Raw genomic sequence first — 63,243 nt, forward strand, 5'->3', positions numbered from 1 at the left:
GATGCAGGTTCTATCCCTGGTCGGGGAACTAAGATCCCACATGCCACGAAGAAACCATGCCTGCGTGCCACTACCGAGCCTTGCATGCCACAACTAGAGAGTTCAAGTGCTGCTACTAAGACCCAACACAGCCAAATAAATAAATATTAAACAAAATAAAAACAGCATCAGTGGCATCAGCAGTTTGTCTGTCCAGCCCTTTAGTCAACAGTCAGAGCTACCTAAAAATGGACTATCTCAAGGCTCAGGGCCTTGCAAACATTCTTGGAGCCTGAGTTCCAACCACGGTACTGCACCAAGGAGGCAAGGGTGGAGGGGCACTTGGGAGGCAGGGTCCTGGAAACGAGAGCTACTTCCCAGGGCCAAATGGTTAACTGGGATCTCCCTGAATGGTGGGACTAAGGATGACAACAACAAAAGACAAAAAGGACAAAGAAGAGGTTAACTGGTGACAGAGAAATGCAGACAGAAACAGAGGAAAGAGCTGAAACACTCACAGAACAGAATTACACAAAGTTAAGTAGAATTAAAATTTATTTGGAAGACAGGGTGAGTCCATCACTGGTGACTGGAGCTCTGAGGCTGCACTTTCTCCTCAGGAAGCTGGGCTGGAATGGGGTGGGCTGTGTTTGGCAAGGGCTGTGGTGGTTTGGGATCTAAGTTAGATGAGCAGAATCAGTTTTTGAAGACTGGCACTTTTCACACCAACCCCAAACTCACCCATTTGTCCTCTGCAGCTCTCCATTACCCATTGTCTCTACTCCCTGGGTTAACCCCCATTTTCTCAACCACCTCTCACCTGCCTGGTTCCCCAGCTGGGCCTCGGGTCGGTCTCCCCAGAGCACATGCCTCGGGTCGTTGAGGAACCGTTGGCTGCGCTGGCATGTCAGGCAGGTCTGTACAGTCCAGCGCTGACCCTTGCAGCCTGGAATGCATGTGGGAGAAAGAGAGTGCCCAGGTTTAGGAGAAGAAAAGGTCTCCTGAACCCAGTGTTGCCTCCATTGTTTTCTAGTAGGGATTCTCCTCCCTCCCCACCTTGACCGCAAATTTGACGGTGTCAGGTCCCTGAACAAAGTCTATCATTTTCTTGGCACCCTTTTAAGACAAAGTCCAAACTCCTTAACAAGCCTCTTCAAGGTCTGCCCTGTTTCCCTCTCCCACCTCAGGTCTTGCCCTTGCCCACCTCAAAGCCCGCCTCCTGAACTCTCAGTTCCTTGACAGCACCGCAGGCTTTCTTTCCTGAAGCCTCACAAGTGGCAAGGATTTCCATCTCCTCCTCCCCTGCCCTTATAATGAACTTCCCCACCACTGGTTTAAATAACTTAGTATTCTACTCCCCTAACTGGAGCATTTTTCTAGGCTATTCTAATCGTTCCTGTCTTAGTCCACCCCATGAGACCATATTTCAAAAGAGAATGTTGATTCTAGAGCAATCCTTGACACATCTCAGAAAAATAATTCTTGAATGAACGAATGAAGATGGGAATCATCCTCCATGATGTCAAATAACATCTATTATCGTGGCCGGGCAAGGCTGCCTCTCAGGGGAACATCATTTTTCTACTGCCCAGATCTGTCTGTCCAAGTGGAGTTAACAACTCAGAGAAAGCCGACGACTCCAAATCCCACACCTGGCACGCGTCTGCCTCGAGAAAGATCACTACCTGTCCCCTCCCCAGCCCACAGGTGTTCCTCATACATCCCACCTTAGCAAGAGGGAGCACTCACGTCTCTGGCGCTGGGTGCAGGTCAGACCCGGGATGAGGAGGGAAGAGCAGCCACGGCAGAGAGTCCGCTTCACCGAGGGGTCCCTGGGGGCGGAGGCAGGTGGTGGTCTGGACGTCCGCTCTCCCCCTCCAGTCCTTCCCCCGTCCCGCCCGCTGCCGGGCTCCATAACCCCTCTTACCGCCGTAATACGAGCCGCTTCGCTATGGTCCTCTCCGTGTGGCAGTAAAACCTCGCTAGCGCCTGGTTCTCCGGGTCCTGCGCGAGGACGCAGTGGGCGGCCTGGGGGAGTGAGCCGTCACTGGGGGCCCTCCGCATTGGGCTCCCCGCCGTGCGTGAGCCGCGGACTCACCTGGTACAAGAAGTTGAGCCTCTGGAAGGCCTCGCGGTCCTTCACCGGCCCCGCCATCCACGCCGAGCGAGCTCTCCACACGCTACCGTCCACAGGCCCCGCCCCCAGGATAGCCACGCCCCCGGCGTCCGCGTAAGACCTCCTGGGAATTGTAGTTCCGGGAGCCGTGTGCGCTCCTTTCTTTCTGGCCTTCCTTGCTCTGGCGCCACCCTGTGGCCTCACAGACCAACTATTTGCAAATCCACCCTGCCCCTGCAATCAGAGCCCGGCGGCCTCCTCCTACTCTTTCTCAAGCCAATAATATTAGGCAGAAACTGGAGAAGTTAGTTGAGCAGAAGAGTCTTAAACCCTTAAACATCGTCAGGGCAGAAGACTCTTCTCTTTAGACAGATAGGTTGGGAGCTGGTTAGGTGCAGTTTATACCCGGCTAGACTTTCTGCCCTATGCTCCTGAAGACAAAGGCAGATGCCAGTAAGACCTACAGATAGAAGCAGCAGGTCTCCCTTTTTTACACAAAAGCACTGGTGCCAGTGGGAGTGACGCTGGAAAGGATCATGAGGGTAGTGGAGGGAGGGAAGCCGGCTCCTGGCTCTTAGAAAGCACAGCTTCCTCCCAATCTTTTCCACTTACCAGATGCAGTGCTGGCCACAGTAGGTGATCCTCACTAACCCCTAGTCTTAGGAACTGAGCACAGAAATCTTTCAATAGCGTCCCCTCCCCCGGAAGAAACATCCCCTGTAGTACTTCACATCCCTCCCTTCGACCTCCTGCTTCTGCTTCATAATTAATACCACTCCTTCCTGAGGTTAGAAGTAGAGGGACAGAATATACATAAACCGAGACAGGAGAGGGCAGCAGTATCAGGAGAGGATGAGAATTCTCTCCTCTCTCAACCACCGCCCCCTACACCCTGCCCCAATCAGGACTCCAGTTTGAAAGAAATGGCTGAAATTTCCTCTCAGATTACTTTCACAAGGGCCTCCGGACTCAAATGAGGAGTATGTTTAAAAGGCAGATATACCCAGGCCCACTCCAGACCTCAATCAATCACTGAGGGCAGGCACCAGGAATATGCTTTTTTTTTTTTTTGGCCATACTACAAGGCTTGTGGGATCTGAAGTTCCCCCACCAGGGATCAAACCCAGGCCCCCAACAGTGAAAGTGTGGAGTCCTTACACTGGACTGCCAGGGAATTCCAAGGAACATGCATTTTTTTTAACACTGAAGTTTCTAACACATCAACAGAGGTTACTGTCAAATTACCACAGGACACAAAGATCACTTCAGTGGATCCTTTGTTCCATATTATGTTTTACCAACCAAAGTATCTTGCCACAAAGAACCACAGTCAAGGCACAAAGGTAAGAGGAGAGTCTGGACAAAGTCCTGTTGAGGTGGTAGGAGGAGCTGAAATGCCCTCAATAAACTGCAGTTTCTTGTCCCAGTCTTCTGTGAACCCCTGATTAGTCAGTAGCAGATAATCCAGTCATTTTAGTTTGGTTTGGCATGCATTGCGTTACCTTTTCTGACAACATATGTACCCTATAGGTTGTTTATTTTGGCCTAACATTAAAATGACTTACATTCTCTGATAGGAGAAGTGGCAAAACGTGAAGGATGGCAACAAACAAACAAAAAATCGGCTCTTATGAACCCTAGTTCCAGGCCAGATGCACACAGGCCAAAGGAAGTTGCCTGTTTGGCTCTTCCCTAAACATACTACCCTCTTCTACCCTGTCCCCAGGGTAAGGAAGACACCAGTTTCTTTCTCCCTGTCTGGCTTGGATACCTTAGCCAGGTAACAAGGCTGACAACTTGGGAGCAGCTACTTGGAGGCATTCTTTAAGGCCAGGGCTTTGGATAGGAATGCTTTTCTCTTTCCTCTAATACCTGACTCTCTCCTTTCCAAGTTCCCTTGGGGAAGCAATGAGAGGGTAGACGTGTCTTGCATGATCTCTTGCATCTTGCCTCTTCAGATGAGCAAGGTAACAGCTCTTGGAGACAAACAACTACAAGAAGGCAGGCGATAAGCCACACCTGCTGAAGATGGAGGCAGGGACCTGGGTTCTTTCTTCCTACTCCCTCCTCCTCACATTCCTACCTCTGGCCAATCCTACTCATAACGGAACCAAAGAAACCCTTCTCTCTTTCATTAGTCTTTAGGAATCGGTTCCTTTAGCCCTCTTTCCTGACCTTCGTTCTCAACTTCTTGATGCCCAATCTCTGCCCTGAAAATAACTCCTCAACTTCTAGACCCATGAGAACAACTGTCATTCACCTTTATTTCAATTAGAGGTACAAAGACCCCTGTGATCTTGCTTAAAAAAACAAGTCTATTCTGGGTCAAAGAAACCCCTGAAAGGCTGTAGAGGGGTTTCTGTTTCCTCCTCTGGTTTGAGCAAGTCAGACCCTTCCACAGACTTGTTGTTTCTCGAAAAGTCTCTCCTTCCTTCCCAACCGGTCCTTGTGCAATAGAAAACCTGATGGACTTCAGGGGAGACCACCCCCTGAGAAGCAGCTCTCCACCCTGTCAGGAGGGAGCCACTGCAGTGCTCTCGACCTAGTCCAGTCCAACCTACTCCTCCACTGAAACCATTCGGGAAACCAAGGTGTTCTCCCACATGGTTCAGAACCAGAACCAGGCAGACACGAAGACATTCCAGCAGGTCACAGGAAGGAAGGCCCGTGGCTCTTGACCCTGCCTCACCCTGATGATTCCCATGCCCCTTCCTGTCACTCCCAATCTGTTGGGGGCCTGATGGTGAGTGGTGCAGCATTCTTCCGACCAGCCCGGATGCCTGGATAGAAGAGGGGCCAAAGTTTCTCGGTAAAAGTATCAGTGAAGGTGTAGATATGAGAGCGGTCTGTGACGTTGTAAAAAGACAGTGTGCCGGCCTCATAGTCTAGGAATATGCCCACCCGCTTGGGTTTCACCTTGATGTGCAAAGGGGTAAAAGGCGTGGTAGTGGCTGCATACTTGTCCCCGTTCCACAGCCGCACCCGCCAGTAGCCAGTCTCAGGCAGCGGGGTCAGTTCACCCTTCCGGCTCACGGAGTCCCGGCACACGCCCACCGCCCAGTGGGTCTTGTCGCCCACCTCCACCTCCCAGTAGTGTCGGCCTGAGGTGAAACCCTCAGTAGCCAGGACGCAAGGGTAGAAGGTGAAACGCCGTGGAGTATCAGGGAGATCCCGGAGTCTTGTCTCCACGAACTTGACGCTCTTACGATCTTCCGACAGGACTAGGTTAGGATGAGCCGTTTCAGGGTCCAGGGTCACATCCGCTGGCGGGAGAAGCCACAGTGGGGAGCTAGATGAGGATGGGAATAGCTAAAAGCCCCTGCCTCGCTCTTCCAGCCTGCCTTTACAGAGCCTGCCCCCTGAAAGCCCCCAGAACCCCGTGGTTTGGTTAACCTTCTCAATCCTCAGTGTCACCTAAGGGAGCCGAGAGGAGGGGAAGGAAGGGGACAGGAGAGGAGGGGAGGGGAGGAACAACAGCTTCTCATCCTGGCCCTAAAATAAACAGGTAATGATCTCTTGACTCTGCAAGGGCTGCTGGTTGAGGCTCCTGCCTGGTCCTCCCTGTATTCCTCTGATATCATGATGCATCTCACTGGGTGGAGAAGCACAAGGCACAGACCAAGGGCCAGAAACCATGAAAAATGTTAAGAAGGATACCGAGGAAGAGAGCATTACAGTCTGGCGATAGGGTGACCACGTGTCTGTTCTCCTGTAACAGTCTGGCTTATGCCTGCTTTCTGAGTAAGTATTAATGAGACTCCTTTCATTCTCCAGAGGAGACCAGTTTTTGGCAAATTATTTAACCTCTCTGGGTCCCTATTGAGAAAAGTGTGGGACTAAGAGCAGATGACACCTGAGGCTTCTCACTTTGAGTTCTGCGACTCAGAGTGAGATTAGAAGCCAGGTAAAGGAGTGCATGTGGATACGGGCATGAAAAGTGACAGCAGGGATAACTGAAGTCCGGATAAAGTAGGACCTAAAGACTTCCTTCTCTTCTGTTGGTTCCCTTTGCTAGTTTCCTTTTGGGAACAACTCACCAATTAGCTGTTTAAGGATTTTCCTTAGAGCAAAGTACTGTCGGGGGAAATTGCTGAAGTTCTTTTCCAGCTCTATGGATACTGAAGTCACCTCCATGGTCTTCACCTTCTCACATCTAGGAGGGATGGGGAGATAGGGGAAGAAAGGGCAGGGTCAGGGGAAGCTCCAGCTTAGTCACTATTCAGATGTTGTCATCTTTAGGGAGAAACTAAAATTATTTATCCTCGTACTTTCTCCTCTCTCAAGACAAGTACTCACTGCTTTCTTTTACCTATCTATGGAAAGAGAGATGGTCCCCTGGACAAATCCTTAAGAATGAGTTTTAGAACTTTCTGGAAGTACTTTTATATTTCATGCAAAGAGATACCACCCCTACCCCCCAACCCATTCCTCCTTCCATCTTGTTTGGACATGATTCCACCCACAGCCCCAGGCAGAATCTGGTTCTATTACATTATCTTGGTATCTACCCTACCAAGGAAGTCCTGATGCTCAAAGGGTAAAGGGGACTAGTACTCCCAATCATTTGCTCTGTAATTGGCTTCATGGGTGCAAAAACCCTTCTCCCTTTTTCTACCCAAACACTGCATGACTTTCCCATTCTTACTCCCCCAACTCCCTATTGCAGCCCTGCTCTTTAAGCCAAGACCTAACTCACTCAAAGAGATAACAGAATCACTTACTTTTCCAGGGTACTTTTGACATCCTAGAGGAAGGAGAAAAGAAAGCAATATTGGTCCTGGTAGTCAAGGGCCCTACAGGCAAACGGTTCCCCTCCTCCCCAAAGTTCTAGAACTATTAAACAGGCACAGGGAAAACTAAGGGTCACAGTGCAAAGGGGACGAACTCCAGAGGGATCTGAGTACATCTTTCCCAACCTAACCCCCACCTTCAGCTCTCCGTCATCATGAAACTTGGTAATTGATGTCACTTCCAAATAGTTTCCTGTGTGTTTGTCTTCGTTCCTCAAGAACACTGGGAGCTCAATGCCAGGGATAGGATTGTGTCTGCTCTTTGCTCTGTCCCCCAAGTACCAACCACACACCTGCCTCCTCGAGAATCAGTAGAGATAGTTCTAGACTGCTGGCATAGGAATGGATCACTCTCTCCCATTGTGGTTTGGTATCCCTTGTCTAGCACTGGTTAGTAAATATTAATAAGTGCATGCCAATCCTAATTTGTGAATACTTGGGGTCCAGAAGACAAAGAAGACAAATCTCTGCTCCCCCAAGGATTTCCCAGTTTAATGTGGAAGGCAGAACACACATACATGAAAGGACATGAGAATAAATACCAAGCAATATATAACATGCAGATAAATATACAACGAAGCCTCACTGATTCAAATGCTGGTAATGTGATCTCTAAGATAAAAAATATGTTTCCTGGAGTCTTGCTAACACCATTCATTTGCTTAAGAAAACAGACTATTTCAAACATTTTAGAGGCACTATTTACATATCAAAAGCAGCATGTTACTATACATTATTTCAAGTGTCATCACACTATATTTCTGTTCTTTTTGAGCACTAGGTAAACCAAGTTCCAGGACTTAAAAGTAACGGTCACTGCATTTTACACAATTTTTAATGCATAGATTTTTCACTAATTTAGACTAGACTGCCCTCCTCTCCAAAAAGTGAGTTTTTTCTTTGGTACAAATTAAGCATGTAATTGTTGACAAGGCATAGGAACACAGAGTGATCAAAAGGGGATGTGAGAAATCAGAGTAGCCTTTCTGTAGAGAAAGATCCTTTCAGCATGTCTGGAAGAAAGAACCGGATTTAGAGAGGCAGCGTGGAGGAGGGAGCACTGCAGGCTGACAAAATGACCTGGGCAAAGCTAGACTGTGCTTGGCCTGAGTGGCTATGCAGGGGCAAAGGTCGAACCTTAAGCATCTCGAAGCCCGACTGTAAGCACTTGCCCTCCACCTCAGCAGCCAAGTGGGCGAGGTCCCGGCGCTTGTCTCCAAGGTGAGCAGCATTTTCTCGGAGGCGCTGTAGAATGTCCTGTTCCTCCTCCTCCAGCCGTGAAAGTAACACCTGTTGCTCTTCATCCAGCCGCCGGTGAAGCTCTTCAAATTCCTTTAGGATCTGCTGTCGGCGACTCTCCACTAGTCTCTGAGAACAGAGGGTGGGTGTTATGTTTAACAGGGTCAGTGGGGCATAGGATACCATTCCTCACCCACCATGTGTATGAATTCACAGACTTCAAGTGTCATTGGAAAGAGTTTAAAAGGACACTCATGTTTCTCTCCACTGATATTTCCTTCTGTAAAGAATGGCTCCATTCCCATTAGCACCCCTACTGATGACTTGGGATGAAGACCACTGAGATAAAAAAATAAACCAATGCTGAAAAAAATTATTTTATTTACTAAATTAACTTCTAAAAAAGCTATACTTTTATGTTTTAGTAAAAAAATTCCAGACATAAGAACTCAATAATATGACAAGTACTATTACAGAGATACCGCTATAATACCACTGTAATAATATGACAAGTACTAATAGCAGAGATACCTCTGCTATTTCCTACTCTAAGTTCTAGCTAACACAAATTGTCAAGAAAAGGAAAGCACAAATACGGGAAAGTTAGAGATTGTCATCATTTGTACACTGTAAGACATCTACTTGATAAAAACCAGAGATGGGAAAACTGGAAAAGTATCAGAATCAGTAAGATTTTAGTAATGGACTGTTATAAAATATAAATTTAGATTTCAGGGCTGAGCCTGCTAAATAGTTTCAAGTCACTTCAGAGGTTGACAGTTTACACCTCAGGAATGGGTTATAGACGTGAAAAAATAAAAGGGGCATTGGGTCTAGAGGTGGGGATAAGGGAGAGGGAGGAAACAGAATTCAAAAGGTCACTGAAGGAAAGTTGGTGATTGGTGACAGTTTCTGAGACCACTGAAATGATAATTTGCATTTAAAAAAAAACCCACACCATAGTTCTATTCAAGCATTTAGCAGGTTTTTAAACTTTCTATTTCCTTCTCCATCCTTTACCTTTAAGAATGTGATCAACAGGAAAAGGAAAGCTAATGATTAGGAATAAGCTTCATTTTCACTGATTTTAAGTGTTACAGGACAATAACTTTTTTAAGTTTACCTTTGCAATCAAAATTAGCTCAACTTTTTAAAAATTCAAACACTTGTTTTTAAAATGTATAAAGGACCAAGGTAATAATACTTGCTTTCCATTGAAATGTTGTCATTGTTAAAAAACAAACAAACACACACTAGTGTTTCCACTAATTTCAAACCTGTATTTAGTTCTTGGTAATCCCTAAATCTCATTTATTTCTTCTGGAAGGCTTTAATGACATTGAGTTTCTCTGCCACATTCTTGGGAATCTGCAACTGTGCTTTTTGTGCCTGTTGTTCTATTTTCTCTACTTGACAATAAGCTCAAGGGGGGCAAGGACCATGTTTTTGGTCATCAATGGTCCAGTGTCAAAGACAGGGTCTGGCCTATACTGGAAGCTTAATAAATATTTATTGATTCCTGCAGAATTAGTATCTCTGGTTTTGCCACATACTGGCTTGGATATGATCTTGGACTAGACACTGATCCAAGTTCTGTTTCCTTCTGTGTAAACTGGGGATAACAAGACTTACCTTATAAGGTATCTAAGTTCACTCTTGCCTAATATGCTTTGCTAGACTCCCTTCTCCTTTTCTTGTACCTTCCCTATGTTCCACTGGGGCCAAGTCTAGCCTGACCTCTTAGAACTTAAAACTGGGCAGAACCAAGCATAAGACCTAATATAATACTTTTAAGTTTGGAATGTCATGAACACCTAATGAATTAATGCCCAGCAATCAACAAATACTAGTTATTATTACTGTTACAATTAATACATCTTTCACTGTCCAGTAGAAGAAATAAGGTAGATACCAAAATACCAGGCTACAAATATAATACTATAGAAAAGATGTGAAATGGTATGAAAATTAAGAAAGCGAATTTCTGAAGAGTCAGGAAAGGCTACATAGTAAATGGTTTCATTTTAGGATGGACAGGATCCTATAGGTAAAAGATGGGAAGGGGAAGAACATTCTAGGAACCCATACTACCTAGCATACTCGAGCTTATGTGGATTAAGAGAATGTGGTCCTAATGTGGCTGGGGGCTCTGGGAGCTCTTGGGCAGCTTCTTCATCCTTCCTGCCCAGTGTACCTTCCACATTCTCCAGCAGAGAGCCTCCTTCCTGCTCTACTAAGAAAAGGAGACCAACGGCCATGAACTCCCTCAACTTGCCAAATCCTTCACCCCTTACATCCTTCTCCTCAACTCTTAATCCATGACAAGTAACTTAAGCACAATGTTTAATGACAATCAAACTTAATAAAATATCATTGTTTTTGAGAGAAGAGCATTTTTAATAAACCAAAAATGGTGGATTAAATAATATGTCATTAATGTTTAGTTAAATAATGTTCAGTTAAATAATGTGTGGCTAATGTTCAGGGATTCCCTGGTGGCTAAGATGGTAAAGAATCTGCCTGTAATGCAGGAGACTTGGGTTCGATCCCTGGGTTGGAAGATCCCCTGGAGAAGGGAATGGCAACCCACTCCAGTATTTCTGCCTGGAAAATTCTAAGGACAGAAGGAACCTGGTGGGCTACAGTCCACAGGGTCACAAACAGTCGGACACAACTTAGTGACTAACAACAATGCTCAGTTAATTGCCTGCAGGGCAGGCCAAACGGGACTGCCTGCCTTTACCTTGAGTTCGCCAGGCTTCTTCTCCTCAGAGGACTTACAGCGGCTGATCTCCTGAAGCTTCTGCTCCAGCGGCTCTAGGCACTTCTGCAGTTTTTCCTGAGAGGTGTGAAGTAGAACAACATTTGTGGTTGGCTGGTACAGCCTATGTTCAGAGTCTAACCCATTTGTTTTAAACTATTTGCTTTCTATTCATCTGACCACCTCTTGATCCAACTCCCTTCCTTGCTCATCTTAAGTGTCAACTTCCTACAGGTCCTTCCTCCTGCCACCAGCCTGTCTCCATGCCTTCCTTGATTGCAAAACTTTCATTGAATCTCACTGTGTCCAGCTGTCACCAACTCTCTGTCCTTCCCTAGACCTATTCATTTTCTAACTGAAGGGACTACCTGTACTGACAGTGACCTTATGTACCCTGATATCCTTCTGGTTTTTTTTTGCCACATGGCATGCAGGGTCTTAGTTCCCTGACCAAGGATTGAATCCCTGCAGCACTGGAAGCATGGAGTCTTAACAACTGGACAAATTAAAAAATTTGTTTTCCTATACAACTCTAACCACTTGCAAATAAAATCTTGATTATTCTATGAACTACCATAAAGTCTTGTTTGTAAGACTTCATTAACATAATTAGGTAAAGTACTTGATAAAGTGCTAAGACAGTAAAATCTCTAGTTCTTATAACTCAAATATTTACCCTGTGTCTCAGCAGTAAATTAAACCAGATGCCATGTTACCCATTATCTGGCGAAGATGCAAAAAGGCTGGTTCAGCTTAGCCTGGTTGGGATCATTCTAAAATGATGTTACCTGTTCCCAATACCAGTGGGTAAATAAGCGGTGTGCTGAGCAGGGGGACAGAATGAAGGAACCAGACCATTTTTTAGTTCTTTTTGAGTCTGAGATTCTCTGTGTGGTTTCATTCATTTATGAAAAATAGGATACATTTTAAGACCACACATACTCAAATGTGTTACAAAAGTCAAGAGAGAAATTTGGGGGTACTTCTTACTGCTCTTCATGCCTGAGGACAACCAATCAGATGGGACTATACGCACTGCACCGCCCCCCCCCCCACCCCCCAGTATGTAGTTCTGAGGGGACTACAGAGTGAGGACCAGAGACTGTCTTGCCCTCGAGAACTCATGATCCTCTACCAGGGAGTCTCCCACCCTCTGGGCTCCTCCCTCTTGCCCTGCATTGACATCAAGTATCTGGTTCCCCACCTTGTACTCCTGTGTGGCATCATCCAGTGGCACGACGGTGTGGGCCCGGTGGGTGTGGGAAATTGCACATATCAAACACACAGCCTCCTGGTCCTCATAGCAGAAGAGGCTGAGGGCCTCATGGTGCTGGGGGCAGAGGCTCTCATCTCGGATCTTCCGCTTGACGGCCTGCAGCTGCTTAGCAATTTCCACCATACTGCCCAGCTGTCGATTAGGCCGGAGACTGCGATAGCGGGACGTCTTTCGACATACAGGACAAGGGAAGTCCCTCTCTAGGTCCTCCCACCAGCGAGTGATGCAAGCTTTGCAGAAGTTGTGCCCACACTCAATGATGACAGGCTCCTTCAGGTATTCTAGGCACACAGAGCAACTTGCCTCCACCTGTAGGTTCTCCAGAGCTGCAGCTGTGGAGGCTGCAGAGGCCCCGGCCTCTAACAGACTTGTCTCTGCCATTATTTAACTTGAGGTTAAGAAGAGAGAAGAGAAAAAAAAAAAGTTAGTTGTGGGGGGGGTTAATTTTTTTGCATCCCTGGCCTGACATTTACCCCCACGTTAAATCCTAACTCCAGATTTAGCACTGTCATGGTATTTTTACATCTTCTGTTCCACTAGTCAATCTCTTTGGTTTCTCCATTTTCAAAAATTGTGACTCCCAGCTATCAGCAAACTGACACACAACCCTGCCTAGTCTTTCACCACTGCCTTCTCTTGTTAGAAGCAGAGGCTTCTTTCAAGTCTAGCCCAGAGTATTCATCCTGATCCAGGTTCATTCCACTGCATCTTAACAGTGTCAGAAACATGTATTCTTAATTTGACATCTTTTTCTAATAGATGAAAAAAAGAGTATGGGAAAGTGAAAAGTGCCTTAAGAGTCAAAGCATTAAGATTGCTTAAATCAAGTATATTTTAAAGTTTAATGCTACAGAAGAGTTCTACTACAATAGCCCACTGAAGTCTAAGCTTGATTCTCTGCCACTGTTCCCTCAGTCTTTCAAACGGTAAATATTGGAATGAGTTAGGCAAGGGTAACAACCTCTTCTTTTCAGAAGAGTGTGACATTATGCTTCCCTTTACCAGGCCTAGAAGAAGTGTGCACTCATCATGGAATGAAATGATTCATATAACAACTGTTTCCTATTTGTGTGCATTTGGATGTTTGGAGCTGCTGTATTACGGCAGCTATACCAAAGAGTTTATTACTGAGCCCAGGGCAATAATTTCTTGAAAAGAAGAGTTGACAAATTTATTCTAAGTATTCAGTGCTGATTGGAGTCTTTTGAAATAGTTATTGATAACTAATTCCTTGGATATACTGTACTTCCAACTAATAGATTCTGGGGTGGTCGGGAATTAAGAGAGAAAAGTAAAGTGGCAATCAAAAACTCTAATGAAGCCTCAAAAGAATTGGAAATGCGCCTGAGAGATGTATAAAGCAGAAGGCTGGTCTCTGTTCCATCCTTAAAACATAACCACTATTATCCATGAAATATTTCATTTCTCTACCGCTTAACCTCTCTTTCTAAGGAACCCAAAAGAATAAAATTTAGTAGGTCTATCTATGTTTAGAGAGAAGTGGCCATGTAGTGAGTTGGGTTAACAATGATTATTTCTGTATATACTGATGGCAAAGGTGAAAAGTGTTTAATTTGGAGTAGGAACTGAAAACATATTTGGACCTGAATTTCTCCCTCAAACCACGAGAGAATTAGATGATTTTTCTCTACCTACAGGAATCCAACTTCGACCAGTAACCCTTGCCTTTCCCTAATCTTCTAGATATTAGGTGGTCGCCTCGCCCGAGAGGAGGTGAACTGTATGCTGAGTTAGGGACCAGGATGGATCTAGACTGGCGAAAAAGTAGCATTAGAAAGAGATGGGGAAAAGGTTAGGGAAGTATGGGGACAGGGCTTGGAGCTACAGCATTAGTGATGCCTTGAGTCATTTCCCCCCCATTCCTCGTGTCTCAGTAGAAGGGCAAACTTCAAAGAGGTCCTCATTGTGTTTCTACCACTGTTGGGGGTCCCACCTTGCGACCCTTTCCTGAGCGTGGTCCACAACTCGGTCCCACCCCCGTCTCCATCTTCTCCCGCCTGATCTGGTGCAGGGGGGCTGGAGAAGGGGGAGAGGAAACGTCGTTGTTGGCAGGGAGGGAGGGATGCGTGTCCAGGTGAGAAGGTGTGACGTGAAGATGGGATGCCCGCCGCTATGACGCAGCCGAGACCCGCGGTGACGGCGTCAGAGTTTCACCCGGGGAGGCGAGCGGCAGCGGGACGGGGTAACGGCGGGGTAGCCAAGCAACGCCGGACGCGCTGACGTCGCCGGGGCGGCAAAACGTCCGCCCGGGCCTGAAACGGGCGGAGGCAGCTGTGGTTACGTGCGGGGGGCCGGTGACGCAGTCGCGGGGCGCTAGGACGCGGCGTGCGGAGCCGGTGGGCGGGGGCAGGCCCCAGGGCCCCGGCGCGGCGGCGGGACAGCACCTACCTTCCCGGCTTCGGGTCCGGGAGTGCGGGGCGCGGAGCCGCCGGAGCGCTGCCTCCCTCCTTCCTCCTCCCCCCGCCCCCGCCCCGCAGCGCGACACACAATACTCGCCGGAAGCGGAAGCCGCGCCGAGAGGCTCGTGTCAGTGGAAGCCGGGGTGTCGGCGGGCAGCCGCTGGAGGGCCTAGCGGCGCCTGCGGAACAAGAAGGCGGGGGGCTGGAGGTGAGAACCAGCTGGAGGAGTCAGGGGCGAGAAGAGACCCGGAGGGGCAGGTGGCTGGAATGCGGTCGTCCAGGTGACCCGAGGAATCCGCTGGAGAAAGAGGGCCGCGCATGCGTATGGCGGAGCGCTGAAGCCCATTGCCCTCAGGGCGCCTATGGGCGCCGGGGCAAGCGGTACTGTCCCGCCCAGGGTCGGTGCCCGGACTCTGGCCTGGCTCGGTTGGTCCCAGGTGGCGCTGGGAGCCGTCGAGGGCGTAGCAGGGGCGGGTTGCGGACTTTGAGCTACACTTCTGTCTCCTGCCAGTCTCGGGAGAAGGTGGCTCGCCGCGTCGGCGGCCAATAATGTGGCGGTCCTGCTGGTCTCAGCTGGCACGTCACTTCCGATTAGTTGAGTTTTAGGCTTTTAACATTCAAGGATTAGTTCAGTCCTGCTTTGGGCTTCGGATGTTCCTTACCTTGTCCCTCCTAGGCGGGATTTATGGAAATTATCTGCTGTCTCCGCTGGAGTGGGAGCCTCAAAAGAGCTGGTACTGCGACTCTGCTGCTCGCCTTTGCATCCTCGGCTCCTCGCTCGGGGCCCGACCGCAGTGAGCGCGCCTTGAACTCGGGTTCTGAATGCGAGGGAATCCCGTCTTTTTCCAGTTTGGGAGCTGTGACTTGAGTTTCTCCGCAGGAGTATATAGTACTTGTATGGAGACTCCTGATTCCTGCGTTATAACCTCCTTACTTTCCTCTCCTGTTGCTGGAAGCTTCGCAGGTCTGTGACTTTGGAGGACGAGGGTGAGATGATGAGGCTAGAAGAGTCTGCAGATGGAGGTGTGATGAGGTTGGGGGGAGGTGCGGAGTTGATGGAGCTGGGGAGGGTGGGTGCTGGGTAAAGGAGTGATGCGGCTGAGTAGGAGTTAGTGCTCTAAGCGCACACACGGCTGGTAGAAAAGGCGGCCCACCTCCACTCTTCCCCCAACATTTGGCATACAGAATGCTGACTGAAAGAAATAAGCAGTTCAAAAGACAGTGCGATATAAATTCAGTATCTGGCATCGTTGGTTTTTTTGCTTTGTGCATGTCAGACCTGGTATTTCTACTGATACAGTATCCTTTTAGTTTCTTATACTGTTCAGTTTGACATAATCTTCAATAGTAACTAATACTTTTTTTTTCTATGGTTGTCATGAAGAACTAGACATCCCATCTCCTGACCCTAAACAGGATCCTATAGTGAACTGCTTGAGGAAATTGGATCTTAAAGATTACAGGTGGCAAACTTTGAAGTGCACTCCTCTGAAGATCAGAGAGGCCCAACTAAAACAGCTGTGGCATCACAGCTGTGGATTGAGCAGAACTTTTTGTAGGGCTGCCTTGAAGATGACAACTTTGGAGGAACTATGGTGACTGGCAGTGGAAAGAATCAGGACGTGTGAAAATCCTTAAAAATTTATTGACTTAAATAACTTTGCTTATGTTATGAATAAAAAGAAACCTTTGTGCAGAAAAAAAAAAAAAAAGCAAATTTTGGTGTCCCCTTCGAGGGAAAATGGCCATGTGGCCCAGCTTGTTACTGTGTAAGTTGTGATGCTGTATACAAACACTGTGCAGTGTTTAACCTCAGAGCATCCTGGGAGCCAGGAACCATTTACTTGCAGAAAATATCTAATATGGAAGATATAAAGATTTAGAGTCAGACATGCTGAGTACAGTTGATCTGCTTTTTCTTCACTGTTCTTTGCTTTTTGTTCACTTTTCTTTTTTCAGTAGCCAGTGGTTTGAAGATTAAATTCGATAAAATTACATTAACTTCCCCCCACCCCATTGTTATTTGATTATTTGGAATTTTAGGAGCAGTACGTTTTTTATTTTACCGAATGCCTCAATTCGAAGGTAGTGAGAGCCATTAACTAGGTGGTCAGCCTCTTTAGCCTTGCTTTATGGGGAGAGTGGTGAGGTTTGGTTCTGGTTTATAATTTGTAACTTTTAAGGTGTTGGCTAGCACTTTACTCTGGCTTTCTGTTTGTAAAAACAGATGTGGTACTAAGGAAATTATCAGGAGAAAGAACATTGCCTAGGAGTATGAAGAATGTGTTGGGCTCGAGTAATAGATTTTTTTAAGGGGACTTCATGCCCAATATGGAAGAAAAGTGGGGAAGAATATGTAAAACTATAAAATTATAGTTTACAAGTTTATTATACTATAAAAATACAGTTCAGAAGGCCATGTCGTATGTCATAGGCCAGGGGTAGATATTTTCGGCTTTATTGCCCATACTGTCTTTGTGTATGAAAATTGCATCAGATTATACTAAACGGTGAGCATTACTGAAGTTTGAATGTCATATAAATTCTTCACTTGTTTTGAAATTTTATTCTCTTTTTTATTTTACCCCCAATCATTTAAAAATGTAAACACATGAAAGGTTGTTGCTGAACCACGCAAAGACGCTGGGATTCTTGGCCTCTGGAGGAGAAGAATTCAATCCAGGGCCAGAGACGAGGCTTGATCGCTCAGAGCTTTTGTGTGATAAAGTTTTATTGAAGTATAAAGGAGATAGAGAAAGCTGACATAGAGATCAGAAGGGGGCAGAAAGAGTACCCGCTTGCCAGTGTTAGCAATGGAGTTATATAGTGTTAAGTGTTAGTCGCTCAGTCGTGCCCGACTCTTTGCGACCTCATGAACTGCAGCCCACCAGGCTCCTCTGTCCATGAGATTTTCCAGGCAAGGATACTGGAGTGGGTTGCCATATTCTTCTCCAGGGGATCTTCCCAATATACTCTCCAATGAATCCAAAGAATGTCTGGAGGTTGTAAAGACCTCACCAAACCTACTCCCATAATATACATTTTAAGATAACAGGATTAGCCGGAAGGTTTAATCCAGAGACTGTCCTCAGGCAGGATACATTATTGTTATATAATCCTAAGGAATGTAGAGGGAAAAAAGTTTGTCCTTTCTTCCTGCTTGAGAATTCCGGACCCCTCTCTCCTTGGGGACCCCTAGACTTCTTATCAACTTGCCTAGGAAGTGACTCTCACACATTTCTTAGCTTGTGGGCTGTACAAACAGATGACAGACCATAGTTTGCTGACCCCTTACACAGAACAATAAAGAAGTACTCAGTATTTTTCGAGAGAGAATAATTGAGAAAGAGGGTGATCACAATGCTATGATCTCTTATTTTCATCTGTCTATATGATAACACAGAAAATAATAAAGGAAATTTGAGATCTTAGCACAAATGTGTATTTGTTATGACCTGTGAAACTTGATCATGTGAGAATTATGAATATACTAATAAGATACAAGTACATTTTTTAAGCATTCTTTAAGCAAGAAAAGGTATTCCTTGTCTAAAAAAGGGATTGTGGTTCAGGAGAGGTGGAGTAACACCGAGTTGTGGTGTTGATTTAGACCAAAGGATTTCCAGCACAGGAATATGTGAAAATAAGTAATAGTAATGTGAAGAATAATTCAAAAACTTTAAAGATACACTTTAATATTGTTTTTATAACAGGAAATGATATATCTGATGTATCTTTTATGTAGAAGATCTTGTGTAACCACTGAGTCACATAGAGGAAAAGGGGGTATTAGCCTTGCAGGAAGTAAACTGATCGAGGCCGGATATACGATATGGTAGGTTGAGGAGGGAAAGGGTTCAGCTGTCCACGCTTCTGAAATTCTTACTCAGAAAAAGGCAAAGCATCTAATTTCCCCCCACTCTTTTTCCGTTTTTTTTTTTTTTTAGTTATGAAAAATTTAAATTACAGTCTTTTTATACTTTACATTGGCTTTTATTTTTCCAGTTCAGTAACATTGGAGTTACCTTGTTCTTTTTCAAGTCTACGTTATTACTTCATTGTGTGGACATATGATTTGTTCAGCCATTTGTTTAAATAAGACATTTAGAGCCTTTCCGGGTGTTTATTTTTTGGCCATGCGGCTTGCGGGATCTTAGTTCCCCAACCAGAAATCAAACCCGGGCCTTGGCACTGAAGGCGCTAAGTCTTAACCTCTGGACCAGCAGGGAATATCCTTCAAGTCTTATTAAAGGCTATAGTGGATGTGCTTGTAATATATCTATTTCCCTCAGTTTTATTCTGGTAATACTTGACGTATAAACACTGTTAGTTTAGGTTGTACAACATAATTATTTGACATATTTGCACGTGTATCTTTATATTGTCACAACATCTGTATTAGTAGGACAAACGCCTGAAAACTGAGCTTCTTTGCGAAAAAGCATGGAAGTTTAAAATCCTAATCGTCTTTTCAGTTTCCTTGCCATAAGGTACCTATTTATGCCCACACCTGCATATTATGAGATGACCTCTTTGCTTACAGTGAAGCCAGTGTTGATGTTTTTATATTTTAAATTTTTTGCTAATATTTTTCATTAAAAGTTTTTAATGATTGCATAACGGATCTTGTTCTGTAGGTAATGTACATTTTCCAGCCTTTTCTCAGCAGATGGGCATTTACTTAATTTCCTTCATAAAAACTTTTTAATTTTGCTGCTGCATAAACAGTGTTAAAGATTCTCTGAATGTTTGTCCTTATGTGCTAGTAGATTTATTACTGTGAAAAAGGTTGGGTTGAAGGATATAATTTGCATCAGCCCTCTGTATCTGTGGGCTCCTCATCTGTGGATATGGAGAGCTGCCATTCTTTAGAAAGGACTTGAGCATCAGTGGATTTTGGTATCCATGGGGAACAGCTGCAGTACTAATTTTTATGAATATTTCCGTAGTGACTTTTAAGAAGGCTATTATTATTTACATTTACCTTGACAGCAGTGTTGAGCTTTCCTCTTTTCCCACATCCCCGGAAGAGATGGTTATTATCTATGTTTTTATTTCTTTCTGGCTAGAAAAGAGATGTTTGGTTATTTGAATCACATTTTTTTCTTCCTTAGTAATTTTGAGTATCTTTTTGTTGTTGTTTGTTTGTTACTGGGATTTGTTTTTTGTGCATTTCCAGTCTTTGGCTGTTTTTCCTGTTGCATTGTCTGTCTTTTGCTTGTCAATTTATACATACATACCACACATGACATACTGTCCTCATTAAGAAATCCAGTCTGACCCCAGATTCTAATTTACTTTCCTATGTTTTCCTACAATGTTTTTTATTTTTTACATTTAGATCTTTATTTTTAAAGATATAATGTAGCTTGAAATTTTCCATGAATAAAAAGTTGTAGAAATTAAATAAATTTTTAAAAATATATGATGTAAAAGGAAGATCTTTATTTTTCTCTAGAGCAGTGCTGTCCAATAGAAATGGAATGCAAGATACTTATGTAATTTTAAGTTTTCAGTCAAGCCGCATTTAAAAAAAGTAAAAACAGGTGAAATTAATTTTAATAGTATATTTTATTTCACCAACTTAACCCATTATATAAAAATATTATTTTACATATAATTTATTTTAAACAATTGTTAAACTAAGTCTTTGAAATCCAGTGTATATTTTACACTTACATCAAATCTCAGTTCAGACTAGGCATGTTTTAGTTGATCAGTGGCCACGTGTGGCTAGTGGCTTTTGTAGAATAGCATGTGTTATATGGATTGGATGGATGGCTCGTTGTGCTAGCTTCATTTATTAAATAATCATCCTGTTCTTGTTGAATTAAATTTCACACTTGTCATACCTGAAATTGTTTCATAGTGAGATCTGTTTCTGGATTTTTAATTCTGTATTCTAATCTATTTATCTCTTACACCAACACCACAGATTTTATTTCATTGAATTTTCTTAGATGTTCTTGGACATGTATTCCATATATAAACTCTAAATCAGTTTTTGTTTTTTTTTTTACTGTTCTCTCTCCTCAAAGGAGTTTAAAAAACCTATTGTGTTTCTAAACAGAAAAGGGTTAAATGTATAATTTAATTGGGGTGTAGTTGGCATTTTTTATATTGTCTTCCCAGGCAGGAATGTGGTTTGCCTTCCATTCATTCAGGTCTCATTTTATTTCTTCAATGAGATCCTCATTTTTAAAAAACAGGTTCTTTTTATCTTTTTTTTGGCTGTTATGCATGGAGATTCCCCCCCCAATTTCTGATAAGCAAACCACGTGCTTCATTGCTTTGATAAAGAAGAAAAAGTTGATATTTGACTATTTCTTATATCTAGACCCCTATCATAATCTCTTACTAGTAGTAAATTTTTAACTATAGAGTTTAAGTATTACTGGCACTCCATGTTTTCATGTGTTTCCCCAGCTCATTCTTATGCATTTGGCCAGAGAAGCTCGTTTGAGAGCTGTGAATCAGTATGCTAAAGATTCTCAAAATTTGTTTCTGGCTTGTCTCTCTGTCCTGAAACTAAGACATCTGGAGCTCAACATGTACGACCTGAGGTTTTTCCCTCTCTCTCTTTCACGACTAATGTGTTACTGAGTTCCAGAAATTCTTAACTGCTGTCCTTCTCTCCCCCTCTGGAGTATCAAAGAATTTGTAGATATTTTAAAAACTACTGCAGAAATTAAAAGATCTCACTATAGAGCCTTCAGAAATAAATTCCCTTGCCCATTACATCACCTGTGAAGTTGCTGTTTTGATTTGAATTGCTGAGTCATTCTGCTGCTCTCACCAGTACCCCTTTCCATGTGCTAAGACAGTTACTAGCACTGATATCTATCCTTTTCTGTCCGAGAAGATGGAAAGTATCCTAAATCCTAGAGCATGTAGGAGGAAAATGTGTATTCTGGGGGGTATATATTGGTTTCCTAGGGTTGCTATAACAAGGTTTCGTGAACTGGTGGCTTAGAAGAATAAAATTTATTCTCTCACACGTCTGGAGGAAAACTGAAATCAGTGTTGGTCAGGTTGATTGCTTCTGGAGGCTCTGAGGGAGAATCTGATCCATGCCTCTCTTCTAGCTTCTTTGCTGGCAATCCTTTGTGTTCCCTGGCAGTCTCTCTCTCTCCACTGTCACAAGGGGTTCTTTTGTATGTGTGTGTCTGTGTGCAAAACTCCCTCTTCTAATAAGAATGTCAGTCTCTGGATTAACACCCGTGTTAGTCCAGTATGACCTTATTTTAACTTCATTACACCTACAGAGATCCTGTTTCCAAAAAAGATTACATTCTGAGGTTCCTAGTGGACATGAATTGGGAGGGGGCACTATTCAACCCAGTATAGTATAATAGAAATATTAAAATTCACAGGTGTCGGGACTTCCCTGGTGGTCCACTGGCTCACTGGCTAAGACTCTGCACTCCCACTGCAGGGGGTCTAGTTCTATCCTCGGTCAGGGAACTAGATCCCATTTGCTACGACTAAGAGTTCACATGCCATGACTAGAGCATCCCATGCTGCAGTGAAGACCTGGCACAGCCAAATACAGAAATAAATCTTTTTAAAAAATTCACTGGTGTCTCTAGACACTTCACCAGAGAGAAGTTTCCATGACACTACAATTTCCAGAGGTTCTTGCTGTAGACATTGAGTTGGTCAGTGGACTAGTCAGACTGTAGGATAGAACCTTGGCTGCTGCTCATTCATATGTACATATTTGGTTATGGGAAGCTAAGAGAATTGGTACTAAGAAGAGGAGGTTGAAATTAGACATAAAGATGACTTTTCTAACCACTTTTATGTATGTTCTCATTGTCAGCTGAGCCTGGGAAATTTGCCACTTTTGATCATCTGGCTCTGTGTCATCGTACCACCTTGCTCGATTACTTGGTGCCAAGGGGTCATACCAGAGGTCATCTCTGGCATCCTTCCGTCTCTAGGCAAAGCCTCTCTTCAAATCTTGAGTGACACTTAAGTAGGGGAATCATGGGATTGTCAAGCGCTCCTCCGCTCCCCTTACTTGATATAGACAGAAGAGGCACTTTTATCTTCTAGGAAAGAGTGCAGAATTTGGCTTTCTTGGTTCTCAAGCTGGCTGTATTTTAGGGAGGGAACCAAAATGAGACGAGTCTGCTCCTAGTACAGTGAGTATATAGAAGGTATTATATAAATGCGTGTTGAATTAAGGAATTTTTTCCTCAAGGGGTAGCTCTTGGCGTAGTACATAGCTAGTGTTTACCTGTACAGTGCTTTGACTCCTTTGACTTCCAAAAGAGCAGTATGTGGAGGGTTTTGTGACTCCAGTTCTCCTCACTGCCAAATGACCATCCATCAGAACTAAGTTATTTTCAGTTCTCTAAATCTAGTGCCCTACTTCGCAACTAGATGTTTATTTCTTCCTGGATTCCTCCTAATCTTGCTCCCACTTCCAAGTTATTAACATTTTTCTCTGCAATACTTCTGTACTTTTACAGTGTTCTTGAATTATTGATGTTTTTATATCTGTCCTCCACTAGACTGGGAGCTACTTGAGAGCAGAAATTGTCTTTGTTTTCCTGTCACCTCAGTATCTTGACACATGGGAAGCCTTAGTTCAAAGAAGGAAATCAAGGTTTGAAAGAGCAATTTGCCTAAGGTCACACAGCTGGTGTATGGCAGCACCAGAAGGAGAATCTAGATCCTAAATCACTCAATAGCTATAAAGAAAAAAGCGCTGCACAGGTGTCAGGAGACCCAAGGACTAACCTTGAATTGGCAGCTCCTGTGTTATCCTGCCTGGGTGTGATTCTTTACCTTTATGGTATTTTGATTCTTGTTTGTAATGCTCTTTTTAGGACCATCAACCAAAGGTACTTTTTGTATGTGTTTTTTCCAAGGAAATTGAAAAAGTCTCAACTCCCTATAGATTCCTTTTAAGCTAAGCAGCTGAAGAGAGTTATTCAGGTGCTTTATAGGGCCCTTTTGGATCTTATGTTCCAAGTCTTTGTACCTTACCCAAACGCTCTCCATAGGTGACTCCACTACCCTTTATTCTTTTTCTCATCTGCATGTTGAGATGTGAGATTTCCTCAGGAGCAACTGCCTTCTGCTCTCCAAGGTCCTGAAAAGATACCCCTGGGCTTCCTGAAAATCCCTGTTTCCCGGAATGCAGATTTGAGTTCTGATTGGTTCTTTTTTTTTTTTTTTCTTTCAAGTCTTTTTTGAGTTTGTTACAATATTGCTTCTGCTTTATGTTTTGTTTTGTTGTTTTTTTGACTGCAAGGCATGTGGGATCTTGGCTCCCTAACCAGGGATCGAACCTGCACCCTCTGTGTTGGAAGGCAATGAACCACCAGGGAAATCCCCTGATTGGTTCTCGAAGAAGAAAGGAAAAGAAGATGGCAGATGATCTGCTTATTAGAAAACACAGGAGAATGAAAGGCACTACTCAGGCGATAGAGTCAGATCTGTTATTTTGTGTTTCTCCATCTCTCCCTCTTCTTTGGCTGCCTCATTGAGTCCACCTCTGCTTCTCTTGTTGCTGAGGTCTCAGATTTTATTCTAGAGGTGCTGGCATGACTGAACTCAGATATAGGATTAAGGAGATTAGGACTGGAGGATTAGGTAGGGTCCAGAAGCTGATGGGTTTATTTATTAGAGAGACTTCAGAAACTGTATCTCTCACACTCAGACCTTGGTCTGGGATTAACATAGTGTTGTCATTGATCATACCCTGAGGATTCACCTTAGTGAATCCCTGAGAAACTAGAATGTCTTCCCTCCCATCCTAATAATTCTACTGCTTAGGAAATGACCCCAAAGTAATAGTCCTAAAGTCCTCTCCCTGTTCCCACAGAGTACCACAGAAAGATTCAGGTGAAGAGCCTGACTCTTAGGATGGGAAACTACTGGGATGAAATTTTTTTTTCTTTTCTTTTTTTTTTTCTTTTAAAGAGTATTTTCTTTGCTATTGATATTTAGTGCTTCACTATTTTGTTAATTATGTTGTTGTTCCTCTCCTGTATCCCTCTCATTTAATTAATTGCCAGTTTCTGACATTTTTAAACATTTTAGCTGTCTCCTTCCATTTCCGCTTTGTCCTGTTTCAGGTCTTTCCTAGATGGTGGCCGCTGACTCCCTACCTTTATCTGAGCATTTGTTCTGACTCCGTTGCCCCACTCCCAGTGTTTCCTCTGTACTGTGTCTTTGGTGATGTTTCTGACTCAAAACTCTGTCATCTGACTACTCAGTCATCTTTAATGATGACTTTTATCCTTCACCTATTGGGTAAAATCTAAATCTCTCTGAAATGGCTTACAAGGCTCTTGATGATCTTGTCCAGTGGATGGTCCTACGTTTATAGATGGGGGATTTGTGAGGAAGAACAGACCATTTGCAGAGAAATAGACAACTGCATCTTTGTGCACTTAGGTTTTTGGGGATTCCATATGTGATCCTGTTAAAATGTAAGGAGAGAAAGTCTTTTTACAGTCTTCTTTTTGGCTGATGAAAGAAGCAAAGGGATCCTTCTTTTTTGTCGAACTGAGTACTTTCTAGGGAAGCCAAGATCTTTGCAAACTGCTCATGGAAATTTCTCTCTCTCTTTATAATAACAGAGGTAGGCCACGGGCCACTGAGGACACTCATTAAGCATGTACTCCCAAAATACCGAAAAGAGAGTCTTATCAGAAACAAACTTTTATTAAAAGACTATGTTAGGCACTGTGCTCGGTCATGTGGATACCAGTGAACAAGACAGACATACTCCCTTCAGGAATCTGCGATCATAGCTTGGAAAACAGACAGCTAGTTCTAAAGTATTTCTCTGGAGATATAACCAGTTCCAAACTATCTATTGTCTTGATCATAACTCCTTTAGAGTTACTGTCTTCATAGTCTTTTTTCTTAAGATTATTAGTCCCTCTTGTGCTTCCTCCTTTTTGCTTTCAAATCAGCATTTAACAAAGCCTTTATTGACTCTGCTGACCTGTGTAGCAACAGTCTTCCCTTTGCTGCAATGAAAGAAATGGTATATGTTTAAGTTTCCTCAATCTCACCTCTCTTTGACTTCGGCAGTCTCTCTTCTTCTCACCACTTAACTCACACTGTCTTCCAGTGGTCCTCAGAGGCCTTTCCCTGGTCTTCTCTGTGGCTCCTGATCCCACTCCCGCTTCTCCCTCCTTAGTCTCAGAGCACTGTTAGATACAGTCCAGTTTGCTCAGTTTCTCCCGTTCTCCCCACCACCTCTCCCCCTACCCTACTTGCTTCTCCTGTGAACTTCTGACAGAATCTTCATATCCATTCAGGGATTTGTTGCTGTTTTCAGCTTTATGTCTGGTGATGTTTTCTTCACACCCAGAATCCTCTAGAAGATTCTGGAGAGTAATGTGAAATCTTCCTGATGTTTCTGTGTCATGCACGTAGAGAAATTTCAGTTCTCTAGTACCTGAGAATTTTAGAAATGAAGTACTATAGTATGCATTCACTAATAATTTTTACCAACATAATCCAGGAGTGAAAGCTATTGTTGCATTCAAAATTGTATTTAGAATACAGTAGTTAATTTTTCTGTAACTTTGTAAAAGTAACAGAGCAAGCCATCCCAAGGTTCATACCTAGTTTAGACAAAACAATCAAAGGATTTACCTATCTTTTAAGACCTAGCATCTTTCCCCTTCTGTAGTACTTTTCAAAAAATGGGCAGCATATCTAAATAAACATTTCTTCAAAGAAGACATACAGATGGCCAGAAAAGCACATGAAAAGATGTTCAACATCACTGTTTATCAGAGAATGCAAATCAAAACTATGGAGAAGTGTTCCCTCATACCATTCTGACAAATGGCCATCATCAAAAAGTCTATAAACACAGAAAACAACATAGTGTTGTAAAGCAGTTATCCTCCAATTAAAAATAAATTTTTAAAAAAGTAGGGACATGAAAAAAGAGAAGATGCCAATAAAGGGTATTTTAATTGGTAAAATAAAAAAGTGAATACATACCCAAGAAAATATAAAATATTTAGTTGTTTAAAAAAAAAAAAGGCTGCAAACAATAAATGCTGGAAAAGATGTGGCGAAAAGGGACCCCTTCTACACTGCTGGTGGGGATGTTAATTGGTACAACCACTATGGAGAACAGTATGGAGGTTCCTTAGAAAACTAAAATAGAAGTACCATATGATCCAGCAATCCCACTCCTGGCCATATTTCCACGGAAGCTCATAATTAGAAAAGATACATGCACCTCAGTGTTCATTGCAGCACTATTTACAGTAGCCAAGACATGGAAGCAAACTAAGTGTCCATTGACAGGAATAGATAAAGATGATGTGGTACATGTATATATAATGAAACATTACTCAGATATAAAAAAGAACAAAATAATGCCATTTGCAGCAACATGGATGGACCTAGAGATTATCATACTGAGTGAAAAAGTCAGAGATGATTTCAGTCATATGTGGAGCCTAATTTTAAAAAATTATACAAATGCACTTTTTTACAAAACGAAAATCAACACAGATATTGAAAACAAGCTTATGGTTACCAAATGGGAAATGTCGGAGGTGGGAGGATAAATCAGGAGCTTGGGATTTTGGTGGCTCAGACAATAAAAGAATCTGCCTGCAGTCAGGGAGACCTAGGTTTGATTTCTGGGTCAGGAAGATCCCCTGGAGAAGGGAATGGCTACTCACTCTAGTATTCTTGCCAGAAGAATTCCATGGACAGAGGCTACAGTCTGTGGGGTCACAAAGAGTTGGATACAACTGAGCAACTAACACTTTCACTTTGAATCACTTTGCTGTTTTACATCTGAGACTAATAAAATATTGTAAATCAACTATACTCCAGTAAAATTAAAAAGTTGGACTGAGACTCTTATGGCACCTTTTCAATGTTTTGTTGATTTTATGATAAAATTTATTTCAAGAGTTTTAGAGCAGATACTTTGTTGTGTGAATCTAATTCATAGTGCTCTTTAAATTCTTTGTGATCATTGCTAATTATTTTGAGTTCTGAGCACTGACAATGTGTTGAGTACTTTCAGCTTTCACACAGCTTTAGAACCAGTATTTACATTGCTAACAATTATAAGCTACAGGTGAGTTTTGTCAAAATCATTTTTTTAAGTATTAGAAAAGCCGATTACTATTTACTTTGAACTGAATCTTACACAGAATTAAAGGCGTTACTACTTGTCATAGTTTTTGTACAGTATCACATGTTTCAGACTGATGCATGTCATTGTTTCCTTGTTCCCTCTCAGATCCACGAGATTAATGTTTATAAAATTTAAAAGCAGTGTTAAAAGTGTATCCAAGAACTTCCCTGGGGGCTCCCAACGCAGGGGGCCTGAGTTTGATGCCTGGTTGGAACTAAGATGCAGTGCAGCCAAATAAACAAAAATAATTCAAATAAATATAAAAAATTGTATCTAGACTTCCTCACTTCATTCTGTTTATTCCTCATATTTTAAGGTCTTGGCATTTATAGATATGAAAACACTGCACAGTTATTGCTGCAAGAATAGCTGTACGGTAACAATAAGAACAAAGGAGAAGCCCAACAGATACATTGTTTAGAAATGTTAGCAGTATGAGGATTTAACAAAGTGATGAATTTCATAAATGTAGAATGAAGAATGTACAACCCTAGCCACAGAGCTTGTGACTGAACTGGCAGGTGGTACCACGAACGTGTCTCCTGCAATGACAGCAATTCCTCTATTGATAGACCCTGTGTTAGCCTAGACCTTGCTAATGAGTATATGTTAGGATTGATATCACTTATTTTACTGTTTATCAGTTGCTATTTTGTTTTCTTTAGCAACCAATATGGCTTACTAATGTATATTAACTGAAAACCAGTATGGAACAGAATACTGTAGAGGGCTATGAACATTAGTTAATATGCTACTATGACTTTTAAGGGCATCCCTAGTGGCCCATTGGAGAAGGAAATGGCATCCCACTCCAGTATTCTTGCCTGGAGAATCCCATTGACGGAGGAGCCTGGTAGGCTACAGTCCATGGGATCGCAAAGAGTCAGACACGACTGAGTGACTTCACTTTCACTTTCACTTTCTAGTGGCCCATGGTAAAGAATCCACCTGCCAATACAGGAGGTGTGGGTTCGATCCCTGGGTTGGGAAGGATCTCCTGAAGAAGGAAATGGCAACCCACTCCAGTCTTTCTGCCTGGGAACTCTTGTGGACAGAGGAGCCTGGCGGGCTATAGTCAATGGGGTTGCAAAAGAGCTGGACATGACTAAACAACTAAACAACAGCATGACTTTTAAATATTGAGCTGCTTAGGTTTGGAAGTCAGATGGGGCATATTTAAAAATTGCAGTAATAAGAGGCCTCAAGAGTTAGGATACCTGCTTTTAATGCATGGCTCTTGTGGAGTGAGGGGAAGGTATGGTCTTTTTGTTTTTTCTGATTCTTTTCAGCTGAATAAACAAAAGTAGATAGACTGAGTTTGAATAAAAACGAAAAAGTGTCTTCACTTTATTTCTAAAGTCAGATGAGGTGGCCTGCGTATTGGTGGTTATGTAATAATTTCCAGCTTTGTTGTTTGTTGTTGTTCAGTCACTTGGTTGTGTCCAACTCTTTACAACTCGATGGACTGCAACACGCTAGGCTTCCCTGTCCCTCACCAATTCCTGGAGCTTGCTCAAACTCATGTGCATTGAGTCAGTGATGCCATCCAACCCTCTCATCCTCGTCATCCTCTTCTCCTCTGGCCTTTAATCTTTCCCAGCATCAGCGTCTTTGCAAATGAGTCAGTTCTTTGCATCAGGTGGCCAAAGTATTGAAACTTCAGCTTCAACATCAGTTCTTCCAATGAATATTCAGGACTGATTTCCTTTAGGATTGACTGATTTGATCTCCTTGCAGTCCAAGGGACCCTCAAGAGTCTTCTTCAACATCACAGTTCAAATACATCAATTCTTTGGTGTTCAGATTTCTTTATGGTACAACTAGCATATCCATCCGAGAAGGCAATGGCAACCCATTCCAGTACTCTTGCCTGGAAAATCCCATGGGTGGAGGAGCCTGGTAGGCTGCAGTCCATGGGGTTGCGAAGAGTCATACACGACTGAGCAACTTCACTTTCACTTTTCACTTTCATGCATTGGAGAAGGAAATGGCAACCCACTCCAGTGTCCTTGCCTGGAGAATCCCAGGGATGGTGGAGCCTGGTGGACTGCCGTCTATGGGGTTGCAGAGTCAGACACAACTGAAGTGACTTAGCAGCAGCAGCAGCACATCCATACATGACTGCTGGAAAAACCATAGCTTTGACTAGACAAACCTTTGTCAGCAAAGTAATGTCTCTGCTTTTTAATATGCTGTCTAGGTTGGTCATACCTTTTCTTCCAAGGAGCAAACGTCTTTTAATTTCATGACTGCAGTCACCATCTGCCATGATCTTGGAGCCCAAGAAAATAAAATCTGTCACTGTTTGCATTGTTTCCCCACCTATTTGCCATGAAGTGATAGGACCAGGTGCCATGATCTTCGTTTTTTGAATGTTGAGTTTCAAGCCAGCTTTTTCACTCTCCTCTTTCCAGCAGATGTTATTAAATGCTTAGTGCAAGACTGGGATTCACTGTCATTCTTGCAAGTTATTTCACACTTAGAAAATAGTGAAAATAGCATGTTATGAGAGAGGAGGTTCTCTCACACAGGATGTGGTTAGGGAGGGGAGGGCGGAGATCCAAACAGAATTTAGTGTTTAGTTTTTCTTGTCCTGCCTTAAAATATAAATTTTAAGCAATGATCATAACATGATATGTTCATACAATAGAATATTATTCTGTAATAAAAAGTCAAGTACTGATAAGTGTTACAACCTAGTTGAGTCTTAAATATGCTGAGTAAAAGAAGCCAGACACAGAAGACGACAAATGATTTCATTTCTATGAAATGTCCAGAATAGGCAGATCTATGGAAATAGGAAATAGTGGTTGCCAGAGGATTGGGGGATTTGAGGTGGGGGAAGGTCATGGATAAGGGATTTCTTTGGGGGGTGATGGAAATCTTCAAAAATTGTGGTGCTGGTTGAAACAACTCTGAAAATTAATTAAAATGTGTAGAATTATACACTTTAAATGGGTGAATTATATGGTGTGTAAATTACATCTCAAGAAAGCTGTTAAAAAATTAAAAATTTACATTTAGGGAGTCTCTTGGTGGTCCAGTGGTTAGACCAGTGCCAGACTTGGGTTTGATCCCCGGTCAGGGAACTAGGATCCTACAAACTGCATAGTGCACCCACCCCTAATTAATACATTTAGAATTTAAATTGAAATTAGTAAAAGGTGAAAAATTTGAATTAAGTAAGATGTGGGCAGTGTGGAGATAATCTGTGTTATCTAGATGAGCACAGTTCAATAGAAGTAGAATGCATATGTGTGCAATTTAAAATTTTCTAGTAGCCATATTTATTCATTGGAAAAAAAAGGTGAAAGTAATTTTAGTAAATTTAATCCATTCAGTCAAATATATTAGTGTACTCAGTTCCTATGTTCCAGTGCCACATATGTCTCATTTTCCTCACCCTGAAACAGAAAAACAGTAACTACTTATGGTTGTTGTGAGAATTAAGTGAGTTAAACATCTATTCCATGTTTATTTTGTGTCAGGTACTATACTGAATTTAAGTGGACTTCCCTGGTTAAGTGGTTAAGACTCTGCCTTCCAATGTAGAGGGTGCAGGTTTGATCTCTGATTAGGGAACTAAGAGCCCACATGCTACGCAGTGTGGCCAAAAATAAAAATACAAAAAGCATATTAAAAACAAAACACACCTGCTCTGCTCCGCCCAAATGACTATGCTTCCACTGCAGGGTCACGGATTTGATCCTTGGTCTGGGAACTAAGATTCTGAATGCTGCATGGTGTGGACAATAGAAAAATAAAGCTGGAGATTTTATCTACACTTAGTAGAAAAAGAAATATTAAGAAAGAATGCATGATTTAGTTTGTGTGTTAATAGTGAGTGTAGGGAACCATGAAGACTGATGTGTATATTGTTAAATACATGTGTGTGTACTTAAGGGGGTGTATACATAGGACTGTAGCTATCAGTTCCCACTAGAATGCATGTGTGTGTGTGTGTGTGTGTGCATGCACGTGTGTGTGTGCTGGTGGTGTGGAAGAAAGTTGATAAAGAATGTCAGAACCATGCTCCTAGACATCTTGTGCTTAGACTAGGGTTTCAGAATTGACTGGTGAGCAAAGGGTGAGCAGAATCTGTCCCTCAAGCTACAGACAGAAGCCATGAAAATAGCCAGAAAGCAGTGTTCAGGGGTGAAACTACTCAGGAGGCAAAAGGAGGGACTTGGCTGAGAGAAGAAAATCAGATGTGATTGCAGAGTGGGTCCCTTTAAGGTCACCACCTGTTCACTGGGACTCAACAGAAAACCACAGTACCATGTGCTGTAGGTTAAGAAATAGGTTTCAATTCAGGGTCAGCAAGTAAAAAGACGAGTCCCATTCCTCCTCTTTCCAAAACAAGCAAAATGGGCACCCTTCTGGGCATGCAGGGTGGGAGCATGGGATAGTGGAGGGATCCTGCCACATTACTGCTCTCATTGTAAGGCAAGCAGCGCAAGAGCCACCTTACCAGGACTTTCCTGATAGTCCATTGGCTAAGACTCCAGGCTCCTGATGCAGAGGGTCCAGATTCAATCCCTGGTGAGGGAACTAGATATCACATGCTGCAACCAAGACTCAGTGCAGCCAAATAAATACCTTTAAAAAAAGGAGGGGGAAGCCACCTTAGCAGTGAGGAGACACAAACTGCCTAGGCACCAAGCATCCTGGGTTAGTGTCAGCTGTTGACAGGATGTGGTGATCAGACTCCTGCAGTGTGCTCTAATGATCCTCCTCCACTGGTATTCACGTACTTGTGAAATCCCCTCCCCTTGAGTGTGGGCTGGATCTAGTGACTTACTTCTAACCAAAAGAATATGGCGAAGGGAAAAGACTTCACTTGCTTGAGTAGATTATAAAAGTCTGTGACTTTCATCTTGCTGAGAAACTCCTTTACTGTCTTTGATGAAGCAAACTGCCATGTTGGAGAGACCTATGTGGTAAAGAACTGAGAGGTCTCCCTTATCCAACAGCCGGTGAGGGTCTGAGGCCCTCAGTGCAACAACCCTGAAGGAACCGCTGCTCCTGCTAAAAAAATGTAAGTTTGAAAATAGATCCTTTCCTAGTTGAGTCCAGATGAGCCCGACTCTTGCCAACATCTTTATTGCAGTCATGTAGACACCTTAAAGTAGATGAAGTAGATGACCCAGCTTATGCTGTGCTTGGGTTGCTGACCCACAGAAACTCTGAGATGCTGTGAATTGTTTCAATCCTCTTGTTTTAGGGTAATTTGTTATGTAGTGGGAGATAATACAGGAGAAGGAAATGGCAACCCACTCCAGTTTTCTTGCCTAGAGAATCCCATGAACAGAGGAGCCTGGTGGGCTACTGTCTGTAGGGTCGCACAGAGTCGAACATGACTGAAGCAACTTAGCATGCATGCATGCATTGGAGATGGAAATGGCAACCCACTCCAGTGTTCTTGCCTGGAGAACCCCAGGGACAGAGGAGCCTGGTGGGCTGCCGTCTATGGGGTTGCACAGAGTCGGACACAACTGAATCGACTTAGCAGCAGCAGCAGGAGATAATACATTGCAGGTGTTTGGAAATGTTAACTGCCCAATAACTGGAGACCTGGGGGCCCATGGCAAATTACAGTCTCCTCTGCCAAGTGTTAAAAACACCACTGATCCCCCTTAGAAGGTGACTTCTTTTTTAAAATATTTATTTTTATTTATTTATTTGTACTGTTTCTTCATTGTAGCATGTGGAATCTTGTTAATAGTTGGCATGTGGGATCCAGTTCCCTGACCAGGGATTGAACCCTGGCCCCCTGCATTGGGAATGTGGAGTCTTTGCTACTGAACCAGCAGGGAAGTCCCAGAAGGTAACGTCTTGCAGCTCCACTCACTGGCAGAAGAAGGAACCCCAGTTCTAATTAGCTCGTTATTCAGGCTACCCACTAGTGCTCAGTGTTATTTTCAGACAGTTCTGCTTCCTGTAATACAAAGATAGTATTAACTCATTATAGTGAGTTAATGAAGTTAGGACAGTGGGTTATAAAACCCCTTATGAAGGGGTGTGTTTTCCTAGACTCTTGAAACCTCACTATGAAGACAGAGTTGTTAAAGCCACCAAATAAAATTAGAGAAAAAAGTTTCAAAGAAAATGTTAGTATCTTAATTTAGAATTTTGTGACTTTTCAAAGGGGTGGAAACAGGAAGCTGTAGGTGAACTGTCCTGGGAGTGAAGGCTGATTTCTTTTTCTTTTTTTTTTTAAATTTATTTATTTATTTATTTTTTCAGTGGGTTTTGTCATACATTGACATGAATCAGCAATAGATTTACACGTATTCCCCATCCCGATCCCCCCTCCCACCTCCCTCTCCACCCGATTCCTCTGGGTCTTCCCAGTGCACCAGGCTCGAGCACTTGTCTCATGCATCCAACCTGGGCTGGTGACCTGTTTCACCATAGATAATATACATGCTGTTCTTTCGAAACATCTCACCCTCACCTTCTCCCACAGAGTTCAAAAGTCTGTTCTGTACTTCTGTGTCTCTTTTTCTGTTTTGCATATAGGGTTGTCGTTACCATCTTTCTAAATTCCATATATATGTGTTAGTATGCTGTAATGTTTTTTATCTTTCTGGCTTACTTCACTCTGTATAATGGTTTCTAACCAAATAAATGTCAAGAAGGAAAAACACAAAAGAGAGAAAATTAGTAAGTTAGGAGACAAAGCAGTCAAAAGCAACAAGTGCGTCTCTTTGTATCTTGGTTTAACACCTCAGTTGTTAAGGAAAAAATAATAATATAACTAGAAAAGTGTGAACATGCCCTAGATGTTTGATGATGGTAAGAATTATTATGATTTTTAGAAATGATATTATAATTATGAAATTTATGAAGTTATTTTTAATGATATAGTAAAAATATTACAGATGAAATTATATATTTATAATTTTGTTTAAAATATTCTGCATGTACTGGGGGGAACTAGGTGGGAGTATAAATGATGCAAGGCTGATTCCAACTGTATGACATGGGAAAGGCAAAACTACAGAGACAAGAAGACCTAGTGGTAGCTGGTGGGGTGGGTAGGAAGGTAAACAGGCAGAACACAGAGGATTTTAAGGCAATGAAAGTACTCTGTATGCTATAATAGTAATGAATCTACGTCATCATGTGCGTGCGTCCTCAGTCGCTCAGTCATGTCTGACTCTTTCCAACCCCATGGACTGTAACCTGCCAGGTTCCTCTGTCCATGGAATTATCCAGGCAAGAATACTGGGGTGGGTTGCCATTTCCTACTCCAGGAGATCTTCCAGACCCAGGGATCGAACCCCTGTCTCCTGTGTTTCTTGTATTGGCAGGCGGATTCTTTACCAATGTGCCACCTGGGAAGCCATATGCGTCCTTATACATTTGTTCAAAACATAGTATGTACAACATCAAGACTGAATACTAAGGAAAACTGGACTTTGTAACTATGATGTGTCAATGTGGGTTCATCCTTGGTAAAAAATGTACCATTCTGGTGAGTGGTGTTGATAATTGGAGGATAAGTGTGGAAAATCTCTGTACCTTCCACTCAATCTTGTTGAAAATCTAAAACTTTTCTAAGACAATAAACTCTTTAAATATATATATATATATATATAAAGCAAAAAACAAAACCTGTTCAGTAGGACTTAATAGAATTGAGCTGGCAGAAGAAAGAATTTGAGGATAGTTCAATAGAGTTTATGCAGTATGAAGAACTGGAAGAAATAAGGATAAAAAATGTATGAACAGAGTCTTAGATACTGTCAGACACCATCAGTGTACCAACATATGCATAATAGGAGTCTCAGAAAAGGAGGAAAGGAAAAAAAAAGGAGCAGAAAAAAATGTTAAATAAAGGCGTAAAACTTCCCAAATTTGATGAGAAATACTAATCTGTACACCCAAGAGACATACCATACTCCATGTAAGATAAACACAAGGAGATCCACACGAACACACATTATGGTCAAAAGATTATGAACAAAAGACAGAAAAATTTGAAAGCAATAAGGGAAAACATTACACATACAGATATCTACACTCAATAAGAATAACAGCTAACTTCTCATCAGAAAAAACAGAGAACAGAAAGCATTGATATATTCAAAGTGAAAAGCTAAAAACACAGAAACCCCCAAATAACCTGATAACCAAGAATCCCATATGTAGCAAAACTATGATTTGAAACTGAAGACAAAGACATTCACAGATAAAGACTCTGAGAGAATTTATTGGTATTAATAGCAGATCTGTGGGGAGGGAGGTGGGAGGGGGGTTCAGGATGGGAGGGACACATGTATCAGTTCAGTTCAGTCGCTCAGTCGTGTCCGACTCTGCAACCCCATGAATCGCAGCATACCAGGCCTCCCTGTCCATCACAAACTCCCAGAGTTTACTCGAGTCGGTGATGCCATCCAGCCATCTCATCCTCTGTCGTCCCCTTCTCCTCCTGCCCCCAATCCCTCCCAGCATCAAGGGTCTTTTCCAGTGAGTCAACTCTTTGCATGAGGTGGCCAAAGTATTGGAGTTTCAGCTTCAGCATCAGTCCTTCCAATGAACACCCAGGACTTATCTCCATCAGGATGGACTGGTCCAAGGGACCCTCAAGAGTCTTCTCCAACACCATAGTTCAAAAGCATCAATTTTTCAGCACTCAGCTTTCTTCACAGTCCAACTCTCACATCCATACATGACCACTGGAAAAACCATAGCCTTGACCAGACGGACATTTGTTGGCAAAGTAATGTCTCTGCTTTTTAATATGCTGCCTAGGTTGGTCATAACTTTCCTTCCAAGGAGTAAGCATTTTTTAATTTCATGGCTGCAGTCACCATCGGCAGTGATTTTGAAGCCCCCCAAAATAAAGTCTGACACTGTTTCCACTGTCTCCCCATCTATTTCCCATGAGGTGATGGGACCAGATGCCATGATTTTAGTTTTCTGAATGTTAAGCATGTATACCTGTGGCCAGTTCATGTTGATGTATGGCAAAAACCATCACAATATTGTAGTTATCCTCCAATTAAATTAATTCAAAAAATAGAGCTGTCTTAACAAGAAATATTAAAGTCAGGTTCTTTAGACTGAGAAGAAATGACACCAGTTTATCTAATCCACATGAAAAAAAGCACCAGGAAAGGTAAGATGAAGGTAATTATGAAAAATAGTATAAATGTATTTTTATCTTATCTGACTTAAATTACATAAAATAATGAATTTATTGTGTTGAGCTTATGACACCTACAGATACATATTCATGTGAATAATTGGACAAAGGATGAGGGAGGGAATGGAACTCTTGGAGTAAGGAAATGACAAAAATGATAATTTGAATCCACAAGAAGAAAGAGGACTGGAAATGCTAAATACAAAGTTTAAAATGAAAGGCTCAAATGTTTTTTCTCTTCTCAACTTCTTTAAAAGAAAATTATATAAATCAGTATTTATGACACTATATTGTCAGCTTTATCATATATACATAGATGTAATATATATGATAACACAAAGGAGAGGAGACAAAGCTATATCAGCAAGTTTTCTGTGCTTACTGGAATTAGTATTCATCCAAAGTGTATCATGATATGTTAAGGTGGAGATTGTAATTCCTAAAGAAATCACTATAATTCAAAATTACACTGAGATTGAGCAAAATAATTTATATGGGTCATAGCCAATACTTAATAAAAGGCAGTAAGGGAAGGAATAGAGAAAAAGATGTGAAACACATTAAAGAAATGAAAAATGGTAAACAGATCCACTCATAATAAATGTGAATGGATTAAACATATGTAGTTTTCTATGCTGCATAATAAGTGATTACAAACCTAGCACCCCAAATCAACACACCTTTATTATCGCACAATTTCTGTGGGTCAGAACTTCAAGCATACCTTAACTGGATTCTCTGCAAGGCTTTTTTTTTTTTTTCAATTAAGATGTCAGTTGTGTTCTTATCTGGAGGATTGACTGTAAGATCCACTTCCACACTCACTAAGGACATCAGTAGAATTCAGTTCCCTGTGGTTATATCATAAGACTGAGGGACTTGACTGGTTGTTGACTGGAGGCTGCCTCAGCTCCTAGTGGCCACCCCTCAGTTCCTTATCACGTGGGACTCTCAACATAGCTACTTCCTCAAAGACAGCACAGCAGAGCATCTTAAAGTCTACTAGCAAAACAGACTCTGGCCATCCTATCACTTTTGCCATATTCTCTTTAAAAAAAAAAATTTTTTTTTCTTTTTAATTTGGCTGCCTGTGGTCTTTGTTATGGCATGTGGGATCCAGCTCTCTGACCAGGAGTCCAATGACCCCCTGCACTGGGAGCTCTGAGTCTTAGCCACTGGACCATGGGGGAAGTCCCTGCTATGTTCTCTTGGTTAGAAACAATTCAAAGGCCCCAGAGACAGTCTCAAGGTGGGGGATAATAGAAGGTCATAAATATTAGAAGATCATTGGGGGTCATCTTAGAGTCTGTCTGCCACAGAGGGAACTTCCTTAACCTGATAAAAGAGTATTTATGAAAAACCTATAACTAATATCATGTTGTTCACTCACTCAATTGTGTCCAGCTCTGCGACCCCAGGGACTGAAGCAGGACAGACTTCTAACATTTTATTTATTTTTATTTTTTGGCTGTGCTTTCACTGCTGGGTTGATCCATGATTGGGGAACTAAGATCCTGCAAGCCTTGCTGTGCTGCCGAAAGAAAAGCATGTTGGAGAAAGCCTACATTTCTGTGAACAGACTTGGTAGAAACCAGGGCTTTGAGAACTCTGCCAGTGAGAGTTCAGAAGAAAATGAGGAATATCTTATTGGAAGCTAGAAAAGGGGGAAATCTTTGTTAAGTATTGATAGTAGTGGAAAGCTCAGCTAAATTATCCCCTGCAGTTATGGGGGAAGCAGAATTTTAAGAAATGAACCTGGTTATGTAGCTAAGGAGATTTCTGAGCAAAGTGTTGGTGCTCACAAAGTTCCTGTTTAAAAAGTTCCTATTTATGTTACAATAACATGTCAGAAGAAGGAGATAAAGAGGAACCAGGGTTGGCTTATAAAAATTCTCAGACTCTCCAGATGACAAAAAGCCAGGAGGAGATGGAAAGGCGATGTCCTTTAGTTTTTTCATCTTTCTCTCGGCTCCATGTCCTTGTCCCAGGCTGTACCATCCTGCCTCAACCTCACTGTGGGCATTTGAATCTTCTCCCCTTAAACTGCCAAACCATGGAAAGGAGCTTACTCTGAGGCAGCTCTGACTCAATGGTTGTCTCATTTCCTCCAGAGCAGGGGAAGGGACCGCCCCTCCCAAATTCCTCATAGTAGTTTCTGGCTTGAACAATAATCCTGCTGGATTTATTTTAATTGGACATTTTATTTTCCCTCCGGTGTTTCAGATAAAATTAACCTATAACATATTCATTAAAGGTGGAGGACATGATGATTTGACATATGTTTGTACTGATAAAGGACTGCCAGTGTGACTGACGGGACATTTTAAATGAGTGGCAGTTCATACCATAAAACTTGGAGGGGGAAAAATCACCCCAGTGAGAACCTTATTTTTGTGTCTTTATTGCCGATTTCCTCCCTAAATAGGTAATTTTTTTTTTTTCTTGCCCTGCGGTCCTCATCAGGGAAAACGCCTAGTCCACTGGACCGCCAGGGAATTCCTTAATGCTCCATGTTTTTTTGACATGGTTACCAATTCAGTTTTAATTCTTCATCACGTTCCCCCACTTAACATATATATGGCTACATTTTTCCAAGCTGCTAGTCACTTTTAACTTCTCCGTAGTTTTCCAAATACAGATTAACCTTATTTGCATTTGGATGAGGAAGAAACCAAAGCGTAGTTTTCCAAATACAGATTAACCTTATTTGCATTTGGATGAGGAAGAAACCAAAGCTCCGAAGCGGAGAGGCCCGCCTAGGATCTGAAGTCCAAGCGAGTGGGTCCCGTCTAGACCTGGGCTACTGGCTGACTTGCTGTGGCATCGGCTATGCGGGATGCCATACGCTGGGGCTTTCGTTTTCTCCAAATGTTCTTGCCCAGATGCTGTTTTCCTGACGAGCTCATCGCTGAGTGGTGCTCTGTGGTAGTTTCCACCCCCACCCCGACTCTTTCCTGCGCTTTCGCGGTTCCAGTTTCTGTAAGGCGCCGCCCCAACTGCGGTCCTGAGCTAGCGTGAAGCCGGTGGTCTCTGACCTGTGTGCCGCATTCCAGCCATGCCCGGAAGTCTTGGGCCAATCGGAACAGCTAAGGCGATGCCCTGGGCCCCTGTCCTCTTGCATTTCTTCTTGGCATTCCTGCCAGAGACACAAACCCGTGAGTTGGGAGCGAGGGGTGGCGGGCTGGGACAGTGGGAGAAGAAGCCGAAATCGGCCGAGAGTGGGATTTTTCAGAGCATTGGAAGCTCAGTGGTAACTCCAAAATCTTGGTGCAGGCCGTCACTGGCTTATTATTTGTGCGGGGTCTGTCAATAAGGGCAGCTAGTGTAAACAAGAGAAGGAAATGGCAACCCACTCCAGTTTTCTTGCCTGGAGAATCCCAGGGACGGAGGAGCCTGGTGGGCTGCCGTTTTTGGGGTCACACAGAGTCGGACACAACTGAAGCGACTTAGCAGCAGCAGCACCAGTGTAAACAGGAAAGAGGTTGGCAGATCTCTGAACCAGATCAGAAGTCATAATTCTGTACTCTTGCTCAGAATAGATGTTCCTGGTTTCCCACTCCAGTTTTCTTGCCTGGAGAATCCCCTAGGATTTTGATGGGCTACAGTCTATGTGGGGTCGCAAAGAGTTGGACACGACTGAGCGACTGAACTGAACTGGACAGTCTATGCAGTCGTTCAGGATGGAGCGGCTAACACTTTAACTTTCGTTTTTAAAGCCTTTCGAAGGGCAAAGCCAGAAGCAAAAATTTGGGATGGATGGTATCCAAGGTTTTAGATCATCTTTCTTGACAATTTCAAGTGTGTTTATTTATTTACAAAGTATGTATATGTTCCATTATACCAATACATTAAATAGAGTATACAAATTTACAGAAACAAATCCAAAAAGATGAGACAAAATATTTTAAATAACTTAAAAAAAATTGATCACAAGCTTGATTAATGACAGAGCTGAAAGAAGATAACGTGGCACACACACTCATCTTTTATTCATATGGAAAAAGGGCTTCACTGAAGTATTTGTTTAAGTATGGCTCATCCAGGAAAACCCCATAGGGACAAGATGCAAAACTCTCACCACCCACTAAGCTACAATTTTTGTAGTTTCCTATATGCAGATTGTTTGCAAAACCATTGTTCCCAGACATAGGTCTCCTAGCACAGTTTCTCAGCAGCTATTGTTGCACTCCAGACTCTAGAAGTGTACCAAGAAAACCAGAAGGAAAGCCAGACTCATAACTTAATTACTGGGTAAAATGTTTCCAGACCAACAAGTAAAACTTCATGGAAAATGAAACAAATTCTTGACATATCTGAATTTACGTGAATTGACATATCTGAAACATATCTGGCAGGGTGAATTTTTTTGTCTTACCTATTTATGAGCAAGAGAGAAGGCGAAATGGGTTCTAAATAAAGCTTTGCTACTAAGCTGCAGTTTTCTCACCTCTAACATGGAATTTAAGCAGCTACTTCATATAGTCATTAAAAGAATTAGATAACAGCAGACCACAGAGGAAATGTTCCAACACAATGATAATTTTTAGGAAACAATTTCTGTGCAGGCTTAAGTGATATGGTGAGTGCTTTAATAGGAGTATGGTGTAAACATTTCCATATTTATACATTTCCTATTTGCCTAAATGGAAAGTCACCCAGCCTATGGCTGCTTGGCTGAGCCTTAGAAAGAATAAAGGGGAGTTTGCATTCAGTGTCTTTTGCTCTTGTTTTTGTTGTTTTCCCACTCCACAATCATTCACTGGAGTTCAGTGTCTCTGAACATCTAACCACAGCCTTGCTCCCTGCATAGCCCCTGTTAGGTGCAGGGTCACAGTAGGGATCATCAGAGAGCAGATAGGGACTGCTGGCTTGCATGTCCACTGGTGCCGGGGGTCCAGCCCCAGCAGGATCCAGGGGAACCCTCAGGATGAACGGCGTCGGCGAATGAGAGAGAGAGTGAGACAAAGTTCGGGGCTAAGTCTGAAGTTTATTTTTGCATGGCCCCTTTATACCCTTAACAACATCTTTGGGGGAAGTGCATGTTGCCTACACACAGGTCATCTCAAAACATTACAGCAACTTGACCTTCAACAGAAACAGGATGTCACCCACAGACTTTTTCGTTCACAAGAGTCTTTCTTATCATTTGGCCTTCAGGCCTGCTAACATTTTATGGCTTGCACCTGGTGTGACTTAAGCACCTTCAGTAGCCAACCCTGTTTTTCTTATAATTAATCTATTTTCTTTTTAATAAGCGTCATCTCTATGGGAACTAGATAGGATTACATTTTTACAGAACAGAAATGCAAAGGACTGCAGAAACAGCAGATATGGCACAAAACAGGCTCTTAGTCTAAAAGTTAACCACCTGCAAGAAGTCGCCAGCTAATCTCTAAAGTATTTTCTGTTAGGCACATTTGTGGCTATCATGTTTGTGGAGCTTTTCTCACCCCATGAAGGGGCCTATGCTTAATAGTTTCTTTTGTTAGCGTACTGTGCTTAGGATGTTTAGAACAATCAAGAGCATTTTGTGCAATGAGATCACACATTTATCAAACAAGCCAGAATGCCAGCAAAATGTTTGAATGGAAGCATTTCCTTCATCTCTGGCCCCTTCATAGGGCAGCTGCATCCAGGAGATTTATTAATTAGGCTTTTAAGTTGGTCCTTATTCAGTGAAAGAGGAGCAGGAGAGCTCTCAGCAGGCAACACAAGAATCTGCAACAGGGCAAACAAGAGCAACAGCAGAAAAGGGGGGAGGATACAGGGCGGGGTAGAGGCCGAGGCCAACATGGAGGGTCCCTTATCCTAGACGGCCTTGCCTGTCAGGTTCTTTCCTTGTGACCTCGTCATGGATGGGGTCCCGGACGGCCTTGCCTGCCCGGTATTTTCTTCATGACCTCGTCATGGGCGGGACCCCCCATAACGGCTCCCGGCACACTGGGTCCTCAGGAATGACCTCTGAACTGCCTAGGTGCTTCTCAATGGAGTCGAGATCTGAGTGGGGTCAGAGTCAGTTCACAGTGAGAGGGACTTTGTTCATCAGAGAAGGAGCCCATGCCAAGGGGTAGAAGTGCAAAGGTTCTTCTGAAAAAAGAACAATGCTGTTAAAAACAGAAATGCTATGAATAAATAATTTACAGAAGAATGAATTCAACTGGCAGATAAACATGGAATTATGTTCAATACAACTTCATAAATTAAAATGTATGTATTTTAACTGCCATTTATAGCAGTGTGACTAGACCTAGAAAATATTATATTTAGTGAAATGTCAGACAAAAATACTATTTGAGATTACTTATATATGGAATTTTGGAGAAGGCAATGGCACCCCACTCCAGTACTCTTGCCTGGAAAATCCCATGGATGGCGGAGCCTGGTAGGCTACAGTCCATGGGTCACTAAGAGTCGGACACAACTGAGCGACTTCACTTTCACTTTTCACTTTCATGCACTGGAGAAGGAAATGGCAACCCACTCCAGTGTTCTTGCCTGGAGAATCCCAGGGAAGGGGGAGCCTGGTGGGCTGCTGTCTATGGGGTCATACAGAGTTGGACATGACTGAAGTGACTTAGCAGCAGCAGCAGCATATATGGAATTTAATACAAATGAATGTACCTACAAAACAGAAACAGACTCACAGATGTAGAAATCAAATTTGAGATTACCAAGAGGAGAGAACAGAGGAGGGACAAATTGGGGATATGGGTTTACTAGATACAAACTAAGTAAAGAGTAGATAAGCAACAAGGATTTGTTGTATAGCACAGGGAATTATACACACTATCTTTAATCTGTTATGGAATATGTCTTTCAGAATACTGAATCACTATGTTGTACACCTGAAATCAACACGATGTTGTAAAGCAACTGTACTTTTTAAAAATTTGCACTTCGTTCTCATCCCCCTGCCACCCTGGGGCCATGGAAAAATTGTCTTCCATGAAACTGGTTCCAAAAAGGTTCGGACTACTGCCCTAGCTGGTAATGTGGGTAGGCCTTATCTGATCAGTTGAAGGCCTTAAGGGGAAGACAGGTCTCCTGTCTACTTTCAGACTGAATTCTACTTTCAGACTGCCTTTGGACATAAACTGCAATATACTGTCTTCCTTAGGTATCTAGCATGCAGCTCTGCCCTGCAGATTTGGACTTGCCAGCCCTGTAAAATTACATGAGCTAATTCCTTAAAGTAAATCAATCTTACTCTGTATATATGTAAATATATTATTGTTGCTGCTGCTGCTAAGTTGCTTCAGTCATGTCCGACTCTGCGACCCCATAGACGGCAGCACTATACAAATATTTATATGTATATATTATTGTTGTTACATACATATAAATATTTGTATATTTGTATATGTTACATACATATAAATATTTATATGTATATATTATTGTTGTTACATACATATAAATATTTGTATAGTGCATACATATATATTTATATGTGTATACATATGTGTGTACATTAATTTATTAAAATTCTCCCAGTGTGTACTCTGTGTGCAGTTTAAATTCACTTCTGCAGAGGGTTGTTATTGTCTTTTCATTGTTTTATGTTGTGCCATGTCTCCTATGAGACACACGCTCATTCCCTAGATCCTCATGCAGTAAATTCTGGAGCTCGCTCTGACCCACTGTCGCTTGTTCTCACCTCAGGATCACACTCTCTGCAGTATTTCTACTCAGTTGTGTCTGAACCGGGTCCAGGAGTTCCTTCATTTATGGCTTTTGGCTTCGTGGACAACCAGCCCTTCATTCGCTATGACAGTGAAGAGATGAAGGCAAAGTCTTGTGTTCACTGGTTGAGAGAGGAGCCAAGTTACTTTGATGATGAGACCAAGATCTTCACAAGTCGGATGAAGATTTTCCACTTAAGTCTGAGGAATGTGCAGCGATATTACAACCAAACCAAGGAGGATGGTCTGAACAGAGTGCTGGCACAAAAGCAAACAAGTAGGTGCCTCAGAGAAAGCAGAGGGAAGTGGTGCTTGTCACTTCATACCAATCCCCAGCGGTGAAAGGCTGTCGACAAGTGTTCCCATAGGGTCAGGCTGGGGCAGAAGAACTTGTACAAGTTATCACTTGAGAATGAAAGCTGAGCTGGTCTGGTCACAATGGCATAGGGTCTGTGTGACAAGAATTAATAACAGATTAATTAAACAGTTTTATTGGGTCATGGATATATGCTGAACATCTTTTGAGTGCTAGAAATGGAGATCCAGAAAAGTATAAACTGATGTTTGTCTTCAAAGAGCTTATAATTCATATGGGAAGGTACTCACACTTCTGTGAAAAGTTTATTGACTCTTCACTGCATACCTAGAGATGTCAAAGACAGGAACCTCCTTAAAGGCCATAGTTACTGAGATTCATAGATGAGATACCCCAGTGGTCGGAGTTTCATGAATGAGGCAGAACTTTATATAGAACCTGTTGGATGTGTATTACTTAGGTCTATGAAGAACATAAAAGATGTTCCAAGCAGTAGGAAATTAGGGTGGAGCAAGGCATGGGGTAGGATTTGTTTTTGTGAGCCCAGGGGATGGATTGAAATTTAATCATTTCTAGTTAATGGCTCTTGAGAGTTTAGGTCTGTTGAAACAAGTTTATAAAGGGCCTTGAAGCCCAATCAAGGCATAAGCCAGTGAGAAGTATAATTCAAGCTGAATACTGAGGCTGCTCAGCTTTTACCAGTTGATCCTTCTAGGGACATGAATTCAACAAAGGTTTATCCGATGGTTATTTTACAGGCACTGCTGTAGACCCTGCCTTTCAAGGGCTCACAGTATAAGAAGAGAGTGATGGTACACAATAAAGTTAGAGTATACAAGTGTTAGACTAGGAACTTGAGCTGGGAATCTGTGGAAACCTAGAAGCGCGTGTGTTGAATCCAGGCTGCAGTAATCTCAGATTTATTCATATTTGACTTTGAAATTCATTTGAGAAATTTTTCAGCAGTTTGGGCTTGTTGATGCTATTTGCTTTCTCTAGTGTCTTGTGTTGCTGTCCTTTAGTCACTAAGTTGGATTGCAAGAGTCGGACACAGCTTAGTGACTAAACAGCAAGTGACCTGACTTAGTGATTAAACAACAACGGTATGAATATTAGTCTGCTTGGCCTACCATGACAAAATACCACAGGCTGCATGATCTAAGCACCAGAAATTTATCTTCTGACTGTTTGAGAGACTGGAAAGTCCAAGGTCAAGGTTCAGCAGGGTTCTCTGTGGTAAGGGCTCACTTCCTGGCTTGCATTCGGCCACATTCTCTCTTTCCTTGGTGTGTGCCCGTGGAGTGAGGGAGAGATCTCCTTAACCCCTCTTGTCCCTGTTGGATTAGGGCGCCACTCTCATGACCTCATTTAAACTTAATTACTTCCTAGAATCTCCGAATACAGTTACATCAAGGGTTAGGGGTTCAACATATGAATATTGGAGGGATAAAATTTGGTCCATAGCTGTCAAGGAAAACTACTCTGTACACTGTGCCCTCCTGTGTTAATACTGTGAAGTGTGGTCCTGTTTTCAGGAACTTGAGCTTAGAATCTGAGGCTGTTAGCCTAAAAGAGACCTATTAGGTCATAATCTAACCCTCCATTTATACAAGATAAATGTAGAATGAATAACTTGCCCAGATGACACAGTTCATGGCAGAGTTCAAATCTGTAACTCCCAATCCATGGCCTTTTCCATACCTCCTGGAAGCAACCATAGACCATTCCTCACAGCAGAACTGACTGTAAGTAAAAGAGATCGTTATTAGGGCAAAACTAGTTTGTCTATGGAATTTGAATGTCCTCTAAGAAGAAGATAAGAGATGGGAAGGTGTGGGGGGGCTGGCGCCATGGGTGGGAGGCCTTGGGGGCAGACTGTGCCTGACTGACACTGCCTGATACCACTGTCCCGGGGCTGGGCAGGTCCCCACACCCTCCAGTTCACCTACGGCTGTGAGCTCCTGGAGGACGGCAGGACCACGTGGCATTGGCAGTATGGCTGTGACGGTGAGGACTACCTGAGCTTGCATATGGACCCTCTGCAGTACACAGCAGCCACGTTCATTGCTCAATACACCAAACAAAAATGGGAGGCCGGTGGGAACTACGTAGAGAGAGACAAGAACTACTTGGAGAAGGAGTGTATCCTGTGGTTGAGGAGATACTTGACGTTTGGAGGGGAGACCTTGAACCGCACTGGTAATGACTTCACACAGCCCACCCACTCAGCCCTTCCCGCATCCCCAGCTTGGGCCATTTTCTCTGCAGAGTGTGGGTGAGGGTGTCTCTTCCAGAACTGACTCAGCACAGGGGTGTGAGATATTTAGTGTGGGATGGCTGGGGCCAGTGTGCTGATGATGACTTCCCTACAAGTCACAGATGTGGAGTGGGGGGACTTCCTATTTTGAGTCTCCTGGGCAGTGCCATCTGATCCACGCATTCTTTATTTTTCATTTTTTAAAAATTTATTTTGCTGAAGTATAGTTGATTCACAATGTTGGATTTTTGGTTTTGATTTTCTTTTGACCACACCTCACAGTATGTGGAATCTTACTTCCCTGACCAGGAATTGAACCCCAAACCCCTGCAGTGGGAGCATGGAGTCTTAACCACTGGACCACCAGGGAAGTCCCCTGAGCCACTCATTCTTATTAGTGCCAGGGAAACTACTCTCAGGAGGACACAGAGCTGCTTCACAGAATCTTGGAGATTTTTCTTCCTTTTGGCACTTTCCTACTAGATACACACCTGTATCTAGCAAACATTGACCAAAGACTTGATAAAAGAGTCAAGCGGCTTTGAAGGGGCTCTTATTCTGGAGGAGAACGTTAGACTGAGTTCCCACACCCTTGTCTTGAAGCTGGTTCAGCTTACTGTGGGTCCCTCTACCCTTAGATAGAGGAAGTTCCCTTTCTCCCACTGGTTGGCAGATGAGCCATCAGGAGTTGTGGTGGGTTGGTCTTTGGAGTCGATGCTACTCAGCAAACCCTTGCCTGAGCCCTCCCTGCTTTGTGTACCACAGAGCCCCCCAAAACATACATTACTCACCACCGCATCTCTAACCGTGAGGTCACCCTGAGGTGCTGGGCCCTGGGCTTCTACCCTGCGGAGATCTCACTGACCTGGCAGCGCAATGGGGAGGACCAGACCCAGGACATGGAGCTTGTGGAGACCAGGCCTTCAGGAGACGGAACCTTTCAGAAGTGGGCAGCCCTGGTGGTGCCTTCTGGAGAGGAGCAGAAATACACGTGTCATGTGCAGCACGTGGGGCTTCAGGAGCCCCTCACCCTGAGATGGGGTAAGGAGGGGGATGGGTGGTCAACCTTATTATCAGGTAATCAGGAGCCTTCAGGAGAACTTCAGCAAGGTTAGGATTCATGCCTGAGGTCAGGGCCCCTTTCCTTTCTTCCACAGAACCTCTGAAGATCTCCGTTCTCATCATAGGCATCGCTGTTAGCCTGGTTCTCCTCATGGTCCTTAGAGCTGTGATCGGGATGAAGACGCGCTCAGGTAGGGAAGGGAGGGAGTGATCTGAGTTTTCTTGTCTCACTGGAGGTTTCAAGCCCAGGTAGAAGTTTGCCTGCCTCGTTACTGGAAAGTAACCTCCACACACGTGTGCTTGGTAAGTCTGGAGCTTTTTGCTTGCACTTATTCTTTGTAAGGCACATGTGAAAATGGAGACCAGTATCAACATGATGAATCTGGTGATGGGGACACTGAAGGTCAGGGAAGGTCACTGTGAGGACAGGCCTCTGGGCAGGTGGTTGGTTCAGGCCCTGCACACCGACTTCATGGTTTTGGTCCTGCCCTGGGTTTTCAGTCACAGTTCTGGAAACTTCCCTGGGGTCTGGGACTAGGTGGTTTCTTTAGGGGCTCATGACCTGTCTTCTGCCTGACTTCTCACAGGATATTATCACTCTCCAAGTTAGAAAAATAGAATCTACTCTCAGACTGCAAGTAAGTACCGAGCACAGGTAGGGTCTGATGGCAAACCCTGAGATCCTTGGAACAGTGTACATGGGAGCTGATGGGGGAGCTCACCCACGCCATGATTCCTTCTTTAACCCCATCTCTGGACTCCCGCCAGGTTCTGGATTGTTCTCCCCCAGGCAGCAACAGTGCTCTGGGCTCTGATGCTCTCACTGATCCTAAAAGTGAGACTCTTAAGGGACCCCCAATGGGAGAGAACTTGGGGGCAGAGGGGACACACTGGGTGATGGAGATTCTTTGATGAGACATTTTGAGCATATGGGGGGGCTATTGAGAATGACCACTTATGATGATTGACCTGAATTTGTTCATGATTATTTTCTTTCACAGTCTAAGAGAATGGCTTTGTCTGGAACTGAGTGATACAAGGTTTGTTTACGCCCCCACCCTCCTCCTTTGTGATGAGGTGGGACTGGGCAATCTCCATCCTTGTCTTAACTCCATGTTACACTGAATTGTAACTTCTTACTCCTTATTGAAAATAGGAATCTGGATATGAATTGATTTTTTCTATTTACTTATTTATTCTTGGCCCTGAGTCTTTGTTGCTGCCACTGGTTTTCTCTAGTTGTGGTGCATGGGCTTCTCATTACAATGGCTTCTGTTCAATAGTAGTGGCTCACAGACTTAATTGCCCCATGGCATGTGGAATCTTCCCGGGCCGGGGATTGAACCTGTGTCTCCTGCATTGGCAGGCGGATTCTTAAACACTGGACCACCAGGGGAGTCCTGAATTTGTTTTTTCTGATTCTTGTCATGAGGTGGGGCTGGTGGGTTAATTAAAGGCTAGGAAGATTCTTAAATTTTGCGAGAAATGAATGGAAGTGCTGAGAACCTTTTAAAATCTGTGTGTTTGCTATGCTGACTCTGTTGCAGGTGGGGCAGGAGAAGGCTGTGACGAGCTGAGTGTGGACGGGGCCTGGGCCCAGTCAGAGCATCATGGGCTTTGATATGGTTGCTGCTGTTCTCATCTTCTCAACTCCTTTGTCCTTGTCTCTTCAGTACAACCTTGTCTCATCAAGACCTGTGATCACAAGGACTGAGCCATCACCTGAACCTTGTCTTGTCTTCTGGACTGTGGCCAGTGAGGACCTTATGTGGCCGGGTCAACCAGGGCTCAGGACTGGGTCTGGTCCTCAGTCCTCGTCTTTTAGGTGTTGATTTCTTTTTTCTTTATTTCTATAGAGAATTACTCCTCTTCTTGTTCTTGCATCTGAATTCTAGTCTTAATTTCCTCTAGGTGTCCCCCATCTCTACAGGAGCAGGAGTAATTTTTGCCTGTTATTGTCCCCACAAGGCTCAGGAGGCCCCTGCTCACTGTAGTGCCTTTGGTCTACAGAAATGACTCATCCAGCTCTTACCCTCCTTCCAAGACTGTTTTCTGTGCTCTTAGCTCTAGAAGTGCTAGTGCTGGCTCAAATCCAGACTCATGGATTTATAAAGCTGAGTCTAATTTAGATTTGCAGTGGTTTGGGAAATAGGACCCATAGGTCAGGGACCATTGCTTTCTTGAGTGGGACATGAATTTGTGTGCTGTGGTGTGCAGGAGGGTTGCTGTTGGAGGAAGGAGCTGGGGGAGGGAGGGAGAGCAGCACTTGTGAGAAAAGCAAGGCAGCGTTGACACCAGTCAGAGTGAACGTTGTGCTGTAGCTGCCGCAAGACAGCATGTGGCCTTAAGCTACATTAATAAAGACACTGCCTTTAGAATATGGACTTCCCTGGCGACTCAGATGGTAAAGAGTCTGCCCATAATGCAGGAGACCCGGGTTTGATCCCTGGGTCACGAAGATCCCTTGAAGAAGGAAATGGCAACCCACTCCAGTATTCTTGCCTGGAAAATCCCACGGACAGAGGAGCCTGGTGGGCTATATTCCATGAGGTTGCACAGAGTCCAACAGAATACAGAGGTGCTGTCCACTTATCATTCATTCACCTGATCTATGTGTTGTGTCAGATACATCACACATTATTTTTGTATCTAAGAAATTTCAGAAAACCAAAGTCAGGCAAAGTTACTGGCCTGTAGAGCTTGTTCTAGTGAGAAGGGGCAGAGTGTGCATTATCAGCCTAGTAAGTGAGGGGGTGTTTCCCTTAGAGGTTGGTAAGTGATCTGAGGAAGGTGACCCAGAATATGAGTGTGTAGGGACAGGGAAGGTGGCTGTGTTACTAGGGTGGTCAGTGGGCCTCACTGAGAAGCTGACCTTTGAGTAAAGATGTGAAGGACGTGAGGGAATGCCCACAAGGATGTCTGGGAGACGTTCTTTCCAGGCAGAGGAGCTTCCATGCAAATGCACAAGGGCAGGAGAGCGTCTGTGTTCAAGGAAGAGTGAAGAGGAGGCAGGTGTGGCTGGTGGAGCGAAGAATTCAGATGAGGTCTCATGTGCGCCCAGATCATGTGGACTTTGAGAATATTAGATTGACCTTTCTCTGAGGAAGACAGTAGCGCTCCAAGACAGTTTTGGGAGAAGAGGGACCTGGTATGACTTCTTTTTAGAAGCATCAGTCTGGCTGCTGTGCTGAGGACAGAGCTAAGAAGTGAAGGGTGAACAAGGCAGTAGTGGAGACTGTAGACATAGTGCAGTGTCCTGGCTGGAGATGTTGGTGCTTGTCTCACGTGTGGGCAGGGAAAATATTGCCGAGTGACTAGAACTGGATCTATCTAAAGATGGACTTTACAGCATTTCCTAATGGATTAAGTCTGAGTTGTGAGAAAGAGGACACCCAGACTTTCAGACTATGCAAGTGGCTCAGTGGTAAAGAATCCGCCTGCCAATGCAGGAGACCCAAGAGTCGTGGGTTCGATCCCTGGGTCTGGAAGATTCCCTGGAGAAGGAAATGGCAACCCACTCCAGTATTCTTGCCTGGAAAATCCCATGGATAGAGAAGCCTGGTGGGTTATAGTCCATGGGGGTCATAAAAGAGTTGGACACGACTTAGCAACTAAACAACAACAAAAAAATATGGGTATTCAGTTGAGGAAATGCTGAATTTGGATGCCTATTAGAAATTCAAGTTAGGTTGTCAGTTGGGACACATGTTTGGAATTTAGGAGAGATGTTTTGGGTGGAGAAATAGGTTTTGGAAGTGACACCATATAAATGCTATTTACAAGCTGAGGACTGCTGAGAGTGATTAGAGGAGGAAGGAACAAGGGCTGAACCCTGGACCTCACAGCACTATACAGTCTGATCGGATCACACACCTGAGCAGACTGCACGATTCTGACACACGTCTAGACAGCACAGAGACCAGTTAGTCCCCGACTTACCTGTGCATGAGAATTCCCCGGACATCTCATTAAGTTCCAGCGGTCCAAAGTAGAATGTAAGAATCCGAACTTATAACAAGGCTGGTGCTGATGCTGCTCATCTTCAGAGCACACATTTAGTAGCAAGAACGTAGAGCAGGATTCCCACATGGCTGTTCATCAGCCTCACCTGTAGGCTTGTTGAATAAGCAAGTCTTGGGCTCTGTGCTCAGCTTTCTGAGATGGTGGGTCTAGGGAGAGTATTTTGCAGCAGTACCTATAAGCAGTCTTAGGTCTTAGCCAGGTTGTGGACGACTGCCAAGGGTCAGTGATCAGAGCGCTCAGGTTGGGGAAGCATCTTAAATCCACAATTAAATGTTTTTTTTCCTGGGAAGAAAAAAACAAGACATCTGCTGGGACATTTATGTTGTTTGCCCTACCCTGGGATATATAGCCAGGTGGAAAACTGAGGAAGTGGTTATCAGCTCAGCATAAAGAACATCTCTGAATGCTTATTCTCTGAAACTATTCCCTGCGTTGACTTCTCACTCACATCTTGGTGCAATCAATGCATTCCAAGTTTTTCTAATTTAAACATGTATATGTGTGTGTGTGCGTGTGTGTGTGTGTGTATACATATGCTTACATACTTGGCTCATTTTATTTCAGGGATTGAGTCAGCACATTCAGGAACCAAATTCGTGATGTCATTCTAAACTGAATTACATACAGGAACCACTGCTCTGTTGCTGGGCACAGTTGCCTTTTCACGACGACACCCCTGATGCTAAGATTCAACTATGTGGCTAGAGCTATCACTATTGATCTTGGCAACTGAATGTCACTACTGCCACTCACCACCTTTGCCAAAAGCCTCGAGCACACCGAGCAAATATGGGTCATTATGTCCTGAGTCACGACTCAGCATGTGTCATGTGACTAAGAGTTCCTCATCTTTCCCAGCTGTATATTTTGGGAACTGAGTTTTCCTCTCTCTCATGGAAGGATGTAGTCTGTCTTTCAAGACTCTTTCATGTTGCAGCTGATACCACAGAAATACAAAGGAGTATGAAAGACGACTATGAAAGATTATACAGCAAACAAACTGGAGGAACTAGAAGAAGTGGATGAACACAACCTACCAAGACAGAATCATGAAGAAACAGAGTAGCTGAACAGGTCAATAACAGGTAAGAAGACTGAATCAATAATCAAAAACCTCCCAGCGCATGGGAAAGCTCGACAGCTTCATGTAAATCAATGAAATTAGAGCATTCTCTCACGACATATGCAAAAATAAATTTAAAATGGTTTAAAGAACTAAGTGCAATACTTGACACCATACATCTCTTAGAAGAGACTATAAGCAAAACATGCTGCTGCTGCTGCTAAGTCACTTCAGTCGTGACCAACTCTGTGTGACCCCATAGATGGCAACCCACCAGGCTCCCCCGTCCCTGGGATTCTCCAGGCAAGAACACTGGAGTGGGTTGCCATTTCCTTCTCCAGTGCATGAAAGTGAAAAGTGAAAGTGAAGTCGCTCAGTCGTGTCCAACTCTTCGCGACCCCATGGACTGCAGCCTACCAGGCTCCTCTGTCCATGGGATTTTCCAGGCAAGAGTACTGGAGTGGGGTGCCGTTGCCTTCTCCGATAAGCAAAACATACTTGGACATAAATCATAGCAGTATTTTCTTAGATTAGTCTGTTCAGTTCAGTCGCTCAGTCGTGTCTGACTCTTTGCGACTCCATGAACCACAGCATACTGGGCCTCCCTGTCCATCACCAACTCTGGAGTTTACTCAAACTCATGTCCATTGAGTCGGTGATGCCAGGGAGGCCTGGTGTGCTGTGGTTCATGGGGTCGCAAAGAGTCAGACAACTAGTCTTTTCCAATGAGTCAGCTCTTTGAATCAGGTGGCCAAAGGATTGGGAGTTTCAGCTTCAGCATCACTCCTTCCAGTGAACACCCAGGACTGATCTCCTTTAGGATGGACTGGTTGGATCTCCTTGCAGTCCAAGGGACTCTCAAGAGTCTTCTCTAACAGCACAGTTCGAAAGCATCAATTCTTCAGCGCTCAGTTTTCTTTATAGTCCAGCTCTCACATCCATACATGACTACTGGAAAAAACATAGCCTTGACTAGACGGACCTATGTTGGCAAAGTAATGTCTCTGCTTTTTAATATGCTGTCTAGGTTGGTCATAGCTTTCCTTCCAAGGAGTAAGCGTCTTTTAATTTCATGGCTGCAATCACCATCTGCAGTGATTTTGGAGCCCCCAAAAATAAAGTTTGACACTGTTTCACTGTTTCCTCATCTATTTGCCATGAAGTAATAGGACCAGATACCATGATCTTAGTTTTCTGAATGTTGAGCTCTAAGACAACTTTTTCACTCTCCTCTTTTACTTTATCAAGAGGCTCTTCAGTTCTTCTTTGTTTTCTGCCATAAGGGTGGTGTCATCTGCATATCTGAGGTTATTGATATTTCTCCTGGCAATCTTGTTTCCAGCTTCTGCTTCTTCCAGCACAGCGTTTCTCATGATATACTCTGCACATAAGTTAAATAAGCAGGGTGACAATATACAGCCTTGATGTACTCCTTTTCCTATTTGATACCAGTCTATTGTTCCATGTCCAATTCTAGCTGTTGCTTCCTGACCTGCATACAGGTTTCTCAAGAGGCAGGTCAGGTGGTCTGGTATTCCCATCTCTTTCAGAATTTTCCACGGTTTATTGTGATCCACACAGTCAAAGGCTTTGGCATAGTCAATAAAGCAGAAATAGATGTTTTTCTGGAACTCTCTTGCTTTTTCGTGACCCAGCAGATGTTGGCAATTTGATCTCTGGTTCCTCTGCCTTTTCTAAAACCAGCTTGAACATCTGGAAGTTCTCGGTTCACGTATTGCTGAAGCCTGGCTTGGAGAATTTTGCGCATTCCTTTACTAGCGTGTGAGATGAGTGCAATTGTGTGGGACCTAATCAAACTTAAAAGCTTTTGGATAACAAAGGAAACCATCAATGAAATGAAAAAGATAGCCTGCAGAATGGGAGAAAATGTCTGCAAAGGATATGATTGACAAGAAGTTAGTATACAAAATATACAAACAACTCATACAACTCAGTATCATAAAACAAATTCCCGAAGACATTTCTCCAAAGAAGACATACAGGCTTCCCTGGTTGTCCAGCAGTTAAGAATCCGCCTTGCAACATGGGGGCCGCCTGTTTGATCTCCGGTCCAAGAAGATCCCACATGCCACGGAGCAACTAAGCTGATGTGCTGCAACTACTGAGCCCACACATCCTGGAGCCAGTGCTCCACAACAAGAGGAGCCACCGCAATGAGAAGCCCAAGCACCGCAGCTAGAGAGTAGCCCTGATTACACAACAAACAACTCAGGTTAAACTCTGTGAAAGTGAAGTCGCTCAGTCATGTCCGACTCTTTGCAACCCCATGGACCCCCTGTAACCTACCAGGTTCCTCCGTCTACAGGATTTTCCAGGCAAGAATACTGGAGTGTGTTGCCATTTCCTTCTCCAGGAGATCTTCCCGACCCAGGGATTGAACCTCGGTCTCCTGCATTGTAGGCAGACGCCTTACCGTCTGAGCCATCAGGGAAGTCACTCTGTACTCGGGATTATAAACTCTGTACTAGGGATTATATAACAATAATGTATCCTGCTTGAGGACAGTTTCTCCTTCCTGAAAACCTGACTAATCCTGATATCTTAGAATGTATATTATGGGAGTGGGTCTGGTAGGATCTTGCTATTGTTAAGTTCTAATCCTGTTATCCTAAAATGTAAGTTGTAGGAGTGGGTCTGGTAAAATTTTTACAAGCTTGCGACATTCTTTTGATTTATTGTAATAACTAATTTTAAAAGTATATATTCTTTTTAATGGCTGAGTAATATTCCATTGTGTATATGTACCATAGCGTTCTTATCCATTCGTCTGCTGATGGGCATCTAGGTTGCTTCCATGTCCTGGCTATTATAAACAGTGCTGTGATGAACATTGGGGGAGGGAGGTGGGAGGGGGGTTCAGGATGGGGAACACATGTAAATCCATGGCTGATTCACGTCAATGTATGGCAAAAACCACTACAATATTGTAAAGTAATTAGCCCCCAACTAATAAAAATAAATGAAAAAAAAAAAGTAAGCCAACAGTTGTTGTTGAGTCAAAAAAAAAAAAAAAAGTATATAATTCCCTTGCTAACACTAGTGACAGGGGCACTCTCTGTCTGGCTTCTGACATCTGTGTCAGAAGCTTTCTCTGCCCCTTTTCACTGTAATCAAACTTCTGCCACACAAGAGCCCTGAGTGGTCAAGCTTGGTCTCTGGTCCCGAAGTTAAATCTTTGGAGATCACGAGTCTGACATCGTTCACCGTAAGCTATCACAAGCACAAGGTTGAAAAATCTCAAATAACAAAAAGTGTATACAGTGAAAAGTAAAATTTTCTCCCTTATCCATCTACAGTTTTTTCCAGATTTTCTTCCTGGACCCAACCACTGTTGCTGGTTTCTATTATAGAGGGAGATTTCCCTTTTTATCAAGTGTCATTTCACTACACGTTCTATCTGTACCTTTGTTTTTCAATTTAAAATATATTCTGAAAATATTCAATTTTTTTTACAGGCAAATCTGATTTAGTTTAAGATAATAAAAATTATGACATTCTTGATTTTTAAAAATTTACCAAGTATAACAAAAACCATCCTTATTCCATAATAATGGTTTTATTGGGGAACAAAGTCACCCAGGTTAAAAACTATCCATTCTCCAGCCTTTCTTGAATTTAACCATGTCTGTGTGACTAAATTATGATCAATACGATGACCCAGATACTAAGTATTCCGTTCTGCCTTTAAAGGGATTCCCCTCTCCTCCTCTCCTGCTCTCCCTGGTTGCTTGTGGACCATAAACATGGTCTGAGGTAACTTGTGAGTAGTTGCTCAGTCATGTCCGACTCTTTACGACCCCATAGACTGCAGTCCGCTGAGTTCCTCTGTCCATGGGGATTCTCCAGGCAAGAATATTGGAGTGGGTTGCCATGCCCTCCTCCAGGGGATCTTCCCAACCCAGGAATCAAACCTAGGTCTACTGCATTGCAGGCGGATTCTTACTGTCTGAGCCACCAGATGACCAAAATCAAATGGAACTGGAGGTTAGGTTGTTTGGCCCAAGAGTGACTTGACTGCTGAGCGGTTTCAGTTGATTGTGCCATGAAAGTGAGAGTCTTCGGTACCTTCCTTGTGTGGATAAAACTGTAGTTGGCAGAATTCAAACCTGTGCGGGGAAACCCGAATGGATTTCAAGTCCATCGCCTTAACCACTTGGCCATGACTACCTTCAGGCGCCTTGGGTCATCCCAATAAGGGCACCACCCCAGGAAAAGCAGAGAACGAAGGTAGGTCGTAGGAACCCTGGATGCCTGGATACTTTTGTGGTACAGAACCCCTCTAGCAGTCCTGGAACTGGCTGCCTCACTATCAGAGGAGACTCTTCCATCCTGTTTAGATCACTATTATTTGGGTTTCTGCTACACACACTGAATTAATACTTGTTGAGAGAATAGGACTTCCTAGGAGTGTGTGGCTGTGGTGATCTGTTCTGATATGAGCAGAGATCCAGTTGCAGTGTCACCACTGTGGGCTCCTGGATGGGACATTATTCTGAATTAAAGTAAGGGGAGCTGGGTCCCAGGTGCAGCATGGGGAGATTGGAGACTTACCCTTCTAATCTTTCTGGCCCTGGGACTCACCAGGTGCTAGGTTTGGAAGTCTTTGTTGCTACACTTCCTGTTTTCACTACAGATCAGATTCCTTGTTTGTTTTATGATTTGTTTTGGAGGCGGCAAATTGTGCTCAGAGATTGAGATTGTCTTTGCCAATAGGTTATTTAACAGAGGTTCACTGTGAAAATCATAATAATTTCAAAAGCCAATAGCATACAAGATAATGTCTCTTAATAAGCTAATAAAGAAATAACATACTCCAAACAAATGATTAACTACACTGTTGTTCTAGGCAAGGAAATATGACAGAGATAATGTCCAAATATACCATGAGGCGCATCTTTTATAGCAATTTGGTTTCTCGGGAGAGAAGGTTTTGCTAGAGCGTGTGGCTAGGGAACGTTGGCCCCTGCGTTGGCAGGAAGAGGAGGCTGCTCCGAGGGTTATCTCTCCAGGGACATTGCTTGGCTCTTGTCTCTGCCAATAATGAGGGCCTCAGTGGAGCGGTAACAGTTGTCCCTTTCCTTCCTGAGACTGCTGCATGGTTGGATATCACTGCTGACCAAAGGGGTGCCTTGGCCAAAGCAGGAGCACGCATCTCAATACCTTCAGAGAGCTAGATCTACAAAGGAGAGTTTGCCCTGACTGAAACTCTCACATACTCCTCCCTATCTCTTGGTTTTTTATATTCCAGCTGTCCCTTTGTCATAGTTGTTTCTGCACACGTTCTTATCAGTAAGTCCCCAGCAAGCCTCTGAGCAACTGGGCTGCTAAGTTCCTGTCAGTCAACAGCAGAGGACACGATGACATCCTTCACAATTTACTTCATTCTTATATCAAAACAACAGTACTTCGAAGAAAAAAAAATTTTTTTTGCTCTTAGCCATAAACAAGTGGATTAAAATGACTCCACTTAAGGTGGAAGATCTGGACGAGGGGATCTGAAATAATTTCAAACCAATAGACAACAGTCCTTGTTGTTTAGTCACTGCTAGTGGTGTCTCCCTCCTCCTCCTCCAGTCTGACGGCAGGGACCGTGAAGGATGAGATCCAGAGGAGGAACTCCTTAGATGGAGAAGGAATGCAAGGTCACTTGACATTGGTTTTCACTGGGAATTTCTGCTTTCCCAGCCTGGCTTGGACAACTGAATTTGAGACAACTGATCCCGGTTTCCTCATATCCTGTCCCTGGTCATCGCCAAGTAAATATTCCATCACCCACTTCTTGAATTCTATTTGCTACCAGTAAGCCACTATCTACAGCTTATACTCTAAGGGTTAAAATTATACATGGTCATGGATGCCAGAAGATGAAGATTTAGGGGAGGATCTTAGAGTCCGTCTGTTTACCACCCAGTAATTTTGTGATGAAAAGAGTCAAATGTTGTTAGCTAGAAACTAAAGGTAAAGAAATGAAAAGAAGGCCAACTTTGTTAATAGTTAATGTTTTCTCATTTTTCTCATGGATCAAAGAATTCTCAAGAGTCTTTTTATTCAATAGTGACATGGTTTAATAATCAGTATAGGGAGGGGGGATCGGGATGGGGAACACATGTAAATCCATGGCTGATTCATGTCAATGTATGGCAAAAACCACTATAATATTGTAAAGCAATTAGCCTCCAATGAATAAAAATAAATGGAAAATAATAATAATAATAATAATCAGTATGACCTTAAATAGCTTAGGAAGTACTATTATGTACCAAGGGATGCACGTGACCCAGACCTGACCAATCAGGGTATAACCACAGTATACCACATCTGCCCAGCAACAGGGATTGGTCCTTTATGTATGGACATGGTGAGAAAGAGGTTTATCTTTCTGCTTAAGTTGTTTAAGCGGGGCAGTGTGAGGCGGGTTAGAGATGACCTTGGGTACTTTCCCTAAGAATTGAGAGAGAGATCTGACGACAAGTTAGTCCCTGGATCAAGTCATGTCTCAAGTTAGCCCCGTCCTTGCCCTCTCAGGTAAATCAACATGTTTAATCTCTTCTGCTAAAAGTGTAACTTGTGACTGAAAGAGTCCTGCCACAATAATGTGAATACTGATATTATTTTGGATGTGAGGGCAATCTGGTTTCGACATCTGTCACCTCATTTATCACCCGGGTTGATTCAGCTGATCTAGCTGGTTAGGCGGGAGTCCCCTTCCCCCTTCACTGCTCCATGTGCGTCCCTCTCAAAGCTGCATGCATGGTCGAAGAGGATGACCATCCCTGGTAGAAGAGGGCCGGTCTTTGGTCAAGGGTATTACAGGTAGCTGCACTCCCTTGCTAGAACCTCCAAACAAGCAAATATTTTATTTTTAACGGGGGCCCAGTAGAACTTAATGTTCTCTCCATCACTCAGCTCCAATGACTAGAAGTATAACCTCTATACTTACATTACTATGTGAGCCCTTGGATAATAGTTCTGAGTGATGCTCTGTGGGAAGCAAGGGCAAAATCCTACCTGGAATACAAGTCAGCCCAGATTCCATCCATGATATTTCCAGGATGGAAGAGTAACAGTATAATCAATTGCAGGATTTCTCTGCTGGTCCAGTGGTTAAGAGCCCACCTGCCAATGCAGAGGACATGGGTTCCATCTCTGGTCCAGGAAGATCCCACATGCGCAGAGCAGCTAAGCCTATGAGCCAAACTACCGAGCCTGCGCCCCCTAGAGCCCGTGCTCTGAAACAAGAGAAACCCGCACAATGAGAAGCCCGCGCACCACAAACGGAGAGTAACCCCAGCTTGGCGCAACTGGAGAAAAGTCTGCTCAGCAGTGCAATCAAAAACAAATTAATTTTAAAAATCACATTTGGCACATCTGCTGCAATTAAACTAATTCGAGTTAAGTTCTTAGCAGTCCACTGTCATCTACCACTATCCATCCAAATTTTGCTAGAATCAGAATGGCAAATTAACTGCTAATATGTTTGGACCTCGCTTCACCCCACATCCCTTATGTATTCAAGGGAGGTATTAAGCTTTTCATTACCCTTGAGATATAACATTGTTTTAGTTTTCTATCCTGGCTAAGGTTCAAAGGCTATTTCATTTGCTTCCACTTGGCCTATATTATTACCAAGCTTTTATTGCACAGTCAAACAAATGTGAGGTTCCAGCAATTGTTAAACATGGCCATTCCAATGACACATTTAGAAACTGGGGAAATAATCACAGGGGGATGTGTGGACAGAGAATCCACTGAGACATGGGTGGACCTGAGACAGGACACAAACTATTTCCTGGTCCTCATATACCTTTCTTCTAATGGGAGTTCATGATGGTGCTTTGGTTCCCTAAGAATGAATGTCAAATTGAACTCTGTCTAATAAGCCTAGCAAAGATCTGGGCATTTTCTTTCTTCAGTGTATTGTGGCCATTGATTCCTTTAGTGAAGGACTTGGGGAATTACTAATGTACCACACCTGCTATAGTGTTACAGAAACTGTGGGGGCCTTTAGCTAATGGATTCTGAGTCTGAGATCTGGCTCAGATCTGGAAATTGGTCAAGGAATCATAACTTTCTATTGAGGCTGTTTATCTCAGCCTTCAGCTTATTTGTCATTCTTCTACCGGTTCAAATATTAGGCAACACTCTTATAAGCTGCCCATCCGTCTTGCCCCAAGGAGTACAATGGTCTGTTACCCATTTCCAAAATTCCTCACAGTCAGAATTTCTCTGGCTTCAATTCTGATGTTGATGGCTATTTTGACAATTCTGCTCACTTTGTTTCTTACTTGCTGTCACCTGTCCTCTGGCTTTCTGAGATCTTATTATTCCCACTAATGCTGAGGAAACATTAATGCTAAGTTCTGTGATATTATCTCCTAGAGTCAGCCCCAGCTCACCAAGGATAAACACAATGAGCTTGATACTCCCCTTACCTGTGCATTCCTATTGCCTGATAAACAGTATCCTTTGAGTCTCTCCAAGGAAATAGTCACCTGTGTGTTTTCCAGTCTACAGAGTAGATTCAGACTAGCATGCCCACTTCCCTGAACCTTTTCATCTTTCCTTCTACAATCTGCCATGGCAGTTCTGGCATCTCTACTTCATTTAATTGAGCCATCACTTTCATTAGAACAGTTTTTTTTGAGATATAATTCACATATATTATTCAATCATTTAAACTCAGTGGTTTTTACTATGTTCATAGAGCTAATGCAACAAATACCACATCAATTTTAGAACATTCTCATCGCTCCAAAAGCATTTTTAAAAGCATTTTCATCACCACACATCCATTATTTCTAAGCAGTCATCCCCATTTCCGTCCAACATTCCCTGAGCCCTAGGCAACTACAAATCTACTTTCTGTCTTTATAGATTCACGTATTAAGGACCCATTGTTGTTCAGTCACTAGGTCGTTGCTGACTCTTCGGGGAAACAGACCAGTTAGATAAATGGAATAATACAATGTCAATCTTTGGTGACTGACTTCTTTCACAAAGCAAAATACTTTCAAAGTTCATCCCCACTGTAGCATGAATCAGTACTTCATTCCTTTCCATGGTCAAATAATATTGCATTCTGTGGATATATCACCTTTGATTTATTCATTCATTCATGTGTTCCTAGACACTTAGGTTATTTCTGTGTTTTGGTTATTATGAATAATGTTGCTTGGACTGTATGTTCCAAACTTAAGAATACACTTTAATAATTATTACTTCATATAATTTTGGGAAGTTTCTATGTTTATGTCTTCAAGGTGACTGATCTTTTCTTCTGCAATGTCAAATCTACCATTACACATCTAACATAATCTACCAGTCTACCAATACACATCCAGTGTATTTTTATCTCAGGCATTTTCATCTCTAGAATTTTAATTGTGATCTTTTAAACATCTTTCATGTCTCTGGTATAACTTTTTGAACATAAGGAATACATTTATAGTCATTTTTTTTAATTGACTGCACTGCGCAACATATGGGATCTTAGTTCCCTGACGAGGGATCAAACCTGTGCCCCCTGCATTGGAAGGCAGAATCTTAACCTTGGACCACCAGGGAAGTCCTATAATAATCTATAGCAACACTTATTGTCACTGTCTGCTAATTCTAACATCCTGGTCTCTGTAATTCTCAACTCTGTCCCCTTAACTCACTGGGACTGCTGGGCTCTCTTAGGGCTCCTCCCTTCCCACACTGTGTCCTGGAATCTGTCTCCAGGAAGGAAGCTGGACAATTGTAGGCCTTGCCGCTTTCATGTTCTTCTTTGTAGAAGCCACAATGCTTGTGCGGCCTGGTGTCCAGGGTCTGAATACCGTTGGTTTCATATGTTTATCTGAATTTGTCATTGTTTAAGACAAGAGAGTAAATCTGATTCTTAATGCTCCATGATGGCATTTTCAAGCTTGTCATTTTTCTGTTTACACAAAATATC

General features: G+C 43.1%; 3 protein-coding genes and 1 non-coding gene across 14 annotated transcripts; 2 read left to right on the forward strand and 2 right to left on the reverse strand.

Annotated features, from left to right (window-relative positions):
- Positions 1–512: 512 nt before the first annotated feature.
- On the reverse strand, positions 513–2,247 carry RPP21 (ribonuclease P/MRP subunit p21). 3 transcript variants are annotated; one of them, XM_043908062.1, is made up of 5 exons: positions 2,078–2,247; positions 1,907–2,007; positions 1,729–1,811; positions 800–925; positions 513–639 (listed from the first exon to the last, which is right to left on the reverse strand). In XM_043908062.1, exons 1-5 carry the CDS (start codon positions 2,132–2,134, stop codon positions 596–598), a joined length of 411 nt encoding a protein of 136 aa, XP_043763997.1. In that variant the 5' UTR covers positions 2,135–2,247; the 3' UTR covers positions 513–595. The 3 variants fall into 3 exon arrangements, with proteins under 3 accessions (XP_043763997.1, XP_043763996.1, XP_043763995.1); XM_043908061.1 differs by having other exon boundaries at positions 513–656; positions 1,907–1,983; positions 2,078–2,224; XM_043908060.1 differs by having other exon boundaries at positions 513–656; positions 2,078–2,206.
- Positions 2,248–3,359: 1,112 nt separating this feature from the next.
- On the reverse strand, positions 3,360–14,792 carry LOC122697336 (E3 ubiquitin-protein ligase TRIM39). Of its 4 annotated transcripts, XM_043908048.1 has the most exons (8): positions 14,571–14,695; positions 14,116–14,198; positions 12,090–12,549; positions 10,868–10,963; positions 8,023–8,253; positions 6,817–6,839; positions 6,133–6,248; positions 3,360–5,358 (listed from the first exon to the last, which is right to left on the reverse strand). In XM_043908048.1, the coding sequence occupies exons 3-8, from the start codon at positions 12,540–12,542 to the stop codon at positions 4,811–4,813; spliced, it is 1,467 nt and encodes a 488-aa protein (XP_043763983.1). In that variant the 5' UTR covers positions 12,543–12,549; positions 14,116–14,198; positions 14,571–14,695; the 3' UTR covers positions 3,360–4,810. The 4 variants fall into 4 exon arrangements, with proteins under 4 accessions (XP_043763983.1, XP_043763985.1, XP_043763982.1 ...); XM_043908050.1 differs by lacking the exon at positions 14,116–14,198 and having other exon boundaries at positions 14,679–14,792; XM_043908047.1 differs by lacking the exon at positions 14,116–14,198 and having other exon boundaries at positions 14,571–14,667.
- A 611-nt stretch (positions 14,793–15,403) lies between these two features.
- On the forward strand, positions 15,404–53,612 carry LOC122697337 (BOLA class I histocompatibility antigen, alpha chain BL3-7-like). Of its 6 annotated transcripts, XM_043908054.1 has the most exons (9): positions 15,404–15,545; positions 44,545–44,841; positions 46,804–47,079; positions 47,903–48,178; positions 48,295–48,390; positions 48,787–48,837; positions 49,201–49,239; positions 49,873–50,024; positions 52,787–52,919. In XM_043908054.1, exons 1-6 carry the CDS (start codon positions 15,404–15,406, stop codon positions 48,807–48,809), a joined length of 1,110 nt encoding a protein of 369 aa, XP_043763989.1. In that variant the 3' UTR covers positions 48,810–48,837; positions 49,201–49,239; positions 49,873–50,024; positions 52,787–52,919. The 6 variants fall into 6 exon arrangements, with proteins under 6 accessions (XP_043763989.1, XP_043763988.1, XP_043763986.1 ...); XM_043908053.1 differs by lacking the exon at positions 49,873–50,024 and having other exon boundaries at positions 52,787–52,923; XM_043908056.1 differs by lacking the exons at positions 15,404–15,545; positions 49,873–50,024 and adding an exon at positions 39,581–40,037 and having other exon boundaries at positions 52,787–52,923.
- LOC122697914 lies at positions 15,769–15,883 on the forward strand. Its single transcript, XR_006342240.1, has one exon. It is a non-coding gene; the product is annotated as a small nucleolar RNA SNORA8 (small nucleolar RNA).
- Positions 53,613–63,243: the final 9,631 nt, after the last annotated feature.

The sequence above is a fragment of the Cervus elaphus genome, chromosome 7, assembly GCF_910594005.1.
Source record: "Cervus elaphus chromosome 7, mCerEla1.1, whole genome shotgun sequence".
NCBI lineage: Eukaryota > Metazoa > Chordata > Mammalia > Artiodactyla > Cervidae > Cervus > Cervus elaphus.

What these genes read in the sequence shown, in the direction of transcription:
- LOC122697337 (XM_043908051.1), top strand. Translation starts at nt 15,404, where the DNA reads ATGCGAGGGAATCCCGTCTTTTTCCAGTTTGGGAGCTGTGACTTGAGT. An exon ending in TGTTGCTGGAAGCTTCGCAG is followed by an intron (nt 15,546 to 44,544) that starts GTCTGTGACTTT and finishes TTCTCACCTCAG; the next exon opens with GATCACACTCTCTGCAGTAT. An exon ending in GCCCCTCACCCTGAGATGGG is followed by an intron (nt 48,179 to 48,294) that starts GTAAGGAGGGGG and finishes TTTCTTCCACAG; the next exon opens with AACCTCTGAAGATCTCCGTT.
- RPP21 (XM_043908060.1), bottom strand. Translation starts at nt 2,134, where the DNA reads ATGGCGGGGCCGGTGAAGGACCGCGAGGCCTTCCAGAGGCTCAACTTC. An exon ending in GGCTCAACTTCTTGTACCAG is followed by an intron (nt 2,008 to 2,077) that starts GTGAGTCCGCGG and finishes TCACTCCCCCAG; the next exon opens with GCCGCCCACTGCGTCCTCGC. An exon ending in AAGCGGCTCGTATTACGGCG is followed by an intron (nt 1,812 to 1,906) that starts GTAAGAGGGGTT and finishes CTCCGCCCCCAG; the next exon opens with GGACCCCTCGGTGAAGCGGA.
- LOC122697336 (XM_043908050.1), bottom strand. Translation starts at nt 12,542, where the DNA reads ATGGCAGAGACAAGTCTGTTAGAGGCCGGGGCCTCTGCAGCCTCCACA. An exon ending in CGGGCTTCGAGATGCTTAAG is followed by an intron (nt 6,840 to 8,022) that starts GTTCGACCTTTG and finishes TCCTTCCTCTAG; the next exon opens with GATGTCAAAAGTACCCTGGA. An exon ending in AATCCTTAAACAGCTAATTG is followed by an intron (nt 5,359 to 6,132) that starts GTGAGTTGTTCC and finishes TTCTCCCGCCAG; the next exon opens with CGGATGTGACCCTGGACCCT.